The sequence below is a fragment of the Mustela erminea genome, chromosome 4 (genome assembly GCF_009829155.1).
Source record: "Mustela erminea isolate mMusErm1 chromosome 4, mMusErm1.Pri, whole genome shotgun sequence".
Taxonomy (NCBI): Eukaryota; Metazoa; Chordata; class Mammalia; order Carnivora; family Mustelidae; genus Mustela; species Mustela erminea.
Genome location: NC_045617.1, coordinates 138654627 through 138726343, shown reverse-complemented (window position 1 = coordinate 138726343; position 71717 = coordinate 138654627). Strand labels below are relative to the sequence as shown.

Below are 71717 nucleotides of genomic sequence, written 5' to 3'. Positions count from 1 at the left end.
AGTGAGACGGTGACTATAGACGGGGTCCTACAGTTTCAGGCCCTGGCAGGTGCTGTAAGGACAGTACCTTATATAGAGGGAGCAAGTAATCCAGAGGCCCAGACGGGCCCTTCTCTTTTGCTAGATAGAGAATGCCTGGGTGGAAGAGCCTGGAATGGGATGGTTCATTATTTAGCTGTCCCTGGAGCCCTGCCCAGCTGTGTCGATGCTCCTGTCTGTTCTGCTAAAAGGATGCAGAACAGTTAAACGGGAACATAGTTCTTATGCTGTTTTGGGGTTTTTCTTCTTTGTTCAACATCAAAGTGGGTCCACAGTCCCTTTTGCCGGTTTATACATACTGTTGCACTCAGAGAAAGGCTGGAGGAGCTGCTCGGGCTGCCTGATTAGTGGTGAATCCCTTGCAGGCCGGCTTAGGAGGCCAAATGGATTCTACCCTGTAATGTTTTAATAATAAGAGGGGTGGGGGGGAGCTCCCTCCCTTTCCGAAGGAGACTTTGCGGAGGCCCCGCTAATAAATCATTTGTTCCCTGTAAATGTACTCTTGCATTCCCTGAAGTACTTCCTCAGATGGGTCTCCCTTGAAATTTCTCATCAAGGGCAAATAGCTCCCAGCCCCCATGGCCGAGCCCCTCTCCAGCCCCGTCCGAGGATGCGGCTTCAGCTCGTGACCAGCCCCCTGGGGACTCATGAGTGCACAAAGCCTGTGGTGCACGGGGGAAACAGAGTCAGAGGGGCCACTCTGTCTCCAACCCCTGCCCCGCCCATCATGCTTGAGTTCCCCTTCCACTCTGAATTGCACGAGAGATGAAAACCCGTGCTGTCAAGGATTTGGAAACTGGCCATGGCTGGCCCAGTAACCCTCACAGTTGTCTGACATCCCTCCTTCCCCCAAGCCTGCCCCGGGATTGCACTGGTCTGTCTGAATCGAATTCTCTTCCTCCTTCCAGCAGGCCCTGGGAGAGCCACGTGGCCCCTTCCGGGCCAGGCTCCCCTGGGCCTGCACCCCTGTGCTTCCCGTCCAGCCCCGGGGGGGAAGCTGCTTGCCTGTTCCATCAGCTGGAGTCATTTGGAGCCCGCCAGGTTCTCCTTCCCGTACAGGTGTGCAACTGGGATAACCGATGATTAATGCATGTGTCTGGCCGGGCCTTCCGGGTAATTCGATTTGCTTGATATCCAGAGTACCCCCCGCCCCCTTCCTTCTGCCTCCCTTTCTTTCCCTGAGTTTGTGGCAGTGTTTACCTTGGTTTGTGTTTTCAGTTGATGAATGACACTTGTTTCTGGTGTTCGTTTCCGCCCAAGTTGTAATTAAATTTTGCACGAGGCTTCTGTAATTATGATTCGGGGCCTCCCTCCCCCATCGGACCTCTCAAAAGTTCTCCAGCATTCAGAACTTTTTTTTGTCCTTCTCACCAAACAAACCCCAGGGCTGCGGGGCCATTACCTCCGGATTCTACGGTTTGCAATGGCAAAAGCCACATCCTGCTTCCTGATGGGATCCATTAGGCTGGAGGGAGGGACGGACTCCCAGAGAGACAGACTTGTCTGCTGGAGGAGAGCTGTGCTCTGCTCCAGGTAAGGGGACGTCTGCAAAATTACCCCTTCACCGAGATGCCACCCGGCCCCGCGGGAGGGGTCCTGTCTCTGTAAAGGGTGAGGCGAAGTTGTGTTTTCTTTTCTCCTTTTAAGAGCTCTGTGGAAGAGGAAGCAGCCTGTGTCTGTTCCAACTGAAAGAATGCCCACACAGCCGAGCCAGCAAGAGCAATGAATGCACGGTCCAGGAAATAGATGAACGAAACCAACCCAGGTTACTATCTGTCTGCAAAGCTGAGATAAAATTAGAGCAAATATGTCTGGTTCCGTTTATGCTGGGTCCACATCGAGGCCAAGAAGTAAACTGAACGTGCTTCTGGGGTTGCAAACACTGGCTAAGTTTCTTCAAATATATGATCCCACTGCTTTTGTTTTGGTTTGCCTAGTTCCCTCTTAGAAGACTCACGAGGAAGATATTCTGCATTGGAAGAGGAGAAAACTTTTTTCTTAAAGCGCTGAGAGGCCCATGAGGCCCGTGAGGATGAGGGGACGGCCTAGAAACCCCTTTATGGTTTCAGCGCGGGGTTTCCGGGGACACACAGGGCACGGGTTGTCGTCCTTGTTTCCCCGGGCAGAGCTTCCGACCCTGTTGGGGACAATGGAGACAAGCTGGGGCTCTGGAGCAGAGGAGGGACCTGGTGTCGGGACATGGATTCTGTTCCCTCCTCTGTCTCTGATGAGTGCTGGGACCTTGCACAAGCCATCACTCAGCCTCCGTGTCCTCGCTACAGATGAAGGGAGTCAAATAAAATAACGTCCTAAAGTCCCTCAGAGCCTTATCTCCAGAACCTAATTACAGCCACCAGGAGATCTGTTGTATAGCCAAGCAATAAAGGGAACGAGGCAGACGAAGGAGGCTGCCAGAAATGTTAGGAAAGCGGGGTCTCCCTCTGAATGGCAGAAAGAGGGACCCTGTGGAGCTGGGGCGCACTGGGCCAGAGACCCAGTAGAGAGTAAGCTCCAGGAGTGTTTGGGGAAGCAGAATGCGTGGAGAAAGTGCTGGGATGGGTAGGCTGGACTGGAGGGCGACGGTGTTGATTTCTGGCCCAAGTTTTAGAACCTGAGCCTGTGGGCAAAAGGCAGCTATCGGAGGTGTGGTGGACCAGAGGGAAGGCTGGACAAGGTGTGTTTTGGCGACAGTGTGGAAACAGGCCAGCCTTCATTTTTTTTTTTTTTTTAAGATTTTATTTATTTATTTGAGAGAGAGAAGCAGAGAGCATGAGCATAGGGAAGAGGCAGAGGGAGAAGCAGGCTCCCCACTGAGCAGAGAGCCCGACGCGGGGCTTGATCCCAGGACCCTGAGATCATGACCCGAATTGAAGGCAGACGCCCAACCTACTGAGCCACCCAGGCGCCCTGACCAGACTTTCTTTGCTACAAATACTGGCCTCTCAGCGGGGATAGAAACTTCACCTTGCCATACTCCAGCGGGCTCCCGAACATGGCTCTTCCCTGCTCAGTGGGGCTCAGTCGGTCAGTGATAGAGGACTGGGTCAGAGGACGGGGTGGAAGGCACGTAACCGCTTGTGGAGAGTGGTAATTGCATTAAAAATTTATTTTCCTGTGATAAAATATCCATATTGTAAAATTTTTACCATTTTAGCCACTTCTAGGTATATGTAATTCGGTGGTGTTTAGTACCTCCACATTGTTGTGGAACCATCACCACCATCCATTTCCAGAACTTCCTCATCTTCCCAAACAAACTCTGTACTTATTAAACAGTAAGTCCTTGTTCCTCCCTCTCCCTAGCTCCTGGGAACCACTATTCTACCTTCTGTCTCTATAAATTTGCCTATTTTAGGTATCTCACATAAGTAGAATCATAAAATATTTGTCCTTTTGTGTCTGGCTTCTTTCTTTCTTTCTTTCTTTTTTTTAAGATTTTATTTAGGGACCCCTGGGTGGCTCCGTGGGTTAAGCGTCTGCCTTTGGCTCAGGTCATGGTCCCAGGGTCCTGGGATCGAGCCCCGCATTGGGCTGCCTGCTTGGCAGGAAGCCTGCTTCTCCCTCTCCCACTCCCTCTGCTTGTGTTCCCTCTCTTGCTGTCTCTCTCTCTCTCTGTCAAATAAATAAATAAAATCTTTTAAAAAAATTTTATTTATTTGAAAGAGAGAGTGCACCAGTGGGACCATTGAGGGACCAGGTAGATGGGAGAGGGAGAAGGAGAAGCAGGCTCCCTGACAAGCAGGGAGTCTGATGACACAGGGCTCACTCCTAGGACCCTGGGATCATGACTGGAGCTAAAGGCAAAAGATTTTATTTATTTATTTGACAGACAGGGTTCACATGTAGCCAGAGAGGCAGGCAGAGAGAGAACAGGGAAACAGGCTCCCTGCCAAGCAGAGAGCCCGATGCAGGGCTCCATCCCAGGACCCTGGGACCATGACCTGAGCCGAAGGCAGAGACTTTAATCCACTGAGACACCCAAGTGCCCCTAAAGGCACTTAACTGACTGAGCCACCCAGACACCCCATGTCTGGCTTATTCATTTAGCATGATGTCCCCGAAGTTCTGTGTTGTGATGTATGTCAGACATTCTCTCCTTTTGAAGGTTGGCTAATAATTTGTTGTAGGTGTAGACCACGTTTTGTTTATCCATTCATCTGCTGGTGTTCACTTGGGTTGTTTCTACCTTTTGGGTCTTGTGGGTGATGTTGCATTTAAAATTTAAAATTTGGCTGAAGAAAGTTTTATTCTCTATAAGGTGTGCTGTGCATTGAAAAACATTTCTCTGTGGAGAGCTTAGAGCAACTGAGATATTCCTTGATGACCTAGGTGCCTTGGATGTCTTAGAGAACAGGACCTGAGGGTTGTGGCATGTGTGGAACTAGAATGACTTTTTTGACAGCTACTTTAAGCTCTCACTATGGTCATTAGAAAAGGTCTCGGTAGAGGAAGGAAGGCTTCCTGGGAAGACTCCTCTGGAAGGAGGCAGAGAGTCAATTTTCTGCCCTCAGTCCCTACCCCTGTGTGACTTTTTTTTTCTCTTACCCCTCAACCAAATCCACTCTTGAAGGTGGATTATTTGCCAAAACAAGCACTGACTGACCTAAAACCCATTTGTTGTTTCTCCCAAGAAGTAGTTGCCTTTTCAGTCTCATCTCTTCTTAGGGAATAAGATTAGGGTTTGTTCACTGTCAAATGGACCCCAGAGTTTGACACTCAGATGGAAGAGTTGTGGACAGTCTTTCTAGACCTTCTACCTTGCTGTAAATCTTGCTCAGGTGACTTCTTCTCATACACCATTTGGGCTTGAGGAAGAAGGTACTGGTTCTTTGGGGAAGACTTTGTCCTCACAGGAGGAATGGTGAAGGAATTCGAAATCTGGAGGATGGGAGAAGCATCCCCTTGTTTTTGCTACCTTTTAGTCACCACCTTTCCTGGGGAGAATCCACACATTGTCCCAGGGGTCTGTGCAGAACTTTGAAGCTTCTAAGCTTTTCTGGATAGGGGCAGCTGAAACCATGACTCCCTTTCTTTGGGGACTATCTAGACATTTTAGCATTGGGGAAATTCCCCTTAATTGGTTACACTAGGTGTGACTGACCTGCCTGGATAAGGGACCCCCCAGGTGTTCGCACACAGAACTGCAAGAGAGTCAACTTCCGTAAGCGCTCTGAACAGCCATGTAGCTTTCTGGTGATGGGCATCATCTCAGGGCTCCCACTCTGCCTCCACACCTCCAACCCCTGAGACTCAGAGGAGGCTTGTGTTATCCCAGGTAACCTCACAGAGATGTGACAAGAGTTGGCTTTCTGTGCTTCAGCAAGGAGGATTAGAAAGAGAAGGGCTGGTGGACCAAGCAGCCACCATGACAGGGTGTGGTCAAGGAACTTGCAAAGGGTTCTTTCTCTTTGGGAACCCAATAAGGAGGATAAAGTTTGTAGTATGGCTATCAAGCATTCAGTCAGCCAGTTCGCCAAAAAATCCTTATTGAGTACTTCTTAGGTCCTGGGTGTACTTCTCTTAAGAGATAAAAGCAAGGTCTGTTTTCCATGTGCATACAGGTTGAGGGGAAAGGCAAGTTCATAACCAATTATAAGGTAGAGAGTGGAAGATTGTATTTCCCCCAAATGGCCATAGTAATTACTCTAAAATATAGTATATTACTAAAAAATTTAATGTATAGTAGGGCCAACAGATTAGAAGACATTTAGTGCTGAAATGATAGTTCAGCTGTGCTCACAGATTTCAAGAGGAGTGGGCATGCCTCGGCATGAGGGGCTACCTTGAGAAGCATCAGGATCATGAGGAGAGGAGGGAAAAACTGGGGCAAGAGTCTCCACTGTGGAGACGCCCAGGTGGCTCAGTAGGTTAAGCGTCTGCTTTCAACTCAGGTCATGATCCTGAGGCCCTGGGATTGAGTCCTGCATTGGGCTCCCTGCTGGGTGAGGAATCTACTTCTCCCTCTGCCTCCCTCTCTCTCTCTCTCTCTCTCTCTCTCCCCTTCTCTCACAAATAAATAAATAAAATCTTAAAAAAAAAAAGAAAAAATAAAAAAAGAATCTCCATTGTGGTTTCAAAGGGAAGGCACCGATGAGGTAGGGGTAAGCAGACTTAGGTTTGTCTACTTGAGTAATTTAGTGTGGGCTCTGAGGCTTAGGGACTGTCCCTAGCTGTCTGGGACCTGGCCCTGGGGTGGTGAGGGTATGGAGATAGTAGTGCAGAGTGTGAGAGACCAAAGAAACATCAGTTGTGTGTGGACTTTGGATTGGTTGGTTTGTATTTGATAAGTGTGCTTGTGGGTAAATGATTTACTATCTCTAGGAATTGGTCAACCCTGAAAGGGACAACCTCTCCAGGGCTGGGAAGGCCCCAAACATCAAAGTATTAGATTACAGAAAATAAAAGATGTGCTTCCTACAGTGGTATGTCGGGTCCTATGTGTTTTCCAGAAACTTGTCACTCCTTCATCAGGAAGGGAATCTATCTCCTTGTACCTTGAGCTTGGAAGACCTTTGGGATTGCCTTGATGAATCGATTGTGAAGGAAGTAACACCGTGGCTTCCAAGGTTGGGTTATCAGAAACAATATGGCTTCTACTTGCCTCTCTTTTGGTTGGGATATTGGCCCTGGGAACATAGATGCCAGGTTGTGAGGAAACCCAAGGCACGTAGAGGTGACACTTTTGATTCTGATTGAGAACCCCAGTTAAGGTCCCAGTTGTTAGACTGTATCAGGCGCTGCACAAGTGCGTGAACAGTGAGATCCAGCCCCCAGTCTTTGAACCGCGCGGTCTGATGCCAACTAGAGCAGAGGGAAGCGGTCCTCGATAAGCCTGCCCACGTGCGCCTCTGTACGCAGAATAAATGATGTCATTATTTTCAGCCCCTAGTCTTGGGGTAGTTTTTTGCACAGTGGCAGGTAATGGGCACACAGGGTAAGGTCAAGCTGGGTCAGGGAGCACAGAATATTCTGGATACAAATGGGGAGGGTGGGACAGGGATGGGGTGGAGTAGGTCAGAAAAGACATCCCAGAAATAATAATGGCCGAGTCTGAGAGCTTACACTATGCCCAGGTGCTATTTTAAGGATTTCGTGTGAGTCTGAACTGTTTCTATTCCCAACACTTCTGACACCAAATGTGGGGCTTTGCCTCACACCAAAAAATTCTTTAATTCTCTGGACACCAGCTGGGGGTCCTATAGTTCAATTCAGTTCTGACACTGCCTGAAGTTAGAGCAGACATCACAGGTTAAGGGCTCTGTCCCACAAGACTGCTCCCACCACCCCATCACTGCAGACACTAATTACAAGTCCCAGGTTATAACCTGTCCTTCTGACCACACAGCTATAAATGATCCCCTTCTCATGTTTGACAACTTGCTAGAGTGGCTTCCACAACTCAGGAAAGCACTTTACTTCTTACTGTTTGTTGCCAGTTTATTATAAAGGTTATAGCTCAGTAATAGCCAAATGCAAGAGAAGCGTAGGGCAAGGGATGCGGGTGGGAGAGGTCCCCCGAGCTCCCATGCCTTATCTGGGCATGCCAGCCCCCCAGCACTTGGATATGTGCTCCAGCTTAGAAACTCACCAAACCTACTGTTTACGGGTTTTTTGGAGGTTTCATCACATAGGCTTGACTGATTAACTCACTGACCATTAGTGAGTGAATTCAATCTCTAGCCCCACTCAACTCCCTGCAATTGTGGGGCTGGGGCTGAAAGTCCCAGCCCTCTCCCCGCAGGTCGGTTCCTCTGGCAACCAGCCTTCTTCCTGAAGCTCTCTGGGGGTCCACCATGAATCACCTGTTTAGCCCAAGCTCAAGTATAGAAAGGGGCTGGTTATGAGTAACAAAAGATGCTCCTATCTCTCAGAAAATCTCAAGGATTTTATTTTATTTATTTTTGAGTAAATTTGAATTCCAGTGTAATTAACATACAGTGTTACATTAGCTTCAAATGTACAGTAGTGGTTCAGCCTTTTTGTGTGTGACTCTGCTCATTATGACGAGTGTGCTCTCAATTCCCTTCACCTGTTTCACCCATCCCCCCTCCACCTCCCCTCTGGGAACCATCAGTTCTCTACAATTAAGAATATGTTTTTTGGTTTATCATTTTTCCCCCCTTGGTTCATCCATCTTTCTTTCTTTCTTTCTTTCTAAGATTTTATTTATTTATTTGAGAGAGAGAGCGCACAAGCAGGGGGAGTGGCCGGTAGAGGGAAAGGGAGAAGGCAGCTCCCCACTGAACAAGGAGCCCGATGTGGGACTCCATCCCAGGACCCTGGGACCATGACCTGAGTCGAAGGTCATGGCTTAATCCATCGAGCCACCTAAGCATCCCGACTGGTCTTGTTTCTTAAATTCCATGTATGCGTGAAATCATATGATATTTGTGTTTCTCTGATGGACTTAATTTACTTAGCATTATACTCTCTAGAGCCATCAGTGTTGTTTCAAATGGTAAGATTTCATACCACTTCTTTATCCATTAATCTATCCATGGACACTTGGGCTGCTTCCATAATTCGGCTATTGTAAATAATGCTGCAATAAGCATAGGGTACATATATCCCTTCAAATTAGCATTGCATCCTTTGGGTAAGTACCCAGTAGTGAAATTACTAGATTGCAGGGTAATTTCTTATTTTTAATTTTTTGCGGAAACTACGTACTGTTTTCCACAGTGGCTGCACCAGTTTGCATTCCCACCTTTCCCAAAGGAGGATTCCTTTTCCTCCACATCCTCACCAACACTCGTTACTTCTTGAGTCTTTGATGTTAGCCGTTCTGACAGGCGTGAGGTGATAGCTCACTGTGGTTTTGATTTGTAGGAAATTCTGAGGATTTTAGAAGCTGTGTCAGGAACTGGGGAGAAGATCAAATATATATTTCTTAAGGTATCACAAGGCATTAATTCATGTAATCCTTGTACTAACCCTACAGCGTTAGTACCATTCCTACTCCGAAGGTGAGGAAACCAAGCTCGGAAGTCACACAGCTAGGGGAGCACGTAGGACCAGGGTTTCAGTCAGGTGGTCTGGCTTCCGAGTGCGTGCTTTCAACTGCAAGATTATGTCGTCTTATTGATTCACAGCCTCTTTCTTTATCACAGAAAAGCAGGGACCGCTCGTTCACTCATTCACTCAACATTTACGGAGTGCCTACTTCATGGAGCAATGACGCATGAGCTGATCTGTAGAATGAAGAAGAGTTAGAAGCTCTACATGTGAAGGCTAATCCTCTAGCAGAGGAGATAAAGCCAGGGAAAAAACCTGATGCATTTTACCTTAACCTTTTTTTATTTTGGAATAAAGATAGATTCACAGGAAGCTGTGAGGAAAAGGTACAGGGCGTTCCCATGCTCACATCAGCTCTCCCTGCTTAAAGTTGGCGTCTTGCCTCATGACAGGCCGACATGAGCGCAAGGGAACTGATATTGGTAGAATTCACAAGCTATTTGGTCTTCCCAGTTCTGCACGTGCTTGTGTGCGGGCCCATGAGCGGACCGGAGTCCTCTCCCGTGCAGTCTCTCACTGTCACCACGATCAAGATGCACAGCTCTTCCTTCACCACCAGCCTGGCTCCGTGAGTGGGATCGGGACGTAGGGCTGGTGCAGTTGAACCATGAACTGGCCGGAGAGGCAGGCAGAGCCCATGTGCACGGAGGATGTCCCCACATTAGGGGGCTTGAAGATTATATGGAAAGTTTGAAACAGTGATAAGGGCTAATACAGAAATACCTACAAAGAGAGGCAATGGGGCATCTTACGTTCACGCTGAGGTAGAAGTGGCTTCTGTTAGAGCCTCTCCTGAGAGTGGACTTACAGAGTTGCAAGGAAAGAGAGAATGGGGACAGTGGGGGTCCGTGTGTGGAGGTGGGTGGATGCAGGCGACCAGCGCCCTGACCCGCGCCCGGCCCCATGTGTCTTCCTCTGCCCCTTGCTGGTCACTGCCTCCTGAGCTGCCCTGGGGCACTGGCTCCCCAGCTTCCCTCACCCCACCACCCTCCAGCCCGTCTGATTGGAAACAGTCACACAGGATTATTGTGTTTAGGGTTTTTCTGTAATCTGGAGTGAAATATAGAGCACACCTTTACAGTTTATCTCATTTTCTTCCTGTCACCAAAGCAAAGTGTTAAGAAGAGTAAGTCATTTTACAGTTGCTGTTACTGCTGCTGCATTTAGATGAGAAAAATGATTTGCTTGAGCAAAGTGGCGATCAGATAAATCCCAAGAATTTGTTTCTTAAAAAAAAAAAAAAATGCTTGGGAGTGGGGGTGCTGCTGCCTTGTTCTTGGAGAGGGTGCCTCAGGATTCTTTGGCTTCATTTGGAAGGAGTCTTGTCAGTTCCCTCTGTCACCTTCGGAGTCGCGTTGGGATAGTAGGAATGGAGGCATTGCAGCCCTTTGGAATCTGATAAAACCCTCTCCTTTCTCAGGATCTCACTTAATCCTGGCAACGAGGTAGGTAGGGTAGTGTGGGTTATATCATCTCCGGTTTACAAATAAAAGAGAGTGAGAGATGAACATGCCATCGCACAGATAACAAGGAGGGGGTACATCTCTCAACGTCTCATGTGTGCAACAGCCTAGACTTTTTGGATGACCCATTGGAATATGTGGGATCCAACTGGTTTTCAGATGAGACACTCCAGAGAGAAGCAGGGAAAGGCACTTGCCATCAGTTCTGTGCTCGTTTTGTGCCGAGAGCAGAGTGGGCAGGGTGGCTCACTTTTGTTCTCTCATTTAACCCAAGACTGGAGAACGCCAGAACCCAAAACAAATGCAGAAGGCATTCTCCAGGGCTGGCTTTTAACAAAGCTGTAAGCGATCACAGTTGCTTTGGGTGGCCTGGGCTTCGGCTACATGAAGTTCTTCCTTTTCTTCTGGGCCGTGTCCTGCCTCTTCCCACCCCGGGGACAGCACCATTCCCACGGCTGTTCTCTAAATCCGGACTGAGCTCGCCCCCTGTGGCTTGTGTTTCTGCAGCCCTCGTAGACACGGGGTCCCTGTTCCTGCAGTGACTCACTCTCCTGAGCTCTCCTTCCCTTGGCAACTCACGAGTCCTTGTCCTCACAGTTTCGCCAGGACCTCTAGCCTCTGGAATCTCCACGAGGTATTTCCGAGAATGTGCAGGGTGTCCTACAGTCACTAAGGACAAGCCTGTCAGCATTCTGACCGCTGTCCCCACTGGAGGGCCAAGTCTGCTCCCTTCCGTGTTGCTCCCTGCTGTGGGGTTGCACCATGTAGGCAGCTAGTACCCGTTTTTCTCAGGATTTCAGCCGCAACGTCCTCTTGGCTTCATACAGAACTCCGGTCTCCTTAGGATGCAGTTAGACATGCTGGGACCTTGGAAGGAGTGACTCTGATAGCCAGTGTGCTTGGCACGCCCTCCACACTCCTGAGCCAACCACAGGCACCAACGCAGGGCTCTGGGTTTACCTGCCTCTCTGCCCTGACCATGGCTGGTTATCGGGTCAAGCTCAAGGGTCTGGCTCCCCGCTCTGCACTGGGCAAGTTTTCTCACTATAATAACAGATACAGGGAGTGTCACTTACTTCCTCCTCCCATCCCAACTTAAATACTAAAATGTGAGTCACTGATAAAAAGCAGTCATCAACTGCTGATTATCAACCCCGTGCTAGTCGGTGTGCTCGGAACTCTACGTACATTATCTCTTTCTGATCCCAGAATGACCCCAGACTGGATGACTTACCACTGAGGGGATCAGAGGTCGGTAGGAACCCCAGCGTGTGCTCTGCCCAGTATCAGAGCCTTACCTTCCGGCACCTTAGTCTCTCTTCTATAAAATGAGACAGGTAGAGCATAGGTTCTTTAACATGTTTTCTGACTCTAAAATTCAATTCTGTTGCCTTTCTCAGGAATATCTGCCACTCAACAGAAGTCAAAAACTTAAAACCCCTCAAAGCCAGAGGACCACATACAGAAATACATCTGTATCCATATCCCTATACCAGTGTGTCAGTGGGTTCTTATTCTGAGGAGGGAGTTGTTGATCAGCGAGGATGTTTGTTCTTGTTTTTAAATTTGAAGGAACTGAGAGCTCGCCTCAGTATGGCTTAGAGAATTAGGGGGTCTCGTGGGCTCATTTCAGAAAGGCCTGGAGCTGACAGTGGGCTTCTGCTCTTTCAGGCTGCCATTTGCAGCTTTTGCCTGTGACCGTGGTTCCCCTTTGTCCTGGCGAGGACTTCACTGGCGAGGCCGGTCATCAGCAGTGATGGAGGTTTGCGCCCATTGTGGGGAGAAAGCACTGTTTTCCTAGTCACTGAACAGTCACTCCTTTGTCACTGAGTGGCTCATCCCTGAGCAGTTCCCAATAAGCACGAGGAGTCCGTTCTCACGGGCTTACGTTATTAGCCATACTTGACTAGTCACTGCGACAGAGGGGGTGATGTTAGACTGATGGGTACATACCCACTGGGACCCATCCCTGAGAGTTGACGGTAGATTCAGTTCTACCCAAGATTGCTTGAAGTAGGGCAGATTCTCCAAAGGAAGTTCTGGGTAGTGTATCTGGTCAGGATAGGATAGGTTCTGCCACTGTAATAAGCAAGCCTAACATGTTGGTGGTTTAAGACAATGTTTCTATTTTTTTTAAAGATTTTATTTATTTATTCATTTGAGAGAGAGAGAGAGAGAGGGCACAGGCAAGGGGAGCAGCTGGCAGAGGGAGAGGGAGAAGGAGGCAAGGAGCATGGAGACCGATGTGGGGCTCCATCCCAGGACTCCAAGATCATGAGCTGAGCTAAAGGCAGAGGCTTAACTGATTGAGCCACCCAGGCGCCCCATTTCTTGCTCATGTTTGATGCAGGTCAGCGGGAAGTCTCTGCTCATGGTGGTCACTCCTGGGCCCAGGTTAATCGAGTGCTTTATTGCTGGGGCAGAGGGAGGAGGCTGCATCAGGGGGAGAAGACACCAGGAGTCAAATGTTTCCACCCGCCAATGACGTGCTCCACTTCCCATTGCACTGGTGAGAGCAAACCAAATGGTGAAGTCTAGCCTTGAGGGGCTAGAAATGTGCAGTCCTCCTGAGTGCTTAGAAGGAGAGGGGAACTGTGTCCGTGAACAGAGCAGTGATGTCTGCCACATCAAAAACAGGTGCAGAGAGGTCATCAACAAATAGTCAAGGTGATACTTTTGAAATCATGACCCCCCAAAATGGCGATGAGCCGGAGAGAGCACCCGCTTTGAGTCAGGCCATCCAGGCTGGAGTATGACTGAAATTTACTAGCTCTGTGTCTCTAGGCAAGGAGTCTTGGAGCGTCTGTTTTCTCAACTGTAAAACTAGGGGTAACAGTATTTATTATGCAGGGTCTTATGCATTCAATGAAAGAATATGTGTGAAGACGCATTGTGTATTTGTGACTGCCATGAGTTCCCTAAGAGTTATTTTAACTCTTCTTTGACTCCTTTTACCTATATAAAACCTTAATATAAGCTCTTGTCCCTTCTGGAATGAGCTTGGGAAGGCAATTGCTGACTCTGACTTTGACCTCTGCTCATCACTCTGACCCCACTGCGCTCTCTGAAAATGTAGAAGGATGATGGGAATGGTCCTGGTTTTTCAAATAGTTGCCAAGGGGAAAAATGCTCCTCTGTCTCATTTGTGTTTTCTTTTCACACCTGTGACAGTGGACTATTTCCTCATCCATGATAGGTAGTTTTCATTTCCTAAGGGTTTTCGTAACATGAGCTTTCTGAATGACTCAAGGGGAACAGGTGGGCTGGGACATGGTCCGATGGCAAATATTCCTTCCTGAAAATCCAAAGATCTGGGTCCCATTTGGGACTTTGCCCCCTGTAAGTTGCTCGAACGCGGGCAAATCAACCAGCCCATTCAGCCTCATTTGCTGATTTGTAAAGCGCAGATGGAAATTCCAGCCTCATCTTCCACAGAGGACTTTTGGGAGGAAAAAGGAATTAATATTCCCATTCTATATCCCCACATACGCATAGAATACTTTCAAGGTGGGAACAAGGCACAGAGCCAGGTGCTGAGGGGAAATCAGTTAATTGGATGTGTGAGATACTTGTGTGCCTGTGGCCTCTTTGGCTCTCCTGGGAAGAGGCAGGGGCTTAACCTCGAGTAGCAGCGAGCATTTTGGCTATCCTAGGTACTACAGCCCCGGAGGCAGTGTGTGGGTTGGGAAGATGGGTGCTCTATGGAGACCACACTGGCTGCTCCCCTCTCGGGACCCCTCCCTGCTTTAGTGGCCCCATCAAGAAAAGCTGGAGGTAGGCGAGTGTGCATGAGATCAGGGTGTTCATATGGGAACCCCAGCCAGCATATGGGGGATACGCCGGGCTGACAACTTACCTGAACAAGGAGCAAAGGAATGCTCTTCTGGGCTTTTGCAAATCCTTCTTCTGACCCAGCTTCCCAATCCCGAGATGGGTGAGGTGTGAGTCTTACAATAGCCTATTCAGTGGAAGCGGGGTCACCCCACCTGCTGGCTGGGTGCTTCATGCCCTCACAGAGCACCTTGACGATGCCTCTGTCCTTTCCCACCTCTGATTCACCAGTGGTTCCCCCGGTGGTTTTGCTGGAACAGGACTTTGGGTGAGGGCTAATTAGATAATGCCTGTGAAGCACTTGGAGCTCCTTGGAGACAACGCTAGCTCTCGATGTATTATTAATAGTGGTGAGCACAGTGTTTTCAAACAAAGACGCGCCTACTTAAATGCCTGCTGGTGGTGGTGGAGGGTACAGAGGAGGGGCAGGAGAGCACAGCCCAGTCCAAGAGTGCCTGTCCTTTGGGAAGGCCTTCAGCTCCCCATCGTGTGATCTGGGGTCAGGACAGAGGTGGGGAGTGGCATTCCAAGATGGAAATTTGTAGGGCATCCCGTCAATAGGCAGGCAGTCCTCGTGTGGACAGTGTGAGCTGGGCAAAGGGTAATTCCAGCTAAACCAAGGAGAGAAAGCAGCCTGCGTGCCAGCCAGGCTGTGTCCCATCAGGGTCGTTTCCAATCAAGGGGATTGTGCCAGCTTCCAGGAGTCCTGCCTGAGCTGGCTGGCATTCCTTTGAGAGAAGTCAAATGGCTGGTCAGTAAAGGACTAATCTGGGGGTGTCAATTCCTATGTTAGGGGTTGTGACTCCTCCCACGAGAGGATTTGGCTTGGAGAACTCACACCTCTGTCCCTGGTGACCCCTGTGGTTGTACCAGTGGGTGCATATCCCCTAGAAGACCGGCTGAAGTGTCTTATGGACTGAGTGTGTGTATCCCCTCAGAATTCCTATGTTGAAGTCCTACCCCCTGCTGTGATCATGTTTGGAGGTGATTCGGGTTTGGAGGTGAGGTCATGAGGGTGGACACCTTCATAATGGGATTGGTGCCTTTCTAAGAAGAAATAGTAGAGAGCTTTCTCCCGTTGTCTCTCCACCGTACGAGGAGGACACAGCAAGAAGGTAGCTGTCTGCTCGCCAGGAAGAGAGCCCTCACCTGAAGCTGAGTTAGCTGGCACCCCGCTTTCGGGCTTCCGAGCCCCCAGAGTGTGAGAAATAAACATCTGTTGTTTCAGCTCCCCAGTCTGTGGTACTTCGTTACGGCAGCCGAGCTGACTGAGACCAAGTCCTCACCTCCAGTCCCTCAGAAGGAGGCCTTATTTGGAAATGGGGTTATCACAGAGGTCGATGAAGTCATGGCTTGAGACGGCTGGGCCCCTGATTCGGTGTGACTGGTGGTGTCCTTGTAAGAAAAGGAGGGGCACCGGGGAGGCTCAGTCAGTTGAGCGTCTGACTCCTGGTTTTGACTCAGGTCATGATCTCGTGGTCCTGGGATCGAGTCCCGCGTCGGGCTTTGTGCTCAGCGCAGAGCCTGCTTCAGATCTCTCTCTCCCTTCAGTTCACTCTTCTCCCTCAAATGAATAAATAAAATCTTAAAAAGAGGAGGGGGGGGAGGAGGGGGCTGGGGATGGGGACGAGGACGAGGACGAGAAAAGGAGAAGAAATTCAGGCATACACTGAGGGCACAAGGTGAAGACCCACAGCGAGAATGCCCTGGGAAGACGGCAGACACCTCCAGGCTCGCAGAAAGCCCGGCCGCGGCAAGCAGGCCTCAGCCTTCTTTGTTTCTCTCTTTCGGGAAGTCCGTTCGCTGGGCCTCTCCGGTTCTCACACTGAGGCCAGGCCCTGTGCTGCCAAGGCCTCACACAGAATGTTCCCGGATACAAAAGAGCTTAGAAACCCAGCGGCTTGGGGCCAGGGAAAGGCAAAGCCGCCTTCCTGTTTGGTGAAAGGAACAAGCATCTCTGAATATCAAAAATCACACTTTGTGATTTTTCCTCACGACGCTTCAGGTGACATTTGTATTAGAGGGTCCCTGATTTCATCTTAGGTCAGTCCCATCACTTCCCAGAGGGAAACGGGTGGGTTTACCATGGGTTAGTAAGATCCTAACATCCTAGACCATCAGGAGGGTTCGGGTGTTGAACGGTCTTCACTGGGCCTGGCTGTCACCCGCTTGCCCCCAGGGGTGGAGTTTACACCCCGCTCAGTGTCCCCTTTCTCCCCCCTTCCCTCCAACTCCCGCTGAACGATTCCCAATCACAGGGCCTAAAAATAGGTAACTTTCAGGCGACCAAACCCAAATTTCTGTTTGTCATGAACAAACCCAACAAAGCAGATCGTGTTACCAAAGCCAGTTGTACTGTGTTATTTAACCTAGTAATTAAGAGTCTTAGAGCTGGCTTTCCTATGGCCACTTAACCACCAGCACCCCTTCCTGGTTCTGGGCAGAGGCGACAGAGCAGCGGGGGGATGTGAGGCCACAGACACCTGGCATTCGCTGGGGGTAGATCGCCTTTCAGAGTAAGCATAAACCTCCAGCGACCTCAAGACCACAGTCAACCTCTAGAAGACCTGTTCAAAATAGCACCCTGAGGCTTTGCCTTCGGGGAATGCCCTCCCCCACTGGGATCCTTGCCTCACTGGGAGGGGCTGATACCATTCACCCGGGGAAAGAAAGCCTTCTTTATTTGAGTCGGTGAGGCTGCCCAGTTGACTTAAACCAGCACAGCTTTCTGCCTCCAGATTATAAGAGCCAGTATCATTTAGCTGGAGAAGAGATACAGAAACTTGCATGGGAATAACTCATTTTTTTTTTCTCAATTTGGGTTGCCTAAGGCAGAATGGCCCTAAGGCATGACTCCTGGTTATTAAAAATGCTCTCGTTTTTAAAGGTCTGTGGATGCTAATAGAAACCAGCCCCCATGGTAAAAACAAAACACAAGTATTAATTAATGGCACTAGATAAGGATTTTATTTAGAACAGGTGGTCTGCATAGGTTTTTGCTGGTGTGGGCATGGAAAGCATTACGGGGAGCTATGAGGAGGGTGGGCTTCTGGAAAGCTTATGGGTAGGTTAGTTTATGGGCGAAACTAGTCTTAGGTAGTGACCGTGGAGAGACCTTGTGCAAGGCACTGAGGGGGATGAGTTAGGAGTTGTTCCTCCTAAGGGCCTGGAGACAATAAGGACTTTTGTGGTATATCCCTTAGACAATACTCTGACTGTATCATCATACTGAATCTGGATTACTCCTACTTAGAGCCGCAGAGTAACTTGCTCGTTTCCCCTGGCCAGAAAGGCCCACGCTACCATATGGATCCAAGTCTGCTTAGGACACATCACACCAGCCCTAACGCAAGGTGGATTGTGATAACTGGTGTCAAGCCCATTCAGCAGGAGCCAGGGGAAGGAGAAATTGATTCCCACCCGGAAAGTTCGACAAGATTCTGAGGTGGAGGGAGCATGTGAGCTGGTCTTTCAAAGGTAGTGAGATTATGATAGGCAAAGACAACTGCAGGGTATTCTTGGTGGAGAGCGAACCAGCTCCAGCAAGAATTCCAAAGGAGGCAAGTGCGGGGTTGCGAAAGGACTGGGAATGACCTGGAATGGCAGGTCTGAAGAATGTGTGGTGGAGATGGTCCGACAAAGGTCGTATTGTCAAGGGTCTTGAATGCTGCCCTAAGGGACTTGGATTTTATGCTCTTAAGCAAGGGGTAGCGATGGGATCACATCTAAAGAGGAGGGCGTAATTAGAGCTGTTTTCTGGGGAAGATAATTCTGATAACAGAATTATCTGATGGGTTGATGGGCTGTCAGGGATAAGACTGAGACCCAGAAAAAGCAGTTGGTAGTGTGACCTGTTGAGAGCTGGAACCAGAGCAATGGGAGTGAAAGAAAGGACAGAATCCATCAAAAGTTTGAATCAACAGGACTGGACCACTGGGAGACTGGAACAGGGTCAGACTTCAAAGGGCTCTAAGTTTGGTTTGTTTCTCTGCTGCTGTATTTTGAAATTCTTGGTCATTTTTGAGTAAGGGGTCCCTACATTTTCATCTTGATTGGGTTTCACAAATGTTGTAACTGGGCCTGTGCCTGGATATCCCTGCTCTGTCTTTTATAGGCTGTAAGGTTGTCAGTGGGTCATGTACTGCCGGGTTTCCTCAGTTTCCTTGTCTGCAAAATGAGATTAATAATCAATATAGGGTTCTCAGGAGGCTGGGAGAACAGCATGTTAATAACAACCACTTTTGAGTGCTTGCATGAGAAATTCAATAATTATGACACCTTATGACATCATTATGATATCATTATGACACATTATGACATTAAAAATAGTAGGTACTATTTTTATACTGATTTTACAGAAAACAGACTCAGAGAGGCCATGCCATTTCTTAAATAATAATAATTTTTAAAAGATTTAATTAATTAATTTATTTGACACAGAGGGAGAGACAGCAAGAGAGGGAACACAAGCAAGGGTAGTAGGAGAGGGAGAAGCAGGCTTCCTGCAGAGCAGGGAGCCTGATGTAGTTCTCCATCCCAGGACCCTGGGATCATGACCTGAGCTGAAGGTAGACGCTTAACAACTGAGCCACCCAGGTGCCCCTCAAATAATTTTTTTTAAAGATTTACTCATTTATGAGAGAGAGAGAAAGTACACATGAATGGGGGGAGGGACAGAGGGAGAGAATCTCAAGCAGACTCCCCACTGAGTGTGGATCCCCACACAGGGCTCAATTTGATGACCTATGAGATCATGACATGAGCCAAAACTAAGAGTTGAATGCTCAACAGACCGAGCCACCCAGGCACCCCTGGAGTCATGCCATTTCTAACTGGTGGAGCTGGGGTTCAATTCCTGGTCTGCCTAACTCTAGAGCCTGTGCTGGCCCCATGCTCAACATTGCTTAACTGTGTCATTGTCGCTACAGTTATGATTAATGGGTGTGAATGAGGAAGCAATAGCAAAGAGGCAGAAGTGACCTGGGTGACTGGATGGGCAGGGCTGCCTTTCCCTGCAGAGCGAGCGGAACCCAGAACTCCCCAGTGGAGGTAGGGATGGAATGGTGAACATGGCTTTGGGCAGCCTGCCTTGAGACATTCTGGTTTCTCATTCCATGCATGATCTCAGCTAGCTTTCGAAATAGCTCTATCATGCACGTTTTATTTCTGATGGTTCCTAAGGTATGAGCTGAGTCAGCATAGTGGGTAATGCTTCTAGGGAGACTTCCTGTTCCCAGGGTAACCAGGAGGCTAAAAATGCCAAGAGTTGGGAATGAGTCCTACTGGTGGAAATTAAGATATCTTCATATGCCAGGAGACTGGCATGATTCCCACCATAATCTTGTACTGGTGACTATGTCTGGCTGCACCTCCCCACCAGAGACAAGCAAGAAAAGCTGGATGACGTGTGGAGGTGTCTTCTCATGCATGGTGTCAGAGCACACAATTCATTTCTTGCACTGTCCTCCTGATTCATCATTTGCAGCTCATTGAGATGGAACTCATTAGGTCGCTTCCAGAAAGCAGGGTGCGAGCAGCTGAGGGACATAGGGAAATGGAGAAGTGCTAAATGTTAGGGTGTGCTGGGAACCGGTGGGGAGATAGGAACAACATCCCACCAGTCAAGGAAAGGGGCCCAGGACAGGGAGAAAAGATGACCTGCTTTCTGACGCCACTATAGTGCACAGAGCTGGCTTTTGCGGCTCTAATGTCAGTGAGCTGAGGGCCCCTAATGGTCTTGGCAGACAGAAGAAGTGGGCCCAGAGATGGGCATGATTGTTCCTGGGCCTTCTACAGGTGCACTGGGATCTCCCTTCCCTGCCAGGTGTGTTTCTGGATTGGTCAGGACCTTGTCAGTCTGAGTTGACTTTCTGTATACTTTTCCTAGATGGGTTTAGCTCCTTAGGAGGGTGAATGACAGTATATGGAAGTGGAAGCATTAGGAAGCCCTATACTCCCAAAGGTGCTAGGTCTAGGAATGTGCCTGGGCTTTAGAATGGTCCAGAAAACTGTTTGAAAAAGGAGTAGCAGGTGCCTGGGTGGCTCAGCTGGTTAAGCAGCTGACTTCGGCTCAGGTCATGATCCTGGGGTCCTGGGATTGAGCCCTGCCTCAGGCTCCCTGCTCAGCAGGGAAGTCTGCTTCTCTCCCCCTTTGCCCCTCCCCCTGCCCATGCTCTCTCTCAATTAAATAAATAAAATCCTTTAAAAAGAGAGAGGATAGATATAGTGACCATTGATTGAGCACTTATATGATTCAGACATATGCCAAGCACTTTGTGTGAACTATCAGATTTATTCCTCCCAACATCCCTATATAGCCCTGTATTCCTAGATGGGGTTTAATGGGCTTAACAGTGAGTATGCTTTTGGCTGCAAGTAATGGCAAACCCAACTCAAAGTGGCACAAACATAAGAACTCTATTGACTCACACAGCTCACAGGAAGTCCAAGGGCAGGATAGGCTTGAGAGTTGATTGGTCTTAAGCCCATAGGAATGACTTCAAAGACCCAAGTATTTTCTTTCATTTTTGTTTGTTTGCTTTTTGTTTTGTTTTGTTTTTAGGAGAGCTGGGGGGAGCGGCAGAGGGAGTTGGGGAGAGAAAACCTCAAGGAGGCTCCATGCTTAGTGTGGAGTCTGATGCAGGGCTCAGTCTCATGACTTTGAGAACATGACTGAGCTGAAATCAAGAGTCAGATGCTTAACTAAGCTACCCAGGCACCCTGACTCAAGTTCTATCTCTCTGCTCTGCCATTAGCAGTATGGACTTCATTCTAGGGCTGGGTCATCTCAGGGTTGAAGGGTTGGTTGTCAGCAGCAGTCAGAGCTTCTTGCTTTCTGCCTACAGGATGGAATTGCATTTGGAAATTGTCTTGCTCTGAGCCAATCCCTTTGTGTCTTTTTTTTTTTTTTAAAGATTTTATTTATTTATTTATTTGAGAGAGAGGAAGCGAGTGAGCGAGCATGAGCATGTTGAGGGGCAGAGGGAGAAGCAGATCCCCACTGAGCAGGGAGCCTGATGTCGGGCTTGAGCCCAGGACTCTGGGATCATGACCTGAGCGGAAGGCAGAAGCTTAACCGACTGAGTCACCCAGACTCCCTGCCAATCCCCTTGGGTCTTATTGGTCTGGTCTGTATCATACATCATGAACTGAAGAGCAGGATAAAACCACTTTGATTGGTTCCCATGAATCCAGACCCACATCCGGAGCTAGAGAAGTTGCAGTAACTCTCTCCTGAGTGACACTGGCTGCATGAAGGAGAACAAAATCAGGAGTCTGTCTGGAAGGCGGAATTAGGGACATGAATGTTGGGGAGCCCATCAATAATACCTACTAAAATGAGGTTAACTAACTTGCCCAAGATTGACCTTGAGCAAATCGGCTTTATTCTTAACCGTGGTACCATATTGCTTACTGTCTCTTCCAGCTCAAACATTCCACACGTCTCAATCAGTTAGAACATTTCAACCGGTATAAGGAAAGAGTGTATATAAATGCTCTTTTTTATCCCTGACACATATAACTTCTCTAGATAGCTGTTTTTCAAATATTTAATAAGTTCTAGTTAATGCTGAAGAACATTTTGGTATAAGACATCTGATTGTCAGTTTATAAGTGAGGTATTTCCGTTTCTCAGTTCCAGATCTCTTTCTGATCCCAAAATATGCAAGTGTATGGGATTTCATTCCAAGCAAGTCATAAAACCAAATAGTTTATTTATAATAAAAGCTGGGGAAACAGGACAACATTTATCTTCCCTTCAGTTCATTTTTCAAGACAAACTCCCCCAATTCACCTTTGATTGGGAAAAAGAACCAGAAGCAATGTATGAGTTAGACAGTTATCAGTTTCAACAACAGCTCAAGCTGACTTAAATAATAAATGGAATATATTGACTTGCACCTACAGAAAAACCCGGAGCTCAGCAAGCTTCCTTTAGCTCGGTAATGTCACCAAAGATCCTGTTTATTTCATTCTCTCCCATGTGTCCTTTGTGGTTATTCTTTCTTTCAAGGCTGGCTCACCTCAGGGTCATAAGATGGTGGCCCATGACTCCTAGGCTACCTCCTTCTTCACATTTGTTGACAAAGGGTGTCCCTCGACCTGGGAGACTTCATTCCCCCAAATCCGCAGTAATGTCTCCTTGAAGCTTATTGGCCTGAACCATCTGTGTGGCCCGGAAGAGGGCATAGGCTGATTGGCTTGGCTTACTCTGTATCACAAACCTCACTAGGCTTAATCCTCAGTGTCCAGCCCGGACCCAGGGCCTATAGGAAAGGGACAGGGAAATGACACTGAGAATGTAACCCACAGAAGTCAACTGCAGGAGTTTACAGGAGTAGGTGTTTGCCTATAGTCGATCAACTATCCCTCACAGAATATGCTTCACAGTCACGGGCATCCCAGAAACAGTGTAGATGATAGTGTAATAAGAAGGCAGTAAGAGGAGAAGAAAGAGAAAGAGAACAATAATCAAACTGTAGGCACAGGTCATTGGGATTTAGCAAGAGTTCTCTAGCCAACCCAAAGTGTCTGTGGGCGGAAAGTTGAAAATCATGTCCTGACCAGGCTTGCTGAGTCATCCCTACCCCCAGAACCTCCTCTTCCCTCCTCTGTATTATAGGACATTCTCTTCCAAGCCTCTCCGAGAGTCTCAGACTCCATTGAATTTTTCTTACGTTTATCTGAAGCTCTAGCCATGGGTGAGTACTGCCCTGAAACCCTTCTTGGTGTGTCGGATACTTGGTTCTTTTTTTTTTTTTTTAAAGATTTTATTTATTTATTTGACAGAGAGAGATCACAAGTAGGCAGAGAGGGAGGGAAGCAGGCTCCCTGCTGAGCAGAGAGCCCGAGGCAGGTCTTGATCCCAGAGCCCTTGAAATCATGACCTGAGCCAAAGGCAGAAGCTTTAACCCACTGAGCCACCCAGGCCAGGCACCCCTGGATACTTGGTTCTTGATACCAAGGACCTTGATATCAAGTATCAAGGCCTGGGATTGACCCAGATTCATCTTTAAACAGTGTGTCTTGAGCTCAGAGCCAGCTGCAAACAGAAAGACTCGAATCCCAGAGGGCCCATGGCTGTTGGGCTCGTCATTCATTGATTCATTGATTCATCCATTCATCCATTCATGCATCCATTCCCTCATTTTACAAGTGCTTACTGAGCATCTACTACATGCCAAGCATTAGTCTATGTACTGGATTTGCAGAATTAAATAAAACTCTCAGAGTCTCTGTCACATGAAGCTTTCATAGTAGTGGAGAAGATCAAATTTTAAAAAGTATATTTATACTATAAAGTTAAGCAATGAAAAATGTGATGAAGAAAAATCAAGCAGGATAAGGGCAAAGAACGCATGTGGGGGATTGTTCTTTTTGATCATGTGGTAAGGGAAGGTCTCCCTGAGGAAGGACCAGCATGCCTCGCCTGCCAGTACTCAACACAGAGGGGAATCCCTGAATAATGAATTAATTTGTGACCTGGTTCGGTAGACCCAGAGATGGGGCTCTCTCGACACTCTCCCTGGAAACAGGTCTGTTTTGTTCAATCCAGACTGAGTAAAAGTCTTTGGTCTTTAAAAAAAGGGATCAAATAAACCGCTCCACCTTAAAATGGAAAGGGCAAAAATGCAAAGGAGTAGGTATATAAATACTAATTTGCCTTTGAATTTTTTGCACATTTACAGATAGCTTTATGAGTGGAGCGTCGGTCCTCAGGGTTCATCTGCCTGTTTGGAAATGAGCATTTTCCCCCAATGGGCCCGTACAGACTCACTTCCCTTCACTTGTGGGCTAGTTAGCAAAACCCATGTGGATACGGAGAAAGAAAGGCACCAATTTGACCCAAGCATTCTTTGACCTACATGTTTATGTGGGGATTAAGGGTAGAATGAGTTGTCACTGAAAATATGTGCTTTGTGTATTTAGAAGATAAGTATTTTTTTATTGCTAATTAGTGTTGGACTCATACACATTTGTCATGTTGGTATGTCAGATTCATTTGTTCTTTCAAACCCAACTGCCTTAATTAATCTTTCCCCGTCCACCCTCGGTTACAGTCTGGCTGGAGCTCAGACTGTGAGGCTCTCTGGTAATGGGATTTCTACTCAGCAAATCTTGAATTTCAAAGTGAAGTACAGGGCACCTGGGTGGCTCAGTTAGTTGAGCATCTGACTCTTGATCTCAGCTCAAAGTGAAATACAGAGTTGGAATCCTGTTAAAGAACCACCGTTTGGTAAATCCAAGAACTAGCCCTCCCCATAGAGAGTCCAGGAAACGGGGAAATATTGTATTACCCAGTGTTTTCTAAGTCTTGGCCTGGGTGTCATTTTCTCCAAGAAACATTTCCTGAATCCACCCTCTCTCTGCAAGAATTGGACAACACCTCCTCCTTTGTGCCCAGGAAAGACTTTTATGCACAGGTGTCAGAGTTTCTCTGATTTTATTTTTATTTTTATTTTATTGCAAATGCTTATTAACCTATCTACTCTCACAGCAACTCTTTCCCACCACTCAGCTTCTAGAATATGGGAATGGTGTGCCATTCATCTGTGTGTCCACAGCACTAGGCATCTTTTCTGGCAAGATGTTCTTTGTGAAATGGCTGCAAAGAGTAATTCTTTCAGGACAAAATGAAATACTTAGTAGTTTTAAATTGGGTCTCATCTGACTCATAGGACTGTGAGGATAGGTGGAATTGGACCTAAGAAAATCTAGTTGATGGCTAAGAAAAATCTAATTGATGGCTAAATGTCGTATTGATAAAATTCTGTTGCCAATTGAGCTTTATTTTCCTGGAGAGTGAGAAAGATTGTCATTGTTCTATTTTTTTTTTTTTTAAGGATTTTATTTATTTACCAGAGATAGAGGAAGAAAGAGAGCAGAGGCAGGCAGAGAGAGAGAGAGAGACGCAGACTTCCCACTGAGCAGGGAGCCCCATGCGGGGCTGGATCCCAGGACCCCAGGATCATGACCTGAGCCAAAGGCAGATGCTTAACCAACTGAGCCACCCAGGCGCCCCATCATTGTTCAGTTTTAACAGCAGACCATCTTCAGAAACATTATGCTATCATGATAATACATTTGGGACCTGTTGTCTTAACAAATCAGTAGTCTCCTGTAAGTAATATTTAGATTTTAAAAATAATAAAAACAAGGATGTCATTTTTGTATCATTTTACTGCTTCCAGGGGCCATCCTATCTACTCTATGATCTGACCCTGGAAAGCACAGTCAGAGGCAATTATTATAATTATGACCCTTTAAATGATGATGCAAGAAAGAATGCGTAAGTTTGCTCCAATTCATGTATCTGGCAGGGAGAAGAACTGGGACACAGGCCTACAGGCCCATGCTGTTCTGCTTGCTTGCGTGTGTGTGCGTGTGTATGTGTCTGTAAGGGGTGGCTCCGATGGTCGGAGAATGGGATCGGTGATGTCTGGAGGCCTCACCCAAGTGGCTGAGCTTCAGAGGTTCCCATAGTTCTAAAGAGGCTGTGAGAATGAGTGCAGACCCATGGAGTCTGGCAGGGATGTGAGGCAGGGCCAGAAGGTGGAGGTTTCCAGTCCTACAGCTCGTCTTCCCTGTGATTCAGTCTGCACTGGTTGTGATGCGTCCTTGATGATCTGTGGCCCCTGGTCCTGGTGGATGAGGCCGAGACCCAGGGAAGGGGAGGAATTAGGTCCCATGCTAGGCGCTCATCTCCAGCTGAACCGGCTTGGCTCCTTTGCCCCAGGCTCATCATTTTACCTGCCCCGACAAAGATTTTTCAGCAACTAGAACCAGGCCGAGCCCTCAAATGAGCTCAAGCTAAGAATAAACGCAGCCCCGGGGAACACGGTCATTAAAAACACCTGCGGCAGGATCGTAGCAACCATAGGCCCACGGTGCCACCTCCAAAATCCTCGGGGCCAGATGGGTTTCAGGACACAGAATATTACCTAACGCCCCGTGCAGAGAGTCTTACAGCATTGTGTAATCAAGCATCTTATTAAATCTGCAGCCAAAGGGACGGATTGCACACCCTATGACGTAAAGGCTATTCATAGGCTCACATCGGTGCAGTTCAGCCCCTGACACCCAGTGGGTTAGGAATTAACTCCTGGTTTGGGTAGCTTCTTCTATTTTAGAAATATGGATAACGAATGACAGACCTGTGTCCCCCCGAACCTCCCCCTCCATTTTTAAAGAAGGCTCCATGCCCAGCTCAGAAACCAATACGGGGCTTGAACTCATAACCCTGGATCAAGACCCCGAACCAAAAATCAAGAATTGGATCCTCAACCCAGTGAGTCGCCCAGCCACCCCGGACCTGTGTCCTCTTTATGCCATCTCCACCACCTTTCTCCTTGTCATTCATCTCAAAGACAGACATATTCTTTGGCTTCCTGGGGTTGACCGTGGCCAACATGAGTCTCCTTGGAAAGAGACTATGTCACCACCCTCTGGATATACCTCAATGCGTGCAGGCCAATTTTTTGAGCCTGAAAAAGAGCCTTTAGCTGTAAATAGCTGAAGGTGGTTTATGGAAGTTTGGCAAGGGAGGGGCTTCCCCAAGAATGATCGGACTTCTGTAGCCTGAGGGATCTTGGCGGGGGTGTGGGGGGGAGTCCCCCATGTGGCGGAGTCAGTAGGAGCCTATGGGCAGGAGTGTGGCTCCATGGAAGGGACAGACAAGACAGGGAACAGGAGGGCTGCAAGTGTAAGCTTGGTGCTGGGAACAAGGTATTTGAGCTGGAGAATTGAGGGTCAGGCTTCAAAAATGAAGGCTTGGGGTTGTAGGTCTTAAACACCGAGAAGTCGGTGAAGGTTTTGCACAGAGACTGACAGGATGGAAACGAGGCCCAAATAATGAAGGGCTCCTTGTTCGCTGCACTGGTCAGCATCTTTCGGCATCTGGAGCTCGGCTCCTGCTCTGTCCTTTGCCTGACATGCCCTTCCTGGGCTCCTTCCTGCCTGGGCATGCTCCCACTCATCTTTCAGGACCCAGCTCAAATGTCACCTGCTCCCTGGAAGCCTCTCCCTGACCCCGGGGAGCATTAGGGCTCCTTTCTCTGTGACCCCACAGGCCTTTGTGTGCACCTGATGGCACTTGTCTTATCGGCTGGGATTGTCCTCTGCGTCCTTGTCTCCCTGAGACGAACCACAGGCTCCCTAGGGAAGGCACTGTATCTCTGCTTTTGCCCTGGCACCTCATACAGCGCTCAACCCACAAGAGTTCTAAGCAATTGTTAACTGAAGAAACAATTCTGTCTTCTGCCATCCTATAATAGTCTATCCATTCCTGTTTTCCTTTTTCTTTTAAAAAGAAATTGATTAACGGTCACCTGGGTGGCTCAGTTGGTTAAGAATCTGCCTTCGGCTCAGGTCTTGATCCCAGGGTCCTGGGATTGAGCCCCGCATCAGGCTCCTACTCAGTGGGAAGCCTGCTTCTCCCTCTCCCTCTACTTGTGTGCTCTCTCTCTCTCTCTGTGCCTAATAAATAAATAAATAAATAAATAAAATCTTTTTAAAAATTGATAACGTCCATGTAACAGATCTTACATCGACTGAGTTTGGGGATGTAAGAGTTAGCACCATCCTCCCGGTGGAGAGCTGTGGGATTATGGGGAAAATAAGACTCATGGGATAGTTGAGAGGAGGTCATTGGAAGCTGCAGGGGGCTGTGCCTGAGATGTGTCTGAGTCCTATATCCCAGTACCTGTGAACGTGACCTTATTTGACAGAAGGGTCTTTGTAGAGGTCATGGAAGTAAGGATCCCATGATGAGATGGTCCTGCATCGGCTGGACCCTAAATCCAATGACAGGGGTCCTTATAAGAGGCAGAGACGCAGAGTCACATGTGAACTTGAAGGAGGAGGGCAGAGACTGGAACTATAGGCAGAGGAACATGGAGGATCATCAGCAGCCACCCGGGGCCAGGAGACAGAGCCTCCAGAGGGAACCAACCCCACAGACACTTTGGTTTTGAACTTCTTGCCTTCTGAACCGCGAAAGCATACATTTCAAGGTTGTGGTAATTATGGCGGCGACCCAAGGAATCTAATACCAGTGCCACTGAGGATTTCCAACAGAGTCATCTCGTGGCCTGTGGGGACGCCGAGGAAGAGTGTCGCATAATGGTTAGACACTCAGGGTTGGCATCAGGTGGTCGGAGTGTCATCCTAGCTCTACCCTTAGCGCCTCAATTCCCTTGTCTGAAAAATGGGAGTGATGACATATTAGTACCTCATTAGTGCCTACCATACAAGGCCCTGGCGGGCGGGGGAGGGCAATTGAGACAATAGATGAAAAGTACCAAGGGACACCTGGCTGGCTCAGTCAGCAGAGCGTGTGACACTTGATCTCGGCATTGTAAATCTGAGTCCCATGTTGGATGTACAGATTACTTAAAAAAAAAAACCTTAAAAAAAAGTACTTAGTATGCACTCAGGAGACGCGCAGTAAATATTATAGATCTCAGATGAAGACAAGAGTGTAGTTTGGTGGCCTGCACATGTTCCCTGCACAACAATGGCCGTGCCTTTGAAAGCAGTATTCAGCTCTCCACACTGCTGAGAACCAAAAAGCATCCCAGTTTTCCGCTTTCTCATGGGTGTACAACCAGCTTCCTTCTTTGCGCTGATTTGCAGGCATCTGTTAGGTTATCAGAATAATTGAATTTTAGAGTTTACCAGTCATCAAGTGAAATGTTTTCCACCCAGGATGACTGGAGGGCTCTGGCCCTTAATTGTGGTAATGGGAGTCCTGAAGTTCTTTTCAGTCTGTCAGGAAGTCTAACAGAAACTGCATCATTTATCTGGGGGAGGAGGGCACAGCATAACAGAAATGCCAAGGGTTTGTTTTATGTGTGTGTGTGTGTGTGTGTGTGTTTGTTTGTTTTTAGCTTTTACTGGAATGATACTTCCTAAGTGTGGTAACAGTGGTTATCTTATGGGAAAATGAGTTTACATACGCAGTTTGTTACAGATAAAAGTTTACAAAATAAAAGTTTACAAAAAAAGTTTACAAAATACAGGGGAGATAATAAAAGTGTCTTTCTAATGTTTGCCAACCACCTAATGTTACATTTTATGTTCTGTTCTGTTCCGTTGTTATGTTTGTTACGGTCTCTCTAGGACAAAATAGAGGCCCTGAGAGGTTCAGTAAATTGTCTATGGTCACAGTAGTGTAGTAGTAGAAACAAAATGATTACACAGGATTTGACTTCCATTCCCAGACTCTTTCTCAAAAAAACCTCCTATTTTACATGTCTCCTGAGGATTCTCAGATGTTTGGTCTTCATTGCATATCCATTTGTTTGGCATACAAGTGTGAATGGGACCACCCCACCCCACCCACCATTCCCAGAGCTCATAGTCCAGGTGGAGACATACCATAGGAATCTTTGGGCAGCAAGTAGCAGAAGACCAGCTTTAGCAAGAATGGGGATTTATAGTGAAGGTCTTGGGGGTACCTCATGGCACCCAGTGGCAGGATGGCGGACAGTTACCAACAGCACCAGAACTAGGGACTCCGACTGTCACAGCTTTTCTCTATCCTTGGCCTCTGACCTCCATGTATCTGTTTCATTTGCTACCCTCTACCCTCCCCCAGATTGTTTTCCTCTAGCTCCCAGGTCCACATGGTGAATATATAACTGATAACAGCAACAAGGGGACCTCAAAAAGGGTAAGACTTTTTTTTTTTTTTCTTAAGTAGGCTCCAAGCCCAGTGTGGAGCCCAGTGTGGAGTTCAACAGGGGTTGAACTCACAACCCTGAGATCAAGACCTGAGCTGAGATCAAGAATCGGATGTTTAGGGGTGCCTGGGTGGCTCAGTGGATTAAAGCCTCTGCCTTTGGCTCAGGTCATGATCAGGGTCCTGGGATCGAGTCCCGCATTGGGCTCTCTGCTCAGCAGGGAGCCTGCTTCCTCCCCTCTCTTTCTGCCTGCCTCTCTGCCTGCTTGTGGTCTCTCTCTCAGTCAATTAAATAAATAAAATCTTAAAAAAAAAAAAAAAGAATCGGATGTTTAACAAACTGAGCCACCCAAGTGCCCCTGATTTTTTTTTTTTTTTTTTAAGGGAGCTATATGCAATGCTATTTAGAGGATCAGAAAAAGACAATTAACTTAGATTTGCCCTGAGATCTGACGTTTGGGTCAGGGATTTATTCTATGTATTTAGTAATTATTTTCCTGTGGAAGAAAATACTGGGCTGCATCCAATTACCATTCAGACCCTATTGAGTGTCAAAGGCAAGAACCTACTAGGTCATTGCAGGCAGGTACTCCAGGCCTGGGCTGAATCGCCCAGCCCCCTGCTTTCACGGTGCCTGCCATTCTTCTGGGATGCTAACTGTCACCAGGGAGGGATGATTCTAGTCTTTTTAATTTGTCAGTTTGGTTGTCTATGTCCAAACAAAGGTGATCCTATTGGACCTGGTTATTCCTTCCTTCTTTTCTGATCAATTACATCATTCAGTCAAATCAGCCTATGGTATACTATTCTTCTTCAGGAACACCAACTGATTTGCAATTCTGGAAATGGTCCCATGACATCACTGTCCCCTTGAGGGTGGCAAATATTGGAAAGTGTATTTGAATTTTCCAATTATTTTGAGAAATATTTTTCAAAGCCATTCATTAAAATCTTTTTTATACATAAATTTCATATATTTGTCAGAGAGAGAGAGAGAGAGAGAGAAAGAAAGAGAGAGAACCAGCAGGGCAAGGGGCAGAGGGAGAATCAGGCTTCCTGCTGAGAAGGGAGCCTGATGCAGGGCTTGATCCCAGGACCCTGGGATCATGACCTGAGCCAAAGGCAGACACTTAACTGATTGAGCCACCCAGGCACCCCCCTCCCCAATTCATTAAAATCTTAAGTGCATAGTAAGAGTTTTTCTTTTTTTTTTTTAAAGATATATTTATTTATTTAACAGGATGGGGCAGTGGGAGAGGGAGAGAAGCAGGGTCCTCACTGAGGGTGGAGCCCGATGTGGGGGTTGATGTGGGCCTCGATGTGGGTTTCAGTGCAGGGCTCAATCCCACGACCCTGAGATCAAGACCTGAGTGGATATCAAGAGTTGGATGCTTCACTGACTGAGACCAGGCACCCCTTGGATGTGACTTTCATGGAGCATTTGTAAGGCCTTTCTGTTTTAAAGACTATTTTCTACACTGGACAAAATTCCCACATTAGGATTCTTTTTAGACATTGAGACCCACCATGAAAATACAGTTTACGCCCTAGAAGAATGATCCATTCCCGTCATTTGCCATTATCACCCAGTTAGATACAGTTATGGGCTTGGTCCCCATCCCCTTGGAGCAGTCTGCCTACCCCCATGGCCTCTCTTCAGACTGCAGGCATCTCTTCATTTCTGGTTGGTACTACCCTTTCTCCCAGGGCCTCTGATTCATTCCCTCTGGTGAGAAGGGTAAGGCTTCAGTTTACATTGGGGGGAAGAAAGGGACCTGCCCAGTAGTTGAGCGAGCTCCAATTGATAACCCAGGCCCAGCAAGAAGGGCTTCTTCTAGACTCCTCTTCAGAGCCTTGGCCAGGTCCTCTGCAGACCAGCCGCTGTCACAGTGTGGGCCCCAGTGATTCAGGATCCTGGAGAAGTTGCTTGGGAAGGGTCTGTGTCGGCAAGAAGGAAACGGGGCCACCAGCGGGCCTAGCCTAAAGTCATGGAGCAGGGTTGGGTCAGGAGAGCCCATATCAGAACAAAGGAGGCGGGCAGGGGACACAGGGAGATGGAGAGGCAGGGGAACTCTCCCGTTCTCCGTGATCTTGCCCAGTGCCTGCCCTGCGTCCGTGTACAGTGTGGATTCCTTCTACACATTCTTTCCCCATACTGGAACCCAGGGCGGTGGGAGGCGCTGCCTTGTGTTTGGAACCTACACAGTTGTACACCACATGGATCAGAAGTGTCCTTGGAGACTGAAGCGTTCTGTCATCCTGGGCAGATGTGATTCTACAAGCAATGTATGAGGTTTTAGTGTCCCTTTCTTTCGGACCACCCCCCACCTCCACCACTCATGTTTCTTTACACCACGTTTTATATGATAATCCCTTGAGTGTTCAACACTGTATATGTTTTTTAAGCCTGAAGAAAAACACATTCTCTCTCCCCTTCATTCCTAGTTATCAAAGCAGCGAGGCATTTGGTTCAAAAGCAAAACAAAAAGCAAACACACGAGGCCAAAATATGCTCTCCCTGGACAGGCCCTGTGTGCATGTGGATTAAAGAGCTGAGTTGGTTCACAGAGAGAAAATGCCATGGATTTTGGGGGACAGACGGGGAAAGTAGGTCAGATTTTTCAACCTCTCAACCCTGCCATTGTCCCTTTAAAGCTCTTAGTGTTGGGGGATGTCTGGGCAAAGCCACGGGTTACTGAACTCACGCTCCAGTCAAATAAGGAGCTTAGTGTTGGAGGAAGTGAGCTGGAGTCCTGGGTCTCCAAAAAGACATGGTACCAGAGAGTCGATTACTTTTTTATTTCCGCGTTTCAAATCAGAGCGGTTGGGTCGGCAATGAACGTTTGGCCATTTTGGTTGCCTTATGACCCACAGTGGGAAGAAGAATTCAAATTTAATCCTAAGAAACTTGGGCTTATTAATAATGAGATATCCTCTCTTTCTGAATGAGAGCGGAGAGAGTCAAGGATATCGTAACTCAAGCACTACCACCCAGCCCCCACCCAGCCCTGCCAAATATTGAATATTGACAAGATGTCTAATGGTGTCTCTCAGTTTTCTGTGTATGCTTTAACAATCTACCAGGAACTCGGTGGTTTAAAATAAGTGAAATGCATTCTCTCACAGTGCCGGAGGCCAGGAGTCCAAAGTCAGTGTCAGCGAGTTCCCGTTCTCTCTGGAGACTCAGGGAGAAGCCTTCCTTGCCTCCGCCAGCTGCTTGGGACTCCAGGCTTTCCTTGGCTTGCAAGGGTCCCACTCCAGTCTCTGTCTCCGTGGTCATGTGGCCTTCTTCTGTCCTGTGTCCCTGTCATTGCCTCTTCGGTCTCTTGTAAGGACACTTATTATTGGCTTTGGAGCCCACCCCCATATTCCAGGAGGGTCTTCTATCAAGATCCCTAATATAATGACATTTGCAAAGACCCTTTTTTCCAAATAAGGTCACACTCATAGATCCTGGACAGGGACCTGTCTTTTTGGGGCCACCGTCTAATAGTGGGTTAGACAGAGTCTGGTCCTGTAGAGTGAAAGGCAGCTGTGTTCTGGAGTGTCTTACTTGATCATGTGGTCGTGCAGAAACACATGATGGTACGTGTGTGCTAGGTGTTGGAGACAGCTATAAACGTGTCTACATTTAGAAGCAGAGGCGAAACCATTTCTGGATGGGCTTTTTTCAGCAGAATTTATAGGAAGGACATCATCTGATCTGGGACTTCAGTAGGATTTTTGTTTTTATTTCATAAGAAATGTGTATTCAGGGACACCTAGGTGGCTCAGTGGGTTGAGCATCAGCCTTCCACTAGGGTCATGATCCCAGGGTCCTGGTATTGAGTTCCATGTCAGGGTCCCTGCTCAGTGGGGAACTGGCTTCTCCTTCTCCCTCTGCCTTCCCTGCTGTCCCTCCCTTCTTGTGCACACCCCCATCCTGCCCCCTGCCCGCTTGTCTCTCTGGCTCTCTCTCTGTCAAGTAAACAAATAAAATCTTTAAAAAGAAAGAAAGAAAGAAAGAAAGAAAGAAAGAAAGAAAGAAAGAAAGAAAGAAAAGAAGTGTGTATTCAATGCAGAAATTTAGAAGTTACACATAAGCAAACACAAAGCAAAATTGAGTCACTAATGTTCTTGCCACTTTGAAACAACTTCTATAAATCCCTTCCAGAGTTTTCCTGTTTCTGTTAGTATATTTAAAATGTAATTTCCAATTAACGAATCCTGTCTATAACACTCCATTCTGTGACCCAGTGTTTTGACTTGTCAGTATATGTATTCCAGTTTTTAGTTGCTAGTTAGTGTCCTGCTAATGGCTGTATATAACAATTGTTTAACCAATCTCTTATTGGTCAATGTAAGTCACTTTCAGACTTGTTATATTGAAGAATGGGGCAATGAATAGTCTATGACAGCATCTTTGTGTGCTTATCTGGCTATTTTCCATAAGGCAAATTACCAGAAGTGGGGATGCTGGGTGCAAAGGTATATACTTTCATGATTTTCTTTTTTTTAAGATTTTATTTTTTTATTTGCAAGAGAGAGAGAGGCAGAGGGAGAAGCAGATTCTCTGCTGAGCAGAGAGCCTGATGTGGGGCTCAATCCCAGGACCCTAAGATCATGACCTGAGCTGAAGGCAGACGCCTAACCCACTGAGCCACGCAGGCGCCCCACCTGTATAGCTTTTGATAATTATTTTCAAAGGGTAATCTGAAACGTCGTAACTCGGGAAGCCATGTGCTCGCTTCAGCAGCACATATAACTAGGGAAGCCTAGTCATGCATTCTGTTGTTGTTTTTGTTTTTATTTTTATTTATTTATTTTTTTGAGGTGTTACAGCCGTTAGGTCTCTTCCAGGTTTAAAGCTCTGTGACTCGTGAATTTAGGAGTGTTGGAAGGTCTCAAAAGGAAAGGTGTTGGATTAGAAGAATTCTAACCCCTGTGGAGCCTGGATCCACATGGATCTTGACATTGCCCAAGAAAACACCACGACATAGGACCAGAGAGCAGTACTATGACCAAGGGGCTAAATTCCTTAATTAGTGTTTGGGGCCGATCTGGGGTTCAGAGGAGACCGGAGAGGAGGAAGGGGAGAGGTGGGAAACACTCTACTTGCTCCCGGTTCTGCATATGGCACGGCCTGTCTCTGTATTGTTTTGCCCATTGCCAGTGCCGGTGGCTTCTTTCTGTGTCTCGCGTTCACGTCCTGTGACTCTGAGAAGGTGGTTGCATTAGCCCACCACAGGCTAGCCTAGAGCCCCCCGCTCTGCAGGTAGCTTCTCTGGCTGCTGACCAGCCTCTCAGCCCTTGCCTCTTCATCCAGTGCCCGTCTCCCCTCACCCCGGCCAGCTGTGCTCCGTGCCACAGGGCAGCGAGCATATTAACTCTTGTGTGAAGGACCTAGACGAAGGGGCGGGATGTGGCAGACACTTGGAAACCCAGAAAGATGGGGGAATTCCTGGTGGGTTCTTCGAGTTCCCAGCCCCAAGAGGCTAGTTAGGAGGAACTGACATGAACTAGCCACACGGTGCGGATGGAGCTGAAATAGGGTGAGGTGGTGGGAATGGAAAATCGGGAGGCAATCCTGATAACGGCAGTGGGCATTTATGGAGTCCTTCCAGTGTGCTGGGCGCCGGTCTTAGTGCTTGACGTGTACAGTAAAACCAAGTGACAAATCAATATCCCATAAAGCACAATGGCTATTGGTAATTATCCCCTGTCCTCTGCCTGTCCCCATGCTCACATGGAAGCTGAACAAAATCCTCTTGTCGGGAGGAGAGTCCTTTATAACCCACAGTCCCGATGTTAACTTCGATTTTAGTCCCTCTCTTTCCCTGGTCTTCCCCTTCCCACTTCGCACCCGACGTCCAAATCCAGCTTTCCCGCGGCTGCCTTGTCGGGTGGCCCCACACAGTGTCACTCCCTCCCCCTTCGTGACCTTCTCCCCCTTTGTGCCCCCCCCCCCAAGCTCCCGACCTGGGGCACCCAAGGAACCGTTTTTGACCAGTCAAATACAGCACATGCTTTTATTAGCCTCACTTTTGTGCTTTTGGTGACAGCGCTGACCCCCTGAAAAGACTGTTTTTCATGAACTTTCCCATAACAGAAACCCACATTTTACGCCACTGGATTTTTTAGGTGGTGCTTATCACCTGTGTGTTACGGTGTATGTTGGGGGGGTGGTTGTCATGTATTCTCTCATTTGCTCCTTAGGGCAGCGTATAAGGGACACGATGCAATACCCTCCCACCCCCCACCCCATCTGATAGAGGAGTTCACGGGGCAAAGGGATCTGAAGTGATTAGGTCCTGCTGCAAATAGTGAGGCCCATCACTGGGCCTCAAAGCCCTGGTCTCGTCTCCCAGGGACAACCTCTGACTACACTCGAGTACATTCACTTTTCACGGATTCACATTTTCTTTTCTTCCCAGTGCACTTATTCCAGGAGCGACCTCCTGTTTCTTGGCCCACTTACTTTCCTCCTCAGCCATTAGCATCTTTCTTGTTCTCCTTCCTTTTCAGACACAGCCTACGGCTCCTGTAGGCTCCTGTCCACTGTTTCTCAGGTCTGAGTTTTCAAACCAGGGTTTTATACAAACCCCCACCATCCTCACGCTTTTCCCCACACCCATATCTTGTCTATATTTTCCTCCTAATATTCATCTCATCTTTTTTTTTTTTTTTTTTTGACAGAGAGAGATCACAAGTAGGCAGAGAGAGAGAGGAGGAAGCAGGCTCCCCACTGAGCAGAGAGCCCAATGCGGGACTCGATCCCAGGACCCTGAGATCATGACCTGAGCCGAAGGCAGTGGCTTAACCCACTGAGCCACCCAGGCGCCCTATTTATCTCATCTTAAAAAAAAAAAATCAGCTCACATTTTTTAAGTGAGTTTAACAAAAAAAACACCTTCCTGACTGAAAATGGGCCAGACACCATGAGGGAATTATTAATTTTGTTTTGTGTGGTACTGGGTATAGTTTGCTTGTTTGTTTAAAGATTTTATTTATTCATTTGAGAGAGAGAGAGAGAGTGGGGAAGAGAGCAAGAAGCAGGCTCCCACTGAGTGCAGAGCCTGGTGCTGGGCTCCATCCCAGGACCCTGAGATCATGACTGGAGCTGAAGGCAGATGCTTAACCGAATGAGCCACCCAAGTGCCCCTGGGTATGGTTTTTTCAGAAGAAGATTCTTGTTTGCTGGAATTACCTGCTAAAGTATTTCAGGGGTGAAGTACCTCTGTGTCTATAATTCACTTTCAAGGTGTTGAACAAAAAAGAAATTATAGATGAAGAAGATCTGAAAAATGTAAACAATGGTAGATCTTCTGTTGTGGGGATATGGATTCCCGCTATAGAACTCTTTCTTTCTTTCTTTCTTTTTTTTTTTTTTTTAAAGATTTGAAAGCTTTCAAAATAAAAAGTTGAAATTAAAAGGGTACTTCCTCTCACTAACATAAATGGAAAACTTCTATTGCTTGCCATACTGAGAAGATAATTCTAGAAATAAATGTATTGAAAATAAAACAGCGTCTTTGCATTCTAGCTGAGTGGAGTTTTCCGACCAAGGCTCTGTGCCTATTCTCTTCGCAAATAAAGGGGATTAAAGAGTATTAGCAAAGTGTTAAAGAAATCGAGTCGCAGCCTCAGAATTCTCCCTAAATGATTAAAAGAGAATCAAGAAGGGAATAACTGTTTTGTTACATGTTTCAACGTTACTGAATGCCGTGCCTTGTACCTCTTAAATCACCAGAGGTATTCATGCCATAGCTGGGGAAATACTGTCCAAACTGCCTTTTCTCCCCTTCCTTCAATTAAACTTACCCCCCCCCCCCCAAAAACACAAAACAACAACTAATCCAAGATCTGTATAGCTATTCAATCTTATCATCTTAGGCTGTTTGGGCACTAGAGGAAACAGACATATTAATAAAGGCTTGATGCAGGAGACAGAAGACATTTGAGAGGTTTCTAGCAGAGATGGACAGTATGCAAGGAGTTGGATACTGACAAAACTGTGAAGATGGGAATGCGTGGAGGTTGGGGTCCCTTCAGATTCATAGTCACAACTAGAATTTGGGATTCACTTGGAATTTTGGAATTCCACTGGAAACAATTGCTAACTCTGTTGCCATGTCCGCCATTGCCTCCCGCAGGCTGGTGAGCAGGTGATGGAATGCCCTGGAAACGCTCCCATCTGCTGAGCTTGCTTTCCTCCTGCTGTGTCTTCCAGCTTCTCAGTGTCACAAAGGGGCACCTCATTGCACGGGCCATGAGCAAGTCACACTGAGATGTCTACTTGCAAAGGAGTCTGAGGAACGTGGCTTTTACTGCTCTGTCCCCTGGAACGTGGAGGGGTGGCGTGGAAGGAAATGGGTGCTGGGTGGCAACACCACCAGTGTGGTCACCTAAAAACTCAAGGTCACCTTAACTTTAAGCTCTCCCACATTTAGCTGGGCCCACGGTTTAGCCAGACACCTCCAGTCAGGACCATATTCTACTCACTGTTCTCTCTGACTTCTATCTTTAGACTTTGTACATTGGGAGTATCTGTTGTTTTGTTTTTAAATCTTTTTAAATCAGTCTCAGGGCGCCTGGGTGGCTCAGTCAGTTAAGCATCCGACTCTTGATTCTGACTCAGGTCATGATCTCAGGGTTGTGAGATCAAGCCCTGCATGGGGCTCTGTACTAGCTGTGGAGCCTGCTTAAGATTCTCTCTCTCCCTTTCCCTCTTCCCTAGAGCCCCCCCCCCCCCCGCACTGCATGCATACTCTCTCTCTAAAAATGCATGATTATGTAAGTAAATAAATAAATCTGGTCTCATTAATTTTTTAGCTCTGCTTTGTAATTTTTAGTGTTTGATCCCTTCATTCAAATTCAGCCACAAAATTTGAGGATATTAAATAATAAACACATTCTAGCCACTGTTATTACTCGATTCCTGATAGCTAAAACACACAGAATGTGTGTGTGTGTGTGTGTGTACACACTATTTTTTGTTTAATGCACGTGACAAAATATATATTTAAAGACAGATTGCCAAAGCAGAATGTGCAAATCCACTCAGTAAAATATCCATCAAAGACCTCTAGGTTCCCCAGTGCATGGGAAATCACAAACCTTCATGTATGGAGAACAGAGCAGTAACTTCTGTGCAGTCAACCGCAGACGGGGCTTAAATTTGGAGCCAACAGAGTCATGGCATCAGTGACATCCAGAGGACTGGAAAGATGATTCTAGAGAAAATATTCCCCTGGTGAAAATAATTGTTTGCCCTATGAAGAGATTTAACACAATTATACTTTTAAACCCATCATTTAAGATAATCTCAACTTACCCATTCTTTACCTTTGTTCTTCTGCCTTTATAGTTTGCCACGCACTCCAAGGGGGTGGATTTCCTGAGGAACTGAGTTAAGTACCACCTCCTTTCCTCCTTACGCTACGGAATCTTGCCATCTGGCCATGGAGGGAAGTCAAGCAGACAGTGTTTTGAGTGCCTTATCCACCCCTCCACTGCTCTATGTGAAGTCTATCTTTGACTCATTGGTGGGAAGATGGGAAATGTGGGTAAGTTGTTACATTTTTTAAGAACAAGTTCTTTCCCCTTTACACTTGTAAATTATACGGCAATGCTACAGAGAGTTATACCTTTGCTATATCTTAATATGCCATCTAATCCCTATAAGTAAAATTAATAACAGTAAGCAAAAAAAATTCTTTAGGAGCTTGATGGCCCGTCCCTTACGAAAGGATCCTTCGCTACGAAGATGACGATTTTACACAATCAGATTCAGCCTCTAGTCCCTCTCGGGCCAAACACCAGAAATAGAGAACAGGATAATTGAGGTAAAGAATATTATCATTACTTACCATAGTTAATGGATGGAGGGCCATAGAACCGACAGATAGTACGAACTTGAAATCCAGGCCCGCGGAAGAAAACGTTAGCTTCTGGAAATGAGGCTTGGAGAATGGATGGAAGGAGCTGAAACTCATCCCCCTCTGTGATTTGGAGATAGCTTACTTATGAAATTAAGGTGCCAGTAAGCAACAACCCTAAAATGTAACTAATGTCAGATAAGATGTAATCTAGGAAATTGTAATATGCCCATCACGAGGTAATGTTGTAATGGCAGGAGCTTTTGGGGGCTGATAAGGAATATTGGAAAAAGTGGCAAAGTGGGAGAATGACACTTTTTAGTTTCTCCGGCAGGGACCCCGCGTGCCATGCCCTGACCGCCGACGCTCGGGCGCTTTCCTGGGTGGTGGGCTTACTGCTCCTTGGTGGGGGAGAACGGATCGGGCTGTGGGCTGCAGGCTGTCCCAGGACCTCTTCCTCCTCCCCTCCAGCCGCACCTGAGCTCCTCCAGCAGCTGAAAAATCTTAAATGGATTCCCCAAGTTAAGTCACCTGCTGGCAGGAGCAAGTGCCGAGCAGTGTGGGAGGCAGAGGAGGGAACGGAAAGAACGGGGCCAGAATCTGGGGGGCAGATGGTCTTCAGTCAACTCTCCCAATCCATTTTCCTCTCCTTTGTCAAGTCAAGATGATGATACTTTGCACGTGGAGTCCCGTGGGATGTACACCAGCTAACACGTTCGCCCGTTCTCCCGGCCTCCCCCAGCTCCACCCACCCGACGAAGCCGCTTAGTTTGGCCCTGTTTTTTCTCTAGGTGGATGAAAAGGTTCGCCCTCTGCTTTTGTTCATTCATTCTTTGTTTCCTCGCTCACACACTGATGCTGCAGACGTTTGGTGTACGAGGCTCCTGGGAGCTTGGGCGGTGGGAATCGACCTTGCGGCCAGGGTAGTGCCACCCTCTTGACACACAATGAAGGTCTTTGGTCGCTGTGGAGGGAGTCAGGAGACATGAGGCTTAGGGGGTTGACTTTCTTCTGGAACCCTTTTTTGAGCATCTTGGCTCTTCCTCTGTGCTGTCCCCGAACTCTGTGCCCAGCAAGGTGGGTCAGGCTAGAGGTAGAGAATGTGGATTCTGGGGCCAGACTGCCTGCATTCGAATCCTTGCTACGTCCTAGCAGGTGCTTACTCGGTCCTCTCTATAGAGTGGGGAGACTAACAGTACCCCCATCTTGGGGCGGCTATGAAGATAAAGGGAGTTTGTGTGCAAAGAGCTTAGAGCCTTGCCTGGCCTATAGGAGGTGCTAGGCACGAGTCAGCTAGTATTACATTAGGTTGAACCATACGAAATTTCTGCTTTTGATTGGCAAAAACGACCCAGTACTGGCAACTTCATTTTGTTCGTGATGCCGGGCACACTGCTGCCTGCTTAAAGCTTGTCTCCCACGCTGAGGCTGCTGGCTCCACAGGAGTCTCTGTGTGTTTCTCTGCCTTACCCTGGCGACTTCCAAGGCAAGACCAAGGTCAGAGTCACTTTGACTCAGGACACTTTGGCAATAGAACAGGCCAGGAAGTTTCACAATGTCCTGCCCAGCATCTCGTGTCACCGGGTGCAGGGTGGTGGTGATTCTGGTGCTGGAGCGGGGGGGGAGGGGAGAAGAGGGATATCCTGGATGGTTTAGCCACCAGGGAGGTTGGCCCTGGCAGGAGGCCAGGTCACCAAGCCAGGCTGTCATTTGAGTCCCTAATCCTCCATCTGTGTTCCCTGTCAGCTGCCTGACGGCCTCTCACTGGGGGCAGACCCTTATCCCCGGGCATTCGTCCTAACCTTGGAGCTGGGCACTTCCAACCTTATGACCAGAAGTGTTGAAATACCCCTCTCAAATGGATATCCAGTGCAGTCTTTCCTCTGGCTCATGGCAAGAACAGTCCGGACATACACCTACCTCTCCATCCAGAGGCAAATCAATGGACAGCCATAAAAAAACAAATAAGGGGGGGGGGTGCCGGTTGGCTCAGGCAAAAGAGCCTGCAACTCTTGATCTCAGGGTCACGAGCTCAAGCTCCTCGCTGGGTGTAGATCTTCCTGAACTAAGTAAATAAATGACTTAAAAAAATAAGTAAAGTCGAGATGAAAAAACTTTTGTTTGGCTCAGGGCGACAAACACGTGATAGGTGTTTATTTCCAGACACGGCGGCCATAGCTATTCCACAGTGTTCAGTCAGGGACAAGAAGAAACCCGTCATAGTGGCCCAGTGTCACATCCGCTGATGATGTACTTGTTCCATAGGAGCAGGAGTGTCTGATTCATCATTTGTGTCTGTAGGGCCAAGTCTAGTGTCTGACATAGAATATGTGATCAATAAATATTTATTGAATGACTGAAGAGCTGGTACTCAGGAAATGTCTGTTGGCTGTTCCTCATGAACCCTGGTGTACTTGCCTTCTTCCGTGACCGGGAAGCCTGGCACCTTTTGGGTGTGTGGCCAGGGGAACCAAAGGGTAATTAGGTTTTCCTTCAACCCAATTCACGTATCAACACGTTCTGAGCATGAAGTGCTCAGAGAATTGACTTGGGGTTTCATGGCTCTTCTCCTCAGGCTGTGATGGCCGCTCATTCTAAAAAGTTCTCTTCTTTGCTTCCAGTGAGGCTGGGGGAGATGGAGGGAAGTTTCCATCTCAGCCTGCCATTTACCCCACATAGGCCCTTCTCCCGAACTTTCCTCCTCCTGACTCCATGTCCACAAGGAAAGGGAGTCATTCGTTCAATCTCGCAGGAAACATTTTTTGAGTTTCCAGTATGTGCCAGACTCTGTAGGGGGTAGAAAAGAAATGCCCTCTGCTCTCAGAGGGCTCATAGCCTCAAATGTGGGACTTAGGATTTTGAGAAGAATCCGGGTAGAGTTATGAGTGGGAAGGCAAACCTGAGTAAAATAACCATTGCTACCACCAACCTACCACCAGAATAACAATGCACATGTGAAATTCACCCCGCGCTTTTCATGCTCGACTTTAGTCCTTGTAACAACTTCTGTTCCTGGATTTTAGCTCCAGAGGAAATGTGAAGCGGTCAATATTTTCAGTCCAAAGCACTTAGGAGAATGTTATGGACTGAAGAGTGTCCCTCCAGAGTTTGTGTGTTGAGGCCCTGACCCTCAGTGGGATTGTACTTGGAGCTGGGGCCTTTAAGGAAGGAATTAGGGTTAAATGAGGTTGTAAGGGTGAGGCACTGACCCACTAGGATGGGAGTCCTCCTAAGAAGAGGAAGAGACACTGGAAATCTCTCTCTCTCTGTGAGCACCCAGAATGGAGATGATGTGAGAACACAGTGAGAAGATGATCATCTGCCAACCCAGAGTGTCCTCCCCAAAAACCCGGTTGACATCTTGGTAATGGATTTCCAGTCTCCAGAACTGGGAGCAAATGCATGTCTATTGTTTGAGCCCCCCCAACCCTGCCCGGTCTATGGTATTTTGTCCTGGCTGCCAGAGCCGACTAATCTAGACCAGTTTTAAATTTTCCTCAGTGCAGATGCAGAAGTAGATAAATTTAGAAGATGTCTTTTTCTCTGCAAAATTTGTTTGGTTTAGAAAGCTATTTGTTAATATCCAAAAGGTCACGCACTCAAGTATTCAAATGAAGGGGGCAGCTCAAAAACCTTTCTGTCCTTCGTCAAAAATGCTAACATCTTTCCCCAGTTCCCCCAATCTCTCTCTCTCTCTCTCTCTTTTTAAAAAAGATTTTATTGATTTATTTGAAGAGAGAGAGAGAGAGACAGCGAAAGAGGGAACACAAGCAGGGGGAGTGGGAGAGGGAGAAGCAGGCTTCCTACTGAGCAGGGAACCCCATGCGGGGCTCGATCCCAGGACTCTGGGATCATGACCCAAGCTGAGGGCAGATGCCTAACCGACTGAGCCACCCAGGCGCCCCTCTCTCTCTTTTAAAAGATATTTTATTTTTTGAGTCTTCTCTATATCCAACATAGGTTTCGAACTCGTGACCCTGAGCTCAAGCACCACCAACTCCTGACTGAGCCAGCCAGGCACCCCTCCCCTAATCTCTTTAAGACACTTTCGTAACAAATATGTTTGGAAATAAAGACGCAATTCCTGCATCTTGTATGTATTTTCGGTGGCATGTAATGCATGTTGATTTAATGCATGAGCACAGATTTTATTTATCCGCCGCTCTGTGGGATCAGGGATGGGCACCGGGGAGTGCTAGGTGAATAATGGGATGGTACTCAAATAACATCTGTTCCCCAAAGTCAGACAGCCCAGTCCCGCGGCAGACATTGAGGGGGGCCACCGGCGGATGCTGCTTGATCCTGACCAGCTTCTCTTCATTTTGTTCTCGCATGTATTGATACATATTTATACAATACTATGTATATTCAATCAGAATTTGCTGAATTGAATTATGTAAATGCACACTTGCCCATAGGATAAAAATGATACTGCCAGGATAGGCGCTCTCCAATCCCGCCGTAGGTCTTATTTATACACCTCATAAAGAATGCTAAGCTCTGAGGTATCTGTCGAATCACAGCTTTCATTTATTGCAGGGGAAAAATATTTACAAGCAGGAATGTGGAATTTCATTTGTTTTGACACGTCGTGGGAGGTGTTCTCGGGAAGGTGTTTTGAGAAAGCCCAATATCGTCTATCGCTGATCTTATCTGGGGGTCACCCGACTGTGCAGGGAAAATGACCAGACTGTCTGTGAGGACCCCTCTGCCTCCAGCCAGTGGCCCTCCCTCCGCCGCACGGAAGGCTGTGGTCCTGGTCTTTCCTTTCATTTCTCCCCTTCTTTCCTTCCCGTCTTCCTCTTCCTTCCTCTTTCTTTCTTTCTTTTTTTTCCCCCTCTTTCTCTCTTTTTAAAACCTTCTTCTTTGTCTTTGTACAACAGGAAATTGTTGGGTTGTTGGTCAAGCTCAGGGGTGAATGTGTAGTCCTGTTTTGGGAGGCAACCATGGGTGGGGAACAACTTCATAAGTGGGAAGAAAGAAAAAACAAAAGCACACACAGCTCTGCACGTCTGCTTCCCGACATATAAAACTCTGTATATGTGTTTCCTCTGAGCTTCTGGGGAAGATTCTGTTTCTTGCTGCTGGCCTGGTTGCTCCCCATGCAGGCTGATGACTGGAGGAAGCCTTGCCTGATTTTTTCCTGAAAGAGCTTCAGAAGGTGGGGGGGAAAGAACAGCTCCTGGGCGGGGAGGGGGGGGGTATCCTGGGGCAAAGGCCCAGAAGGGGAGAGGGAAGAGGATTTGAATAGGTTGCTTTCCTTCCCTTTAGCGTCTATGTTTCTACTTATTTATTTATTTTTAAAGATTTTGTATTTTTTCAAGGTTTTACTTATGTATTTCAGAGAGAGAGAGTGTGTGAGCAAGCTTGAGCAGGGGGAGGGGTCGAGGGGAGGGAGAGGGACAAGCAGACTCTGCCTGAGCAGGGAGCCTGATGTGGGGCTCCATCCCAGCACCCTGAGATCATGACTTGAGCCTAAACGAAGAGTCGGATGCTTACAAACTGAGCCACCCAGCCTCCCCTAAAGATTTTGTTTATTTGTTTATTTATTTATTCACGTAGATTTTATTTATTTATTTCAGAGAGAGACAGCAAGAGAGAGCGCAAGCAGGGGAGAGACGGAGAAGCAGGCTCCCAGCTGAGCAGGAAACCTAATGTGGGTCTTGATCCCAGGACTCTGGGATCATGATCTGAGTCAAAGGTAGATGCTTAACCCACTGAGCCACCCGGGCACCCCTATTTTTTTGAGTAATATCTACAGAGGCACCTGGGTGGCTCAGCCAGTTAAGCATCCGACTCTTGGTTTAGGATCAGGTCATCATCTCAGGGTCGTGGGATTGAGCCTGCCTGGGACTCCATGTTCAGCATGGAGTCTGCTTGAGGTTCTGTCTCTTCTTGTTTCTCTGCTCTTCCTTGTGGCTGCCCTCTCTCTCAGATAAATATATATATTTTTTATTTTATTTAAAGATTTTATTTATTTATTTGACAGAGCAAGATCACAAGCAGGCAGAGAGGCAGGCAGAGGGAGAGAGAAAGGGAAGCAGGCTCCCTGCTGAGCAGAGAGCCCAATTCGGGGCTTGATCCCAGGACCCTGAGATCATGACCTGAGCCAAAGGCAATGGCTTAACCCACTGAGCCACCCAGGCGCCCCTATATATATTTTATATATATATATATAGTCTTAAAGGAAAATATATATATAGTCTTAAAGGAAAAAAACTAAACACAAAAGACAACCCCTCCACCCCTGCCCCAAACCATGGAACTCAAATGATATGGAGCCTAGAGTTGGTGTGGTTTTTTAGAGATGAAGAAAAGGAACCCCTGTAACATAGTGATAAACCTGGACTCTGAGAATTGTCTGGAATTTGCTGTGCAGCCTGTGTTTGGGACACTGGGTGGCTCAGTTGGTTAAGCTTCTGCCTTGGGCTCCGGTCATGATCCCAGGGTCCTGGGATCGAGCCGTGTATCGGGCTCCTTGCTCAGCTTCTCTCTGCTTCTCCCTCTGCCTGCCACCGCCCCCCTGCTTGGGCTTGCTCTCTGACAAATAAATAAATAAAATCTTCTAGAAAAAAAAAAAAAAAGAATTTTCTGGGCATGGGTTCCTTGGTTTTCCCAAAGCCTTCTCAAGGTCAAGTGATAAACATAAAGGCAGGCCTTGGCCCATTTTGGTGATAAGGGGAGGTAGGAGAAGCTGGTTTGTAGGTGGCTAGAAGAGCAATGGGTTTGAGTCAGATGTTGGCTGGTGGCAAGGGACACCCATGGCAGATTTGTAGAAATTCTTTGCAATCCCTGGTGTTGTCAGATGCCTGGAAAGGGGAACTTAATAGGTAATTGAACCTGGAATGGACAGACAAGTTAGGTGGGCAGTAGAGGGAAATGTGATCTCACAGGGTTGGAAATCATGACTGTAAGAATGATTGTCAGAGTAACACTAATTCCCATTTAACGAACACTCACTGTGTCTCTGGTACTGTGCTTTGTCTAGTGAACTCATTTAATCCTCCTGACGCCTTGGGAGGTCTACCCATTGCACAGATGAGGGAACTGAGGGTCAGAGAGGTTATGTAGCTTACTTAAGATCACACAGGTGGTAAATGTTGGAGCCAGGATTTGAACCCTATTGGTTTGACTCTGAAACCCACATTCTGGGCCATAATGCCGCTACTACCAGTCCTGCTGATACAGGACCACCAGGAAATTAGCAGTTCCTGGTGGCACAAGCCTATCTTGGTTGTCATTTGCCTTTGGTCCTCGCACAGTTCCCAGTACATAGCAGGTGCTTAATAAATGATTGTTGACTCAGTTTCTTTGCTCAAGGGGATTACAGTCTTGTTGGAAGAAAACTGCTATCATGCCTGAGAAAGAAAACAGTTTAGGACAAAATACCCAATGCCAAAAAACCATGGGAGGGTCATAATGGAAGAAAACATATAATCATTTAGCAGATTGGATCCCATTAGCTCCTTCTTTTACAGTGAGGAAACCATCAAAAATCAAATTAAGATCAGAAGGTTGCTTGATGAATACAGAACCCAAGCAAAGGAAATTGGATTTCCTAGAGGGTATATTTTCATCACATGGTGACTGCCCCAGTGAAAATTCCTCCTTCAGCAAGGATTATGTTTGCCCAGTGGACTGGATGTTTGTGTTGGCCAGCTGTGCTCTGTCCTGGTCAGTGCTGGAAAAACACCTACTGTCTCCCCCTCCAGCTCTTTCTAGACTCCACGGTAACTCCCCACTTTCTGTTTGCACTTGTCATTACAACATCTCCCTCTTTGGTTTCCATACTCCTTTCACATTACAATTTCCATGTCTACAGTTTATTTTACATGGGTTAGAGTGCCTGCTCTTCAGAACAGTGGGTAGCTTGTTTCCTGATCACCTTGTGTGGGTGCCTCCTGTAAATGGGTGCTTGTTAGTCTTAATGAGGGAGCTAGCCTGTTCTGGGCTTGCATTGTTTTTACCTTTTCCAATCTCTACATATATTTTTACTTATTTAAATAGATACCATTATGTAATTATGATATATTTTATAATAATACTATAAATATAACATAGTTTATTTAAAGAAATAACATTTATCCTGAGATCATTGTAGATTTACAGACAGTCATTAGAAATAATACAGGGGCCTCTGTGTGGCTCAGTCATTTGGGCGTCTGCTTTTGGTTCAAGTCACGATCCCAGGGTTCTGGGATCGAGTCCTGCATTGGGCTCCCTGGTCAGTGCAGAGCCTGCTTCTCCTTCTCTCCCTCCTTGTACTCTCTCTGTCTGACAAATAAATAGATAAAATCTTAAAAAGAAAGAAGGAGAAAGAAGGAAGGAAGGAAGGAAGGAAGAAAGAAAGAAAGAAAGAAAGAAAGAAAGAAAGAAAGAAAGAAAAAGAAAGAAAGAAAGAAAGGTCCCCTGTACCTTTATTCTAATTTCTCCCTATAGTAATGCCTTATAGAGCTATAATATAGTATGATATCACAGCCAGGATTTTGACATTGAGACAGGATAGAGGACATTTCTACCAAGAATCTCTCTGTTGTTCCCCCCTCCTTTTGTTTTTTAGCCCTATCTGTTTCTCTCTTATCTTTAACCCCCAATCTGTCCTCCATTTCTACAATTTTTTCATTGAAGAATGTTGTATACATGACATCATACAGTAGCAACCTTTTGCGATTGGTTTTTGTCGCCCAGCATATTCTTTGAAGATCATCCAGGTTGTTTTCTGTATTGATAATATGCTATTTTACTTTAATTTTTGTTTAGGTAATAATCTAAAGAAATTTTCAAAGATTTTACTTACTTATTTATTTATTTTTAGATAATTAAAAATGGTAGTTTGTTATTTTATAATAATAGCTGAGTGCTATTCCATGGAAGTGATATACCACAGTTTGTTTAACCAGTCACCCATTGAAGGACATCTGGGTACTTCCAGTTCTGGGTTATTACAAATACAGTTGCTATATACATTCATGCATAGGTCTTTGTGTGAACATAAATCTTCAATTCTCTGGGATAAATGAGTAAGAGTGTAACTGCTGGGTCTATGGTGAGTGCTTGTTTAGTTTTTTAAGAAATGGTCTTAAACTGTTTTCCAGATTGACTGTACCATTTTACATTCCCACCAGCAATGGATGAGTGATCTAGTTTCTTCATATCCTCATGAGAATTTAGTGTTGTCACTATTTTTCAGTTTAGTTATTCTGGTAGACAGTAGCAATATCTTCACTGTGGTCTTAATTTGCATTTCCCTAATGGCTAGTGATGTTGAACATCTTTTCATCTGCTTATTTGCCATCTGTATATTCTCTTTGGTAATATGTCTCTTCGTGTCTTTTGTCCATGTTGTAAATGGATTTTTTTTTTTTTTTTACAAAAAACAAAAAAAAAGTTATGAGTGTTCTTTATATATTCTAGACACTAGTCCTTTATCAGATATGTGATTTGGAAATATTTTCTTCCACTGTCTAACTTGTCTTTTCATTTTCTTAAGAGGGTCTTTAATAGAGCCAAAGTTTTCAATTTTGATGAAGTCCAATTTATCAGTTTTTCCTTTTATGAATCATTCTTTTAAAATCAAGTCTAAGAAATCTTTGTATAGCCCTGGATCTTGAGGATTTTCTCCTTTAAATTTAACATTTAAGACCATGGTACATTTTGAGTTAATTTTTGCATAAGGTGCGAGAATTACACTGAAATTTTTATTTCATTTTATCATATATATATATATACATATATTTTTTACATTTTTAAAAGTGATTTTATTTATTTGTTTGACAAACAGAGATCACAAGTAGGCAGAGAGGCAGGCAAAGAGAGAGGGGGAAGCAGGATCCCTGCTGAGCAGAGAGCTCCCTATGCGGGGCTCGATGCTAGGACCCTGAGATCATGGCCTGAGCCGAAGGCAGAGGCTTTAACCCACTGAGCCACCCAGGGGCCCCTATATATATTTTTAATGTCTAATTGCTCTAGCACCATTGGTAAAAAGGCTGTTTTTCCTATCCGTAGGGTATATTTACATGAATCTATTTCTGGATCACTATCCTGTTGCATGCTCTATATGTCGAACCCTCTGTCAATTCCACACAGTTTTGATTACTATAGCTGTATTATATATCTCAAAATCAAGTAGACAGATTTTTCTCTTTCTCTTATTCTTTATCAAAATGTTTTTAGTATTCTAGTTCCTTTACCCTTCCATATAAATTTTAGAATAATCTATACTTACAAAAATATCTGAGATTTTAATAAGAATTTCATTAAACCTATATATCAGTTTTGGGAGAATTAGCATCATTACTATGTTGAGTCCATTCACTCCTCTCCATGGATTTAGGTCTTCTTTGATTTAAAAAAAAAAAAAAATCAGCATTGTTTAGTTTTCATCACACAAATCCATGTTTTGTTATATCTATACCTAATGAGTAAGGGTAAATGACATAGTTAAAATGTTTTTGTGCCCACATGTTCTTTGCTAGTATCTAGATAGTTTTTTGTATATTTATTTTATATCTTGCAACATAGTGAATTATTATTTCTTTTCTGTTCCTTTTTTGGTAGATTCCTATATAGACAATCATGTCATCTGCAAATAAGGACAGTTTTATTTCTTACTTTCTGATACGTTTGCCTTGTATTTCCTTTCCTTGCCTTCTTGAACAGGCTAGAACTTCTGGTACTATGTTGTGTAAGACAGGCGAGAACAGACATCCTTGCCTTGTTCCTAATACTAGGGGAAAACATTTAGTCTTTTACCTGTAAGTAAAATGTTAGCTGTAGGATGTTTTTTGGATGTTCTTTTTCATGTTGAGGAAGTTTTCGTCAATTCCTATATTTCCAAGACTTTAAAAATCAGGAGTGGATATAAAATTTTGTCAAATACATTTTTGTGTAGACTATGACTGTGTGACTTTTCTGTCAATATTGTGGGTTATATTAATTGACTTTCAAATATTGAGCCAGTTTCTTATCTGTGAAATAAATCCACTTGGTCACGGTAAATAATTTTTCTTGCATATTGCTGAATTCTATTTGCTAATATCTTGCTAGGAATTTTTTTTTGCATCTGTACTCATTAGGGATACTGGCATGTCGTTTTCATTTTTTGTACTACCTTTGTCGAGTTTTGGTATTAAGGTAGTACTAGCTTCATAAGATAGATTGGGATTGCTTCCTCTTCTCTTTTTCTGTTAGAGATTGTGTAGAATTGCTATTAATTCTTCTTTAAACATTTGGTAGAATTGTTGGTGAAACTGTCTGGGCCTGCCTCACAATGTAAAACTTTTAATAAAAGTTTTAAAATATGTGTCTATGTGTATATATAATTAGTGCATCAATTCCATGATTAAGTACTTTTAAAGGACAAAAATCAAGTTTTCTGAATGGAACAGGCTTTTGAAGTTCTGTTTACAAAATACAAAATTGCGCTTCATGATTTAATGGTCAAAGCTTCATGTCCCCTTTAGTTCCTTCTCTGCACTGCAGTCTGGTGGGAATGTAAGTAATATCTGTATATGGCAAGTTTAAGACCAAACTGCGAATGTCACTAAGATTGCCTCCTTGCCTCACACATACATTTATGGCTCAGGTTATCCTAGTCTCATGCTTAGTGTCTGTGGGACACAGTTTGTTTTTATCCTGTGAAAGGAGGTAACAGTTGGATAGCCACTTGCCTTAAAGGGTTGTTAGGAACAAAGTAAGTTCTCAGTAATTCCTAGTTGTTGTTATTCTGTCAACAAGAAGGGAATGACTTGTTTTAACTGGTCCCTTTAAACTGGGTAAGAGAAAGTCACTGTCACTTTCTTTAGATGCTTCTTGGCCCATAGCAGGGATTCTCCATCTTGGTACCAATGACCTTCTGGGCTAGATAATTCTTTTTTGAGGGGAGCTGTCCCATGCATTGTAGGGTGTTTAGTAGTCTTGTCTCTTTCTACATGTGGCACTCCCATCCCACAGTTACGACGATAAAAATCTCCAGATATTGCCAAATATCCCCTTGGGGTGAAAAATCACCCCTGGTTGAGAACCACTGGCTGTAATTATGTGAACTCTCACTTAAGAATTTTTTCAAATTAATGCGTACTTGTAGGGAAAGTATGGAAAACACTAGTAGTAAAGGTAAAATACTAATTTAAACCACAGCTGACTGCAGCTGTTTCTTCCCCTCCGGGAGTGGTAGAATTCCTCTCTGGAGTAAATAGCCCTTTGTTTCACAAAATACCTTGATGGGACACTTCCAGGGTGAAATGCTGGCAAGCCCTTCGCCCAAGGCTGGTGAAGGGAGGCAGTGAGACTCCGCGGTAGTTAAACTGCTCTGCATAAGAACGAGTGGTTGGTGGGGGGGTGGGGGGGAGAAGCAGAGGAAGATGGGAGAAGTGAGCAGAGCTGGGGGGGAATGTGGGCCAGGGTGGGGGATGGGTTGAGCTGCGGTGTGGCAGGTGGTAGCCAGGGGCTGTGCAGATGTGGGCAGGGGAGGAATTCACTGGTGTGGGGGTGGCTGGAGGAATTTTAAGTGCTATGATGAAACGGGCATCCTTCTCTCCCCCACCTCTCACCAATTTCCCACACCTTCTGTGGAGTCTGTTACTCCCACAGCCACGGTGTCTTAAGAAATGGGGAGAGGGGGAAGGCAGGGAGGAGAAAAGAACAGAGGGAGGTGAGACATCAATGGGACTGAGACTGAAGGGGGACAGGACAAGGGAGGAGCCGATCTGAGAAGATAAGCCCTCTGGAATTCTTGGAGATGGGGGAGGAGGTCAGACTACCTTCTGGATGGTGGGGGCAGGAATTGAATGAAATTCAATTGAATGAAATTTATGTAAATCTCAAAGGAAGCAATGATTTAGGCTGCTATGTATATTGGGAAGAAAACTCTTTGCTGTATTTCCTTCCAGTATTTTTTTTCTTTACAGTTAATCTTGGTGTATATGGTGTACTTTTCTTGTGGGCTGTATCAGACACCAGAACAGGTGAAAAATGGTGGAGACCATTCTGTTGCTGCTGATGCCACCATTTAGAGCCAGTGGTAGCTGGAATTTCAGCCACTGGTACCTCTGGAGCTATTGGGTCCCTGCAGGGCAGGGCTGTCCTGATCTGCCCCAGCTGGATGGGTGTGTGTGTGTGTGTGTGTGTGTGTGTTGGGGGGAAATGGAGGGTGTTGGTTCGCTCTCCCTTCCACCACCTTTATGATGCTCTCATCCCCAAACAGGGTTCCGAAGGCCTCTGAGAGTTTAGTAAAAAGGCCTTTTGTTTTCTCATTCTTACTTCTCTTCCTGTGACTCAGGCGGACGTCCTCAAGGACAAGCTTTGAGGGTTATCTGGAGATGGGGACCCACAGAACACTGCCTGGGGATGCAGTGCCAGCCCTCCCCTAAACAGACTCCTGGCAGGGCTACCCCTTGGGACCACCAGATGGGTTGAATCCTAGGAAGAACACAGCTTAAATTTAGGTTTAAGTTCAAACTGTGGGGAAGGAAAAGGAGTTTTCCTTCTACCTTAGATGGGTAGCCTGGAAAGTTGTGTGGTCCAGATCCCAACTCACCACCTTAAATGCAATCTTTAGCTAAAGACAAAAGAAAGATTTTGTGGGGGGTGAGGAGACCAGTTGAGGGAGGTTGGGGGAGTGGGAAGCAAGGTAAACAAGGAGAAGGTTGTTATGCAGATTTAAGTCTGAGTCTTCTCCATTGATAGGAGTTTATTGGTGATTGAGAGTCATCCTTCTTGGTAAAGGGATTGGGGGAGACACTTACAAATGAGGAATTCCTTTGTAAAGAAAATGTCCCTTACAAAAGACTAAATTCTACTCTGTTTTCAGAGATTCTCTGGCAGTTTCTCAGAAATTGTCTCAAAATAATCCTGTGCCAAAGAAACAGATTTTGGGGTTGCTCTTCTGCTACTCTTCAATGCTGTGACAGCCTTTTCTCAGCCTTTGCTATCATCCCCCAACTCACACAGGCTTACACAAGTATGCATTGACCCATGGAAAAGACAGTCCTTTCAAGATCAAAATGGAAAGCTAATAAAGTTGGAAGTAGTGGAGACCCCAGGTAAAACTGTGAGGGAGGAAGTTGGGCATGCCGCCATCTTGATCAGAGTTCATCAGACCCCACCCCTCCCCTCCCTTTGCAGATACAGCTCTGTCCCAAGCTTGATGTGTTTATTCTTCAAAGGTAGTGCAAGGGTTTTGGTTAACTGAAGAGGCTTGAAGGCTGCTATGGACTAAATCGTGTCTCTGCTTATCACCCCCCTCCCCCACGACTCTCAAACCAAACTCATCAATTGAAGCCTGTAGGGGAGAAAAAATTTTCCTCTACTCTCTTCTGTTCTGCAAAATGGAGGCCTTTGAATTAAGCTGACAAAAGACAGACTGGGAGGGGGGGCTTTATTTGCAGGCATATGGAACTAACAAAAGGAGTAGCTGGCTGGTTAAATGGTTAAAGCTTGAGGTTTATATCCCTAATTTAGTAAGGAAAAGGGAGTGGGGAAGAAAAGGCTTTTATGGGAAGAACAAATAGATTTCTTTAGGAGTGACAAATGGGTTTTTAAGAGAACAAGTGAGAGATAAGAAAGTTTATGATAATGTTTGTCTCCTTCAGGGCTGTTGACCTCCCATGGAGAAGGGATTTGGGGTTTTCCCTTCTGGGAGTCAATTCACCTTGAAGAGGAAATTTACCGCAAACGTATTTCACAGAACTTGAGGCTTTTCAGTCAGGTAAGGGAAGACACAAGAAGGCTTCTTTCTGCACTTGTTGATTCCTAGAGGCCTTTAGTTCAATATAATCCTATGCCAAAGTGGTATGTTTTGGGGTGGCACATCCTTTAAACCCTCACCCCCAAGGTGACTTTATTTGGAGATAAGGCTTGTAAGGAGGCAATTAAGGTTAACTGAGGTCTTAAGGGTGTGGCTCTAATCCAGTAGGGTTACTGTTCCCATAAAAGGAGGAAGAGACACTAGAACACTTACTCACGCAGCTCACAGTGGAATCCGTTGAGCACAGAGCAAGATGGTGGGCCCAGAGCAAAAGCTCTCATCAGACCCTAACCCTCAATCTTGGATTTCCAGCCTCCAGAACTGAGAAAATAAATTTCTGTTGTTTAAGCCTCCCATCTATGATATTTTGTGATGGCAGTTCAAGGAGACCAAAACAAGGACTACAGCAGTCTTCCAGAACCAAAAAGCTAAGTTTAAAAAAATGGTGGACTTGTAGGTTGGGTGTGATGTTGGGTACTCTGTAAACATACAGGGCCCACCCTGGCGAGGTACCTCAATTTTGGTCAGAAGTTGAAAAAACTAGGAGGAACTGGGAAGTCACATGTGTGTTTCTAAAGGATAAGAGTTGCATTTCTTGAAGTCCTACCCTCTGCTGACTTCCTTTCTACCAGAAGCCACCTGGGCCCTGTCCAAAGCACAGTGTTACCTGGTGCTGGGTCCCTATCTCGGACTCCAGCGTCAGAGCCCCCTTGTCACAGGGCCCGACAGAGGGGAGAGCTGCCAGAGGAACCTAATCAGATGCATGCTGTCATCTGGAAATGATTAATCCTAAGGACAGATAGAAGCCATGTTGATAGCATTGATTGGTTCCTTATTTCTGAGTTGGGGCTGTTTCATTGTTTAAGATTCCACTCTAATTTGTTGGGATTTTCTCTTCGGCATTGTAAAAAGCAAACTTATTTTGCTGGATGAGAACAGAACCTTTTAAACCAGGCTTTGAAGTTTGCAGCTTTGTAACGTGTCAGCCATCTGAAAGCCTCTGCTCTCTTGCCAGCTTGAACCAACCCACAGCCACGATTAGCATATCAAAGAGCGGGGAGGGGGGTGTCCTGGTGGGGGCTGCCGGAGTGGCGCTGGGCCCACGTTTAGGATGTGAAAAGATACAGGGCCTCTCTACACGCGACCTGCTGCTGGGTGGCTACTCATTTCACCTTTAATTCCATTTCCTGTCTTCTTCCGGCTGAGCACTTTTGACAATTAAGAACGTGTGCACACACACACACACACACACACACACACACACACCCTTCCTCTGAAAGAACAAAAGGAATTAGAAATGGAAAAAGAAAGAAAGGAAAGAAAAAGGAAGGTTGGCGGGTTTTTTTAAAATTTTTTTTTAGGGGGTGTAAAACCCTATTTTCCTCTCAAGCCTCTCTAAAATCCAAACAACTCCCACAGATAAATACCCAAACTATTCAATAGTTATTTTAGTGCCTTCGTTTTGACTAATTGCTGGGTTAGAAAAGAAACTTCAGAAAGGTTGGCGGAAGCAATTCAAAGTAAATTTTTACCGTCGCCCTGAGGTGACATCCGAAATAATTGCAACCCTGAATAGCCAGGCCGAGAGCAGTGGTGGATGGCCTGGTTACTTTGCTGAGGAAATCGTCCCCTGGAGTGCCTTGCCTCTGAGGCCTGACCAGCAGCTGTAGTAAGTCTTGGGGGGCCCCCAAACAGGCAGGCAGAAATGGGTGACCCTGAATACAGATGGGGGGGGAGAGGAGAGAAAATGGACAGAAACTAAAGACTCCCATGATAAACACGTCATGGTCATAAAAGGCGGCAGCAAGGACAGGAGAGAGAAGAGAAAGATCCCTATAATGAACTGATTTTGAAAGAAAATCATTTGGATCTTTTCATGTTACAAGTATATATATATATATATACACTTGGGTATCATGGGTGAAGGTGGTCCAAAGGTACGAACTCCCAGTTATGACATAAAAGATTCTGGGGGTGTCTGGAGAGCACGGTGACCCTAGTTAATGATACCAAATTCTGCAGGTGAAAGTTACATAAGGTCTTAAAAGTTGTCATCACAAGAAAAAAACCGTAGCCGTGTGTGGTAATGGATGCTAGTTAGACCTGTGGGAATCATTTTGCGATACATCCATGTATAAAATCATTATATATTGTTATGCACATAACCTAACACACAACCTGTTAAGTATAAAACATAACACACAATGTCATATGTTATGTCTATTGTATGTTCTATGCTGTAAAAAAAAGTAACAGGAAAAAAAGCATGTATAATATAGAACTGTCTTCTTTTTGGGGGGAACTAAATCGTATGAATTTTATTTTTTCAAAATCCCTAAAATATGTGAGGGAGGATATAGTAATATATTAATCGCTTCCCAAAGTTTCAACTGTTCCTTGAGTTTAAAAAAAAAATCAGAAAGGAAATTCATCAGAGGATTAATAGTAGATATGCTTGGGTAGATTGTAGATTGTTTATTTTTTTACATGATTTTGTGTTTAAGTGATCTCTGTACCCAGTGTGAGGCTCGAATTCACAACCCCAAGATCAAGAATCCTACGCTTTATTGCCTGAGCTAGTGGAGAAGCCCTGTTCTGTTTTGTTTTTATACTTTTTTGTATTTTTCAGATTCTCTGCTAATTTTACATACATAAAGAACATGGCCTGCATTTGAAATTGGGTTTCCCCACTGATATGCAAGTTATGGATGCAACAGAATTTAAACTAGAAAGAACTTGGAGTGATTATTTCTCCCTCTCAGTTGAAAGGGGAGGGAACTTAAGAACAGGGAGGTTAAGTCCAAGGTCACGCAGCTGGTTCCCCAAAGGTCAGAATCTAGAGCAGAGCAGTTCAGTTCAGTACCTGCCAGACACATGGGCTGAGCACTTGAAATGGGGCTAGACCTAGTTGGGATGGGCTATGAGTGTAAATATACTTGGATTTTGAATAACCTTTTTCTCCACACGTGGAAAAAATAGAAAATATCTCAATAATTATATTCATGACATGCAGAAATAATGAATTTTGGATATAATGGGCTAAAATTAATTTAATCTGTTTCTTTTTATTTATTTTAGTGCGGCTACCGGAAAATTGAAAATTACATATATGGTTCCCAGTGTGTATTCCTATTGGACAACTCTGATGTAGAATACAAGTCTTGCCTCTCTGCCGAGTGTTCTCTGCATCCTGCACGGAAAGGGAGAATGTCAAAAGGTAAGGACAAATTTACTTCTTTTCTAGAATCAGATAGTGAAGCATTACTCAAAGTGACAATATTATTATTGATTTTATAATTTCTTGTTTTGTTGCAGATGTATAGTTTATACTTTCCATAGATAATGGAGGATTGTTTATTGCATAATTGCACATAGATATTCATGCCTGAGGTGTCTCCTTGGACTTATTTTTTGCTGTTATGCATCATTACTACTAAGGGTCAAGTTGTTCTTCTTGCCTCCTCCTCAGGAAGACTTAGAACAAAAAATAAATAAGCATTCAAAACCAAACCTCAAGAATTGAAGGAAGTTAGTTTTAAATAATGGTTTACAGTGACTTTTCTTTTTTTTTTTGAGAGAGAGAGAGGGAGAAAGAGAGCATGGGGGTTGGAGGCGTGACGGGATGGGTAGGTGGGTTGGGGTGGGCAGAGGGAGAGAGAGAATCTTAAGCCGGTTCCACACCCAGTGCAGAGCTTGATGCACGACTTCATCTCACGACTCTGAGATCATGACCTGAGCCCAAGACAAGAGTTGGATGCTCAACTGACTGAGCCACCCAGGCACCCGTGGTTTACAACGCTTCATGCAGTTATGTGAACATTTCCTAAATCTGTTGACAAACCTGTTGCCTTGCCTAATCTTTTGTCATTCCCAGTCCCACTCATCCCAAAGTATGCCACCCCACAATACTGTGACCTAAGCCTAAAGATTGTTTTGAGTTGAAGGCAATTAACTCTCTCCCCCTTTCTGTCTAGAAGCTGAGTATAAATTTTGCTTTGTAAATGTAGCATACATTTTCATTTGTATGGGTGTCTCTTCCCATATTTGTAAAAGGACAATGACTCTCAGTCACTAGAGAAGATTCTCATCATCGGAGAAGGCACTGCTTGAGTCTGCATAAAAACCTTAGTAAAGAATGGATAAAGAAGATGTGATATATATATATATACACATATATATGTGTATATATATATATACACACACACACACAATGGAATACTATGCAGCCATCAAAAGAAATGAAATCTTGCCATTTGCAACGACGTGGATGGAACTAGAGGGTATCATGCTTAGCGAAATAAGTCAATTGGAGAAAGACAACTATCATATGATCTCCCTGATATGAGGAAGTGGAGATGCAACATGGAGGTTAAGGGGGTAGGAGAGGAATCAATGAAACAAGATGGGATTGGGAGGGAGACAAACCATAAGTGACTCTTTTTTTTTTTTTTTTTTTGAAGATTTTATTTATTTATTTTGACAGAGAGATCACAAGTAGGCAGAGAGGCAGGCAGAGAGAGAGGAGGAAGCAGGCTCCCCGCTGAGCAGAGAGCCCGATGCGGGGCTCTATCCCAGGACCCTGAGATCATGACCTGAGCTGAAGGCAGCGGCTTAACCCTCTGAGCCACCCAGGCGCCCCACCATAAGTGACTCTTAATCTCACAAAACAAACTGAGGGTTGATGGGAGGAGGGGTGTTGGGAGAAGAGGGGTGGGGTTATGGACATTGGGGAGGGTATGTGCTATGGTGAGTGCTATGAAGTGTGTAAACCTGGCGATTCACAGACCTGTACCTCTGGGGATAAAAATATATGTTTATAAAAAATAATTAAAAAATAAATTAAAAAAAAAACCTTAGTAAATAACTCTTATCATCCAGGAGTTTCCACTGTATATTTACCTTCCCACAATTTACCACCCAATTACTTCTCCACAATTTATTATCCTTTGTTAAATGGTGTATAAGCGTCCAGGACTAACTGCTCCTTTGGAATTTCCATTTCTTTTCTGTGGGACCTCGTATGTTCATATAAAATAAACCTTTTCTTCTGCTAATCTGTCTCCTGTCAGTTTAATTTTCAGGTCCCAGGGACAGAACCTAAGAGGGTAGAGGTAGAAATTTTTCCTTTGCTACACATAGTACTAGATATATAAAAGCTTTTTTTTTTTCAATAAGTATAAAATATTCATTGGATTTTTTTGGGGGGGAAAATTCAATACAGATGTTCTTTTAAGCATATATATTTAACCATATCCCATAAATTATACTTCCAATAGAAGTTATTTTGGCATATTGAATTAGATATACTTTTAAAAAAGCAGGAATTTATAGACACAGCCTCAGCGAACAGATTGCTCTGCCACCCTGGCACGAAGAAGACATGTTTCTCATCACACCCTAAGATTCAAGATGCTAAGGAGTGTGATTCTTGAGCAAACACTATTCACTAGGTCCGGTGAGGTGGGAGGAGGTGAAGGGACAAGTGAAAATGGCTTTGACCATGAGGGGAGCCATAATGTAGTTAGGAAACAAGATTAAATCTCAATCTGCTTTAAAGAGCAGTTGGCAGACTCAGTGGAGCATGCAACTTTTGACTTCAGGGTTGTGAGTTCAAGCCCCATATTGGATGTGCAACCTACTTAAAAAAAAATTGAAAATTAAAAAAAAAAAAAAAGAAGAAGAAAGCAGTGTAACTTAGCATGGAATGATGTGGGGTGGCTCCGGGTACCAGGACTGTTAGAGAAAGGAAATCTCAGGGCAAGATCAGAGGAACTTGAACCGTAAGGAGGAGTTTGGCCTTGAGCTGGACCCGAAACAGATATGTTTACTATTTGAGTAGGAAGGAGAAGCAGGAAGGGACTTTTTGGGCAAATATGGACAGAGGCACAGAGAGGAGAACTGATCAACTGCGTGAGCCCTAAAAGAAGGCTGGTAAAAGACGAGCGTTGCGAAAGCAGGTACCTCTTCTCTCTTGTTTACTGTGGTACCCTGAGTGCCTAGAACAGTGCCTGGCATGTAGGAGGAACCTGCTATTTCTTGCAGGAATGAATGAACAGACTGCTACTCTTCTAAAACTATGTAAAGAGCAGAGAAGGAATGCCTCGGGGTCTTTTTCTCTAGAAGAAAAGAGAGGCAACTTCTGGGGTGTGATCCAGGGGTCCTACAGATGGGGTCTGGCGTATTAGGTGACAGATACCAAAAATGTTCTGAGTGGGTGGAAGACTGTCCAGAGTTGTTTGCCTGAGGCTTTGTCTTGGAAAGTGACCTGGCCTGGGCTCAAAGAATTGACTCCCTTTCCTATGCATATCCATATGTTTTGGGTGCTGGGATTCTCTTTCGGGTTTTAAGTAATTTACAAGTCATCCCAATGAGGTGGAGGAGAGAGAAGTCGTCACATTTCCGGAGCATCCCCTGTGTGCTGGGCATTTTCAATTTTATCATTTAATTCTCTCAAAGATTAAATGAAGTGAGCATTTTTTTCTACTCTGGTAAAAACTATATAACATAAAATTTACCATTTTGACCGTTTCTAAATGCACAGTTCAGTAGTGTTAAGTGTATTTATATTGTTGTGAAACAGATTTCCAGAACTTTTTCATGCAAAACTTTTCCTCCTCCCACCAGCCCCCAGTCCCTGGCAACCACCACTCTACTTTCTGACTCTATGAATTTGACTATTCTGGGTACCTTGTAAAAGTGGAATCATACACAATTTGTTTTTTTGTTTTGTTTTTAATGTGTGGAAGAGAGAGAGAGCACAAGCAGGGTGAGCAGCAGGCAGAGGGAGAAGCAGGCTGAGCAGGGAGCCCGATGTGGGACTCGATCCTAGGACCCTCGGATCATGACCCGAGCTGAAGGCAGATGGTTAACAGACCAAGTCACTCAGGTGTTCCACTATTAGTCTTTTGTGACTGCCTTGTTTCACTTAGCATAGTGTCCTCAAGGTTCATCCATACTGTAGCAGATGACCAGGCTACCTTCCTTTTGAAGGCTGAGTTATGTTCCATTATACCGCATCACCACATTTTGCCCCTCCATTTATCCAATGATGGACCCTTGGGTGCTTCCACCTCTAAACTATCATGAGTAGTGCTGCGATGATCACTGGTCTACAAATGTCCATTTGAGACCTGCTTTCAGTTCTCTTGGGTATATGCCCAGAAGTGGGATTGTTGGATTAGGTACGCATTTTTCTCCTTACTTTATGAATGGGGGCACACAGGCCCAGGGAACTCCTGAAACTTGCCCCAGGTCCCATGAGCAGAAGGCTGCAGAGTAAGGTCTGACCCTAGACTCCTGCCTGTGCCCCTTTCTACCCGGTCTGAGGATCAGCCTTATCTGCGTGATTGACGTATACACCCAACTTTAAGTTGGAAAATTGGGGATTACATTTATGAATACTCTTGGGAGCTGCTGATTTTGTGGTTTACATAATTGGAAATGGAAGATGGCTCAGAGCTCTTTTTTTTCCAAGGCTCAAGTTGCATAAGTGGTTGACAACAATAAATTGGCTGAATTCTTTTCTGGACGCCAGATTCCAACATTGTTCTGCATTTGTTGTCGTTTTGCAATAATTAAATGCTAACAGAAGTCCAGGGTGTATTGTTTTAGAATTAGCTGACCGGGGACCTACTTATAATTCCCTAACCTTGGGCACATCAATATTCAAAGGCAATTTTAACCCGAGCTGTTTAACTATGAAGTTGTAATGTATGCCAGTCACTACATTGCCAAACAGTTTTAAATCCATATTAAGATTTTTAAATGGAATTTAGTGAGTCTGATTTTGCAGTGGTTCTAAGATTAAGATGCACGGGGAGAAAAGAAATAAAAGAAATGTTTTCTTTATTTCCTTTCTAACCTTATTGTCCTTTCTTCTTCTTTTTTTTTAAAGCTTTATTTATTTATTTATTTTACAGAGAGTGAGCGAGTGAGAGTGACAGCACAGGCAGGGGAGAGGGGCCTAGGGAGAAGGACAGAAATCCCCAGGCAGACTCCTTGCTGAGCATGGAGCCTGGCCCAGGGCTTGATCCCTTGACTCCAAGACCGAACTGATGTTCAACCAAGAGTCAGATGCTCAACCAGCTGAGCCACCCAGATGCCGCTGTCCTTTATTCTTGGTCATCAGTTGATCTGACACTTGGGATTTCTGTGGTGTGGTTGGTGGGGATGGGGGTATGCATGGAAAGAGAAGTAGTAGTAACAGGGAACAGAGTGGGGAAGGGCAGGAAAGACGGAGGAGATCCCTGGGATGAACTTATGTCTAGACAGATACTGGACCATCTAGGTCCTTTGTTTCATCAAGCAGAAGGTCAGGGTGCAGAGAGGTTGGGTGGCTAGTCCTGCCATGTGGTGGGTGAGGGTTCCATGGGAACTCCTGCGAGTCATATCACTGTCATTCTTAGAGCACTCTGGACTTCCATATACCTATTTGCATCTGCTCAAAAATTACTGAGAGGGCGGGGTCCAGGCAGGAAAAGAAAGGCACGCTCCAACTGGGTCATGTAAGGAGAGTTTCGTAAGGAATTGTAGGACAAGACAGTGCAGTATGCCAGGGTTGATAATCTGTGGGGAGCCTCTGTGACCCCTGGGATGGAAAGAGTGAGATAGAGGAGTGGTTCGTAGAACCTGGACCAAGACAGCTCTAGGGAGAGGGTTGCCTGATTGGAGCTGTGAACTTTGGTGTTTAGGTGGTGGCCTATGTCAGTTATCACTACTTCTGGAGAGAGAACGGTCCACGCTGCAATCTGGTCACTTTTCCTGTGCAATTATACGCCTTAATTTCAGTGAGGTTCATGCTCGTCAGTATAATGAATTATGGTAGATCCTGTAGAATGTCATTTCAGTTGGGCATGGAAACCATCCATGAGGGGACAACTGCGTGGCTCAGTGGGTTAAGTGTCTGCCTTTGGCTCAGGTCATGATCCCAGGGTCCTGGGACTGAGCCGTAGGTCAGGCTCCTTGCTTGGTGAGGAGTTTCCTTCTTCTCCCTCTGCCCCTCTCCCTGCTCATGTTCTCTGTCTTGCTCTCTCTCAAATAAATAAATAAATAAATAATCTTAAAGAAAAGAAAAAGAAAGCAACCATATATGAGATTGGATGCGACCCAGGGTAGTAAAAAGGCTTTGTGTATAGAGTCATGCATTCCTTTGGAGGGGGACATAGGGGCGAGTTGTGTTGGAGTAGCCTCCTGAAAAGTCTTTTCTGAACCCTGGTATGGGGGAGAGAGTTGACTTTCATCATTAAGTACTGTTCTTTACATCAGTTTCATTAACTTATGTAGCAGATAAATTATATATATGCTTCATTATTCAGCAATCCAGTGTTAGTACAGTGGATTATTAGGGAGTCTACTTTCTGTCACTTCTGTGATATTATAGCATTGTGTGGGAGCTCAATAAAAGTGAATGGACAAACATTGTGTCTTTCTTAATCGGTAAACTAAACTCTGTGTGGGTTCTGAGTAGTATGAGTTTCTGAAGTCAGATTATGTGGGTTTGAGTTCTGGATCTCCATTTTCCTAGCTGTTGGACTTTAGACAAGCCGTACTCAGCCTCAGTTCTCTTATATGTAAGAATGAGTAAAGGTATATCAGTTAAGATTAGGTTCAAGAGTACAAACCAGGGCACCTGGGTGGCTCAGTGGGTTAAATGTCTGCCTTTGGCTCAGGTCATGATCCCAGAGTACTGGGATTAAGTCCCACATCGGGCTCCCTGCTCAGCGGGGAGCCTACTTTTGCCTCTGCCTCCTGCTCTTTCTCTTTCTCTCTGACAAATAAATCAATAAAATCAAAACATCCCACCCAGTAGTGGCATAGTCACCTATGAGTTTATCTTTCTCTTGAATAAAATAAGTCTGGCCGTGGACAGGCATAGGCTGGGATGATACTTCCGTGATTTTACCGGACACCTACGTTTCTTTCATTTTCATTCTCCACCATCTTTAGTGAGTTATTCCCACATATAAATGACAAGATGGCAGTTGGTGTTCCAAATTCCTAACAGAGGGAGAAACAGAAAAGCACAAAGGGGCACATGCCACCAACCTGTCCCCCTTCCTTTCTGCAAGCTTCATTCACCAACTTCTGTTTTTTCATCCCATTGGCCGATGCTCATTGCAAGCTGGTAAACTGATGCTTTCGTTGGGCACACTGAAGTTTTACATAACATACGGGCTTTCTTCTAAGGAAGAAAGGGAGATGGATGTTGGGTAGGCAACTTTCAGATTCTGCCAGAGCAGGTAGTGACAGACCTTTTCAACCTTCATGAAGCTGAGATGACAAATCCACATAAAAATGGTTCACCAACTGGCCAGCACTTAGGGAGCTCTCATTTCCCACAGAATGTAATTATAATCTAATTCTAAAGCAACAGGATTTCTCTGAAACTAATCAAGTTAAACAGAACAACATATACATGCTTTTGCCTTCCAAAGTGACTACTTTGGAAGGCAACGTAATAGTTCCATTAATTTTATAGTCAGAAATCTGTTTAGAGCCATTTTACTATCATACAAAAGCAACAGCTTTGTTGGGCACATCTCACCACCATCAACTTCATCATCCATGGTATTCAATAAAATTAGCTTTGAACGGCATTGAAGGGATGACGATTATTGATGGGTAAGAGTATTTATTTTTAAAATGTTCAGCAGGCTCCATAGGGAATTCTGCTCAGTTATCTCCTATTTCCAGAAGCCAGACTTCCATATTTCCCAGAGTAATGGGAGATATTTATATGAACATAACTGAGGAAAGTATATGTAACATGTATTTGAACTAACCATGAAGATCAGTTCAGTGTAAAGTACTTACTCTGCTTTGTGTTGACCTTTGGAGAGGTATTTGTGGTCATTTACACTTATACCTGAAATTGGATAGTGAGCCATTGGAGTTATACAGATATTCCCCTTTCTTCGGAAGGTGGTTGGAAATTTGTATAGGAAAAATGGATCTCTATCTCTTCAAACTTGTGAGTGGGATTGGTAAATATTTCTATAAGATTAACACTTTATGAACACGTAAGGCTCATTTACGTACTAAATCGTGCAGTGATTTTTTTAATAAAGTGGGCCCATTTTATATATTCCATTTAAGACCAAAAACTTGTCGTAATGTGAGTTCTGGTCATTTTGTTGGTCATTGGAGGCTATACGTTATATTACATGGTCTACCCTGTCATATCGTCTACTCTGACATCAAGTTGAAAATCTAGAGGTAACCCCAGGTATCACCTGGCCCCATTTTTAGTTTTATAGGCGAGGGAGCTGAGACTCAGAATTTAAATGACTTGTCCGAGATCTCCTAGCTAATATGTGACAGAGCAGGTACCAGAACTCAGCTCATCTGGGTCCTGCTATCAGGCCTCTCTCTTTATCCCTCACTCACCTCAGGGTTGACATGGCTCTGTAAAGTTTTCCCCGACTAGGGAAGAGGAGACAAAACACTGGGTCTGAGAATTTTAAATCTTGGTCTCTGAAGTGTAGTGAGACAATGACCACTGCTTCTCTGCCCATATGCATTCTTCTCTTCCTTTCACAACTCCCAAGTTTCTGCTGGGCATTTAGCTACCTGAGCAGACTACATTTCCCAGCACCTCCCCACCCCTTGCAGTGTGGTACGGCCAAGTGGCTGTTCTGGCCAGTGGGGTGTGAGCGAAAGTGAGAGGGTACAGCGTTGATATCGTGCCCGTTCTCCATTCCTTTCCCGCTGGTTGGGAAGGTGACACAGACGCAGACACCTACATGACAAGGTGACGAGGTGGAAAGCAAGGGCAGCAGAGCTGCCCTAACCGTCTTTGGACTATGACTTCATGCAACAAAAAGCAAAATTCTGTCTTTGTTCCTACCACTGCGTGTTGGGCCCCCTTGTTACAGCAGCTGCGATGGTACCCTAACTTATACACTCAGTGCCGATCATATAGTCCTGTGGTAACCGTGGGAAGCAAAGGAAGGTCCAAGCTGCAATCCTCTGTGGTCGGTTTTGCTTGGGCACAGAATTTAAACTTATACCCTTGGTTTATGTCAGATCCAGAGTATTCATGCTACCAGCAAAAATCGTTCACTAGAAGGAGCATTGATAGGGGAGCTGGCTCGAGGCTTCTCCCATGAGCCTGCTACTAACTTCCAAAGTGCCTTCATGGCTCTGCTTCCTTACCTGCAGAATGGAGATATGTTGTTCGGTGACCTCCCAGCAAAAAATGGTTGTAAAGTATTTGGCAAATGCAAATGCAAGCTTTCTGCCTGTAATACTGAACAAACACAGTAGCTTTCCTGTATCATCCTAATGATTTATAGATCAGCCAGTTTACTGAAGGGGGGATTGACGCTGGCATGACCCAGCAGAGCTGATGAGCTCTCTCTGTCTTAACCCTTAGGACTTAGTGCAAGTACGATCCTTTCCTCTGCAGCCTTATTAACAGCACCATGATGAGGAAGGAAGGCGTCAGAGCTCTGGAGTGGGGAATTGGAGGACCCCAGCTGACCATTCTATTCTTTTTTTCCCCAAAAGTAGTGTTTGTGTCCATGTTCTGATGATTCTTTGAAGCTAGAAGTGTTAAGTAAAGGAGACTTGCTTCTTCTTTTTATTTTTTTCCCTTTATGTGAGAGAGAGAGAGAGCACAAATAGGATGAGGGACAGAAGGAGAAGCAGACTCCCTGCTGAGTAGGGAGCCTGGTGTGTGGCTCGATCCTGGGACTTGAGGATCATAACCTGAGCCCAAGGCAGACACTTAAACTGACCGAGCCACATAGGTGCCCCGAGGAAACCTGCTTCTGAAATCTTTCTGATGTGATCAACATCATGTTTTTAAAAATCACCAAGTTGGAATCATGCTTTTGGCACTCATTCCCATGTTAAGTCCCTGTCCCATACATGTCATAGCTTATTGTGATGGTTGACCCAGTCTCCCGATCTTTTTGCCTTGGAGAACTTTACTTAAGTGAAGGACTCCTGACCCTTTTATTTCAGCATGTTCCTGGCTTTGCCAGAAAGTGCTTGCTTGTGCCTGGCAGTCCTTAACATTCCCTCTGGGCAACCTCAGCTCTCGTTAAGTTACTTTTGACCATTAATCCTTCTTTTATCCTAAGCATCTCTATAAGGGATAGACCTGGAACAATTTCAAGACCAGACCCCTTTTTCAAAGGAGCATAAATTGTTAGAGCATCACAACAGTATGTGAGAACACAGTCCAAGCATATTTTGAAAGCAAACTACAAAAACTGGGGTCAGGCCAATGAGTGGACAGCATTATTGCCGTAATAGCCCCACATGGAAATGATTGGTTGTTATCAAAATCCACTTACGACGTTACAACACGTTTGGATGACATGACAAGGCTGTTTCCTTTCACTGTGGTATACGCTGAGCTCATCATTGCATCAGCACATTTAGAGGTTCTCTGTGATGTGGATAGAAGGGAGGAGGGAATGATGTGGGGGGAGGAGCGGAAGGGTCTGGAATTCTCAGCTACAACTATGAACTATGCTACAACTGTTGTATCATTTTTTTTTAAGATTTTTTTATTTATTAAAGAGAAATTTTGGGGAGGAGCTGAAGGAGAGAGAGTCAAGCAGACTCCACTGAACACAGAGTAACACAGGGCTCGATCTCATGACCCTGAGATCATGACCCGAGCTGAAACCAAGAGTCGGATGCTTAACCGACTGAGCCACCCAGGTGCTCCTTTTGTATCATTTAATCTCATCAATATTGTGTCACTCCATTCTCCCCACAGCCCTGTGTGGTAGGTAGCATCCCAAATGTGTAGAGGAGGAAGTTGGGATTTGGAGAGGCTACGTAACATTCAGCTAAAAAGTGTGGGAGAGGGCACTTTCTGCTCAGTTGCTGGAGCATAGGACTCTTGATCTTGGGGGGGTGAGCTCAAGCCCGATGTTGGACTTAAAGCTTACTTTAAAAAAGTGTTGGAGAGAAAATCTGAATCTACATTTGCCTGACTCCAAAGTCCTTACTCTTGCCATGATACCATATTTGCTTCCTGGTGAATGAAAAGCATGCCAGAGGAAGGGGGAAAGAAAATAACAAAGTCTGTTATCCCAGCCAGTTTAAACAGATGCCAACAGAAGAATATCACTTGGAACACATTCAACTTAGGAAAAGTAGAGAGAATGAGGAGCTACCTTGCAGCATCTTTGGAGAAAACCGGGTGTAGGAATTAAGGAGTATAGCAAGAATGATCGCACTAGAGAAAAGAGTCAAAAGCGCAGGGTATGTGATGTCAGCTTGGAAAATGCAGGAAAGCTATATCTGAATACTTATATCCATAAAGAAACAAGATTTACTTTTTTTTTTTTTTTTTTTACTTACTTGAAAGACAGAGAGAGAGTGAGCAAGTACTGTGGGAGGAGGGGCAGAAAGACAGGGAGAAGCAGATTCCCTGCTGAGCAGGGAGCCCAACACAGGGCTCACTTCCAGGATCCTGAGATGGTGACCCTGAACTGAAAGCAGATGCTTAACTGACTGAGCCACCTGGTCGCCCCCAGGATTAACTTTTATTTAAAAAACAAAACAAAACAAAAAAAACCCGCTAACGACTTAGCAGGTTGGGACCCTTTGGAACCTTGGTGGGGTGTGAATGTCATTTGCATTTGGGAAGGATGTGAATTTGTGGGGGCCAAAGGACTGAACCTTTAGAGGGCTCTCCACGATTTTGGCCCTTGCTGTATACACACCAGCTCCCAGTTATTCTTTTAAACACTAGTCTAGGCAGGCCAGTGAAAAGTTTTTGAAGATATGACTAAGGTCCCACATCAACTGACTTTAAGAAGGAGAAGTTTCCAGGGGGACTGACCTAATTATACAAGTCCTTTTATTTATTTATTTTTTAAGATTTTATTCATTTATTTGACAGACAGAGATCACAAGTAGGCAGAGAGGCAGGCAGAAAGAGAGAGGAGGAAGCAGGCTCCCTGCTGAGCAGAGAGCCCAACGCGGGGCTCCATCCCAGGACCCTGGGATCATGACCTGAGCCGAAGGCAGAGGCTTTAACCCACTGAGCCACCCAGACATCCCTATACAGTCTTTTTTTTTTTTAAATGATGCTGAGATAGATTAAGATTTTATTTATTTATTTGACAGAGAGAGATCACAAGTAGGCAGAGAGGCAGGCAGAGAGAGAGGAGGAAGCAGGCTCCCTGCTGAGCAGAGAGCCCGATGCGGGACTCGATCCCAAGACCCTGAGATCATGACCTGAGCCGAAGGCAGCGGCTTAATGCACTGAGCCACCCAGGCGCGCCCCTATACAGTCTTTTTAAAGCAGACTTTTCTCTGGCTAGCTGTAGAAGAGGAAGAAACAAACATTCCTATTGTGAACCCCTGATGGTCATCGATGCTGGCCAATGGGGGCTACGTGGTGAGGAATTGTGGGTAGACTCCAGCATCTACATCCAGTGGTCCTGGGCTGACAGCCGGAAGGAAAATGGGGACTTAGTCCTACACTCACAAGGAAATGAATTACTGCTAATAACCTGTGAGCTTGGAAGAGAACCAAGCCCTAGATGAGAACATAGCCCCAGCTGACACCTCAATTTCAGTCCCGTGAGACCCTGAGTAGAGGATCTAGTTACCCCGTATTCAGACTTCTGGCCTCTAGAAACGAGGAGATTGTAAGTGGATGATGTTTGAAGCCAGAAAGTTGTGGTGGCTTGTTATGCAGCCATAGAAAATACACACATTGCATTTTGCCGGTTCCTTCTAGAAGCCTATGAAGAAGCAATGGCAAGTCTTTCGATCTCCATTTGATAATGAGGAAATTGATGCACAAATAAGCTTACATACCTTGCTCAAGTTCATTTAGCTCATTGATCACAGAACTGGGAGTAGACGGTTCTTTTGGCCCTGAGAGTAAATAAAGTACTTTCAGCTCTCCCCTTGCTTGCATATTCTAATGTGCTCATGCGGGCTCTCATTACCAGGCTGATGCATTTGATCCCGTTTTGGTTCAGGAAAACACGTGGTACTAAGGGGGAGGAGTGTTGCAGGGCAAGAAGTCAGGAGAGGGGCGATGGGGGGAGCCTACCCACCGTTTCCTGTGATTCCTAGACTCTGCGTGTGCTCTTGGTATACTATATACCTGTGGAGGGGGCCTTCTCCAACCTCTTGGCCACAGTCTTGGGTCTCGTCTACAGTGTCTTCTGCTATAAGGTACTATAGCCTTTATCTTTTCTTTCTTTTTTTTTTTTTTTAAATGGAGAACTTATGACTAACTATGTACTACATTTGTGTGTGTGCCTGTGCATAAGGATATGTATCAAATTCTCCAGTAGTTTCCTGGGAAGCCCTTCAAAATCTATGGCTGCCTCAGATGGCATGAGAGGAAGAGGAGGGCTCCTGTCTCCTGGCAGAGATGGCCAGTTTCCACCTCCCACCCATTTCCCTTTCTTAGCTGTGCTCATGGCTGTCCTGAATAAAGACCGTGTTCCAGCTTCCTTGTGGCCAGGTGCGGTCCTGTGACCAAGTTCTGACCAATGGGGTTTGGGGGAAAATGTGTGTAGTCCCACACAGCACTTTTTTTTTTTTTTTTTAAAGAATTTATTTGTTTTGAGAGAGAGAGAGAGCACGATGGGGAGGAGAGGAAGGGCAGAGCAGAGGGAGAAGCAGGCTCCTCGCTGAGTGGGGAGCTGGATGTGGGGCTTGATCCCATGACCCATGAGATTATGACCTGAGCTGAAGCAGATGCTTCACCGACAGGGGCCCCCAGGGGCCCCAGGCAGCACTGTTAATACGGGCGAATGTTGCATCCACCTCTCTGTCTGCCCCGCCCCTGCCCTTCCCTCCAGCTGGAATGGAGACACGGAGGCGCTCCCCTTTGGACCAGACCACCGAGGTCCACATCCAAGGGATGGTGGAGCACCAGATCCGAAGGCCAGAGCTTCCAGATAGCTCCACATTGCTCCAGACTGGACTGTGACATGAGAAAGCATTAAGATTCTACCTGCTTAAGCCACTCCTACTTCCGCCCTTTGTTACATCAGCCACTTTAAGTACCTAAGTCCCAACGAATGCATTTGCTTACCAGAACATCTGGGAACAGTGTGTGCATTATTCAAACGTAACAATGTGTGTAAGAG

At 45.7% G+C, this 71717-nt stretch overlaps 2 long non-coding RNA genes across 3 annotated transcripts; both read left to right on the top strand.

Moving 5' to 3' along the window:
- The first annotated feature begins 951 nt into the window (after window positions 1-951).
- LOC116589177 lies at window positions 952-2372 on the top strand. Its single transcript, XR_004285227.1, has 3 exons — window positions 952-1098; window positions 1425-1572; window positions 1687-2372. It is a non-coding gene; the product is annotated as an uncharacterized LOC116589177 (long non-coding RNA).
- A 20588-nt stretch (window positions 2373-22960) lies between these two features.
- LOC116589174 lies at window positions 22961-58165 on the top strand. 2 transcript variants are annotated; one of them, XR_004285225.1, is made up of 5 exons: window positions 22973-23050; window positions 29947-30021; window positions 39377-39575; window positions 57712-57850; window positions 57949-58165. It is a non-coding gene; the product is annotated as an uncharacterized LOC116589174 (long non-coding RNA). The 2 variants fall into 2 exon arrangements; XR_004285224.1 differs by lacking the exon at window positions 29947-30021 and having other exon boundaries at window positions 22961-23050.
- The last annotated feature ends 13552 nt before the right edge of the window (window positions 58166-71717 follow it).